Here is a 72089-nt window from a genome sequence, read left to right on the forward strand (position 1 = left end):
ATCTATTCCAATTTTCTGTAAGGTTCTTATCATGAATGAATGTTGAACCATATCAAAAGCTTTTTCTGCATCTATAGAAAGGATCATGTGATTCTTCCTTTTGGCTTTACTGATATTGTGGATTACATTTATTGATTTACATATGCCAAACCATCCCTGCATGCCTGGGATGAATCCCACTTGGTCATGGTGTATAATCTTGATGATTTGCTGCATCCCATTTGCCAATATTTTATTGAGAATTTTTGCATCTGTGTTCATTAGGGAGATTGGTCTGTAATTCCTTTTTTTATTTGGGTGTTTTTCAGATTTTGGTACTACAGTAATATTTGCTTCCAGGAAGAGTTAGGAAAGCTTGCTTCCCTTTCAATTTCATTGTTTGAGGAGTGTCGACCTTAAGTCTTCTTTGTATTTCTTGTAGAATTCCGCAGTGAATCTGTCTTGTCCTGGATTCTTCTTTGTAGGTAAGAACTTAATTATGTTTTCAATTTCATTGATAGAAATGCGGTTATTCTGCTGTTTTACATCTTCTGACCTAGCTTTGGTACTTCATAAGTTTCTAGGAATCTATTTCTTCTGTGTTATTAAACCTATGAGAGATTTTTGACATAAGTGTTGATCTTCTGTATTTCTACAGAGTCTGTAGTGATTTCCCCTTTTTCATTCCTTGCTGTAAGAATTTGAGCTTTTTATTCCCCTTTTTAATTAAGGTTGGCTAGGGGCTTATCAATTTTATTTATTCTTTCAAAAAACCAACTCTTTAATTCATTGATCCTTTGGATTGTTTTCTTTGTCTCTTTTGCATTAATTTCTCCTCTGTTTTTTATAATTTCCTCCTTTTTTGGCTTTGGTATTGACTTGCTCTTCTTTTTCTAGAGTTTTGAGTCATAGCACCAGGTTATTTATTTGAATTCATTCTGTCTTCCTGATGTGGGAACTCAGTCCAATAAATTTTCTTCTGTAGACAGCTTTCACTGCATCCCAGATTCTTGGAAGTTATATTTTTATTTTCATTTGCTCATAGGTGTTTAATTTCTTCTTAAATTTCCCCTGTGACCCAGTGATTATGCAAAGGTGTGTTACTAAGTTTCCATGTGTTTGTGTGGTTTTTGTAGTATCTTCTGTGATTACAATCTAGTTTCATGGTGCTATGATCTGAGAACATGCATGGGATAATTTCAACTCTTTTGCATTTATTTAAATATGTTCTGTGAACTACTATATAGTCTATTTTAGAGAATGTCCCATGTACTTCTGAGAAAAATGTGTATTCTGATGTTGGATGGAACACTCTGTATATGTCTATCAAGTCCATTTGTTCACAGGTGTGATTCAGTTCTGTTATTTCTTTGCTGATTTTCTCTCTTATTGATCTGTCCCTTGGTGCCAATGGTGCGTTAATGTCTCCCATTATATTTCTGTGTTTCTTAATTTGGTTTTTCATTTCTATTAATACTTTCCTTAAATAACTGGGTGCTGTGGAATTTGCTGCATATATATTTAAGATTGTTATCTCTTCCTCTTGAAGTTTTCCGCTAAACGGTATGTAATGACCTTTCAATCTCTTCTGATCATTCTCGGTTTGAAGTTCACATTGTCCTCAGACAGAATAGCTTCGCCTGCTTTTCTTTGGGTTCTGGTTGCATGAACTATTGTTTTCCATCCTTTGACTTTCATTCTGTGAATATTTTTGGGGTTAAATGGGATTCTTGTGCACAGCCTATGGTTGGACATTATTTCTTGATCCATTCTGCCAGTCTGTTTCCTTTAATCAGTGCATTGAGACCATTTACAGTAATGGTTATAACTGTTATATACTGGTTTATTGTTGGTATGTTATCTTTCTGCTACTGCATCTTTATTTTACTTTCTGTTTGTCTGCTTTGCTTAGTGTTTTTTTCTAAGTGTATCTAAAGTGTCTTTCAGTATTCTTTGGAGGGTTGGCTTGGCAATCATGAAGTTTATCAGCTGTTCTTTGTCGTGGAAGTATCTTATTTCCCCATCTATTTTGAAGGACAATTTTTCAGTGTACATCAGTCTGGGTTGGAAATCATTTTCCATTAGGATCTGAAATACTTTACTCCATGGTCTTCTTGACTTTATTGTTTCTGCTGAGAAGTCTACTGTGATTCTGATAGGTTTTCCTTGATACGTGATCTGTCTTTTCTCTCTGATAGCTTTTAATATTCTATACTTATGTTGTATTTCTGGGATGGTAATTGTTATATGTCTGGGTGTAGTTGTTTTTTGTTTATGGCTATTTGGAGTTCTATATGCGTCACTGATCCTGATGTCAGTTTCCATTCTCATGTTTGGGAAATCTTCAGCTATTAGTTCTCTAAATATCCCTTTCACATATTTATGTTGTCCCCTTCCTTTTAATTTATCCCTATCAACCTTATGTTGTTTTTCTTTGCATCACCTTGCAGCTATTGAATTGTTATGTCCTTATTCCTTGTTATTTTAAAAAGATCTTTCCTTTCCTGTTCACTAGCTGCAATCTTGTCTTTGAGGTCTGAAATTCTATCTTCACTTTCATTGAGGCAGTTTTTACAACTTTCAATGGAATTTTTGATTTCCTGCATATTTCTTTGCATCTGCTTTACGTATTCTGTTTGTTTCTTATATTGTCCAGGGATTATATCTTTTTGTTCAGTTCCTCAAATTTTTAACTGTGTCTTCTTTAGATATTTTCAGCATCTCTTTAATTTATTTTTTCATTTCTTCTTTTACCTAGGAGATTATTTCTAGTTTGAATTCCTTTAAAGCTTCCTGTAGTTGCTTCTTTATTTCATTTGCTATTATTTCAAGTATTTCAGGTGTATGGCATATATTTTCTTCTATGTACATAGCTCCTAAGTTTTGGGGGATGAGCTGGAGGTTGAAGATTGAATTTTGATCTTTTATTTTCCTATATTTCTATGTTCTAGTTTTATTCCAAGTCTTCCCCTGGGCCTGTTGGAAGTCCTCTTCTTTGCTCTCATGTTCTGGGACTCTGGCCTTCCAGTTTCCTGATTGAGAGAGGGTCACTGGTGGTGGGGCTGGCAGGTCCAAGCCTGCGGGGCTGGTTGAGTGTTTCAGGAAGCTGTGAAGATTCTTGGCTGGTTGAAACAATGATCTCAAACTCCTGGGATCAGGATGGTGCAGGGACATTCATCTCAGGCTGCCTAGTTTCAAGAACTGAGGGCACAGTCAGGCCCAACATCCCTGGGGCTGGCCATCACAACAGGAAGGAGGGAAGTTGGTACAGGCAGGGCCAAGACCTGCTGAAATGGTCCATTATGGCAGGAAGTACTGATGTTCCCTGGCTGGTGGGAGCAAGGATCTTAAACTCCTGGGGCTTGAAATGGTGCGGGGATACTCACCCAGGCTGCTCAGTCTTCTGAGTTGAGGGTGCAGGCAGGTCCAATTCCTGGAGCCAGCCGAGCATGGCAGGAATCCGGGAAGTTGGTGCAGGCAGGCCCAAGACCTGCTGATCCAGTCCAGTCTCTCCCTTTTTTTATTTAATGAGAAATAAAAACAGAAACAAGGGGTTTAAATAATACAGAATTTCAGAAAAATAAACAATAAGAAATCACTAGTTGGTAAGTCACATATTGTCATCTTAGAGTTAGTTGTTCAAGTTACAAAATTAAACCATGCAAAGTGATATTCAAATAATGACACTGCAAATAGTTCTGCTCAGTGATCCAGCAAAAACTTAGTAATATGTTTATCAGTCCTACACACTTGTTTTTTTTTTTTATCTTAAAGAGGGTAAGATTAAACATCGGTCTCTCTAATAGTTATTTTAACAACTACTCTGGAGAGATTCCTTCATGGTAGAGTTCTTGACTAACATGTAAAGGGCTCTGGGTTTGAATCTGTCCCAGTGAATAGAAGAGAGAATAGGCTGGTGTTTTCTTTCAGAACAAAACAGTCAAGGCAAGAGTGTTGTATGACAAAGTTAACAAGTCTTGACAGCCCTTTTTCTGCTGTGTTTATTTTGAGATGGGGCCTTCTCTAACCTAGGCTGACTGTGAACTCTACATGCTTCTTTGTCACCACGTCAAGGTCTGACACTAGAGGCTTAGAGTGCCTCATCAAACTACAAGTTTCTTTCTCCCTTTCTCTCATTCCTTGCCTCTGTCAATTCCTTTCTACTTCCCTTCTTTCTTCTCACCCTCCTATCTCTCTAGAGTGCTGAATTAAAACACAAGGCCTTTATTCGTTTGTTGACTTTTTTTGTCCTTTTGAGTCAGGGTTTTGCTATGCAGTTTCGACTGGTCTTCAGTTCACTTTGTAGACCATGCTGGTCTTGAATTCACAAAGATCCAGCTGGCTTAGTCTCCTGAGTGCTGGGATTACAGGCATGTGCTCTGTAATTAGTAATTTTGCCCTGATTCCCTTTAAAATAGACTTCACCTTATTCTTTTATTTAAGTACTGCAGAAAGAACCTTGGGCCTTTGTAGTAAGCAATACCCACACACCTTTTCTTTCATATTTTAAAACAGGGTCTCACTATATAGGTAAATTACCCAGGCTGAATTTGATCTTGGGGAATCCTTCTGCCTCTGCCTCCCAGAGCCCAGGGATTACAGGCAGCAGGCAACAAGCCTGATTTTCACCGGAGTCTTAAAGACCAAGCTCACCCTCAGTGGGCCATCTCCTCCCTGAATGGGCACAGGATCTGCTTTCAAGAAGCACAGCAACCAGGGCACAACTGTGCTTACCCTGAGGAGGACTTCACTGAATTCAAATAGTGGTTTTAACTCTGGAACACTTTGATAAGTTTTCTGTAGCCTAATATCCTTATCCACACTTTTTCTGGGTTATTTTCTGTTCACTGTCAGATCAGATAATATGCTTCACTGTCTCACACAGAGCTACAATTTTCACATGTGTGTAAAACTCAACAATGGTGTGGAGTGCATCACTGCATGATTTCTGGATTACCAAACTCTTCTTTGTTCTTGCTTTTCCAAATGGGATTTTTCATACTATCTGTGCATTAACCTGGAGAAATCTGAGAAGCAGTCAGGATTTCCTAGGTGGAGCTTAGACTCTCCACTCTGATGGGAAAGCACTGTCTGATAAGGAAGACAGGATCAAGAGTCAAGAAAAGGCTTTGAGGAGCCACCCAGGACCCTGGAGCCTGGAGTCACTGCCTATCTTCCTTGGATACCTGAGCACCCCACCATTCTCATCCAGCCCTGTTGAGTCGCCACCCTTCTGGGCACAGGAAACCTGTCTTCCAAGAGCCAGTCCCCAATGTGACCTGCAGTGCAGGATGCCATCAGTGTTCCTTTGTCTGTAGACTCACATGAATGGATGTGAGGTTAGATTTATCTTAAAATGCAGATTTGTATTCAGCTAAAATAAGTTTGATTTCTGATATAAATGTCTATGTCTTTTTTTCTTTGGGTATTTAAGAGAAGGCCTTGAAAACACTCTAGGCCATGGTGGCCTCAAACACCCAGCAATGCCTGCCTCAGCCTCCCAAGTGCTGGGATTTCAGGCATGCTCCACCCCCCATACCTGCCGACCAGTATCTACTTTTACATGCATTAATATTTACTATTGTTTTGTGGTACTAGGATTTAAACACAAGGCCTTTGTGCTGACCTAATCTCAACCTCTTTGCCATGTTTCATTTTGAAGCAAATTGACACTCAAGTTTCCTGTGGTCCAGGATGAATTCAAACTTGTTTCCCTCCTGCCTCACCATTGGAGCGCTGGGATTATATGGTGTGTGACAACTCTGGTGTCATTTTCTTTTCCATTGATTGGGGTTTTTGTTTGTTTGTTTGGTTGGTTTCCATTTTGGGAAGGTACTAAGTTGCCATATTGTCTTAGCTAAGAACAAATATTTTGGCATCTTTAACTGGTAATTTTTGAGGGTGTCACGAGAAGATTCTCACTGATCACCGTGTTGTCTTAGCTGGAAAAAATCTCATTACAGTCCAATAATTTTTTTTACCTCTCAAAAAGTCACCAAGATCCTTGTGCCAGACTGGAACTTGTGATCATCCAAACTCAGTCTAATAGATGATGGAATAATTTCCATGCACCACAAATCCCAGCTGATAGATTTTTAAATAATTTCTTCCTGTCACTATAATTATTGATTACAAACTTTTGGGTGATATGAATGGATAAATCAAATGTTCCTTTTCACCAAAAAGCGTTATGAAATACTTGAAGCAGATTAGCTTGGTGTAGTGGGGCACACCAATAATCCTAACACTTGGAAGGCTGAGGAAGGAAGATCTCCAGAAGTTCAAGGCCAGCCTGAACAATAGACCACGACTCTTTATCCAAAAAAAAAAAAAATAAGTAAAAGAAAAAGTAAAAGAGAAACATGTGGATCTGTCTCACGCATATCTTCATCGTAAGTGGTAAATTTCACACATGTGAGAATGTGTGGGAATCTACATCTCAGTATTTTCCATGCTAACTTTATTTTTCATTCCTTTATTTACTGTCTTTTTGAGACAGGGTCTCCTTATGCAGTCCTGGCTGGCATTCAACCCACACTGTATACCAGGCTGGTTTGGAACTCTAACAATCTTTCTGCCTCAGTCTCCCAACTGCTGGGCCTGCAGCCCTGCACCACCACACTCAGCTCCATCCTAATTTTAAAATGCTCAATACCATTGATACATGAATTTCCCCAGTGCTCAGTAGAAATATTTTAGTGGTGCATAAAATGGCTTTGACCAAGGAGGAAGGGAGAAAGGGAAATACATTTCTGTTGACTTGGAAGTTTGTAGCAAGCAGATTATCGTTTTACCTATTGTAGTTCTGAGAGATTATAAAGAAGGGGTCAGATATTTAACGAGTATGCTCATAACAGCAGCATGGATTTCAGAGTTCTATTGAGCTTTTGGGTAAAACATGTAACGTGTACTCAGAGCAAGGCATGTTTTGGTTTGCTTTTTGTTTGTAATTTAGGCTGAATTGGCCTTAAACTCACTCTGTGGCCTGGGTTGGCCTTGAATTCCCAGGGACCCTCCATCTCCACCTCCAGACTGCTGGGCTTACAGCTGTGGCCACCACACCTGGCTGACATCAGCAATTCCAAGGGGCAACACCAGAGTTTGCCTAAGTCAATCCTGACCTGCTGAGCAAGGTGCTAACTCATCCTCTCCTTTCAGGTGAGGGAACTGAGGGAGGTTAAGGCATCTGCCCGCACAGCTCCCAGAGGACAGCACCAAGAGAGAAGGGGGAGAGGGGAGGAAATCTTATGGTCCATCCCTCTCCAATTGTCCCCAGCCTCCAGCTCCCTGGGAGCCTCATTCCTTCTCGAGTCCATCCCCTCCTCCCCTCTTGTGTGTTCTACCCTCAGCCTTTGCTCCTCCACTCTTCCACCTCCACCTGCATCTCTAAAGACAAAAACCACAGAGTCCTCATTGCCCAGTGTGTGGGTGACAATGAAGCTACTGGGGAAGGGTGTGTGAAGACTGGGGTATAGCAGAGTGTGATGTAGAAAGCTGAGTGCCACAGCAGTGGTCACTTAATTCTGCTTCATGCATGAGCAGGACAGGCCTATGTTGGGACTAGGAATGGGGTGGGTAATAATAGGGGATGCAAACCTTCCCCGGGTTCACAGGAGAGAATGGAAAGTGGGCAGAGAGTAAGAAACATTGCAGAAGCATAGATGCTTAGGACTCTGTGCAGATTCCCTGTTATCCATCACCCCAAATCCTAGTTCAAGCTGGAAATCACAGTAATACATCCCTCAAAGAACGAATGAGGAAGCCAGGTGTGGTGGTACACATCTAAAATCCCAGCATTCAGGAGGCTGAGGCAGCAGGATGGTTGAGACAGTGGGCTACAAAGTGAGTTCAATGCCAAACTAAAATATAATAAAGCTGTGTTCCAATAAGGCAAGAAAGGGAGGATGGGAATAGGTACACTTGTGAGCCCATTCACAGGTGAGGAAATCTGAGGTTGACCATTTGACCAAAGCCACACAAGAGACAGTGGTGGACAATAGAATGCTGGTAATGCCTTTTACACAAATTTCCACAATCCAAACTAACATCCTTCTCTTCACTGTGCTCTCCAGTCTTTTCCTGTTCTGATAAGCTCATCCATCTGCTCTCCCGCTTTCTAAAATATAGAGAAACATTTTCTGTCCTCTTGGTGTCTAAGAAAGTTTATAACTGTAATCCTAAGGAGCAGTTATTGCAATTCTAGTGAGTTAATTCCGGTCTACCACTTCCCGTGTACCCCCTGGCAAGAAGAATGGGACATATGCACAGTTATATGGAGCCAAGGGGTCCTAAGCTCAGCCAAGGTGGTGGTTCCCCAGCACAAGGCCTCCACCCAGAGCTCTTTCCAGGTCTTATCAATTCCCCCTGAAGGGAGCAGTTCAGGGATGAATGACAGTGAGAGTGGTAGGAAATGCATGGCTGCCCTGAGGTGGGCTAGGGAGGAGACCTGACATCACCTCTGCCATGAGCACAGGGCAAGAAATGCAGAGAAAGCAATCTGCATAACACAACTGAGGCAGTGTCTAACAATTTGGGGTTGGTGCCGTTCTGATTTACAATCCTGTTTGTCCTGGGAAGTCACAGCTTCTTTCTCAAGGTTTGGTCCCAGCCCACAGCATGTAGCACAGCTCTCCATCCCACCCAGATCAATCCCATATTTGGGAAGTCACTGGGTGGGGTAACACTGACCTGTCCCTTTGCTTTAGATATTATATATCAGTTGCTCAGCCAGCCCAATTTACATTGATTAAAGTCAATTGAATGGACAAGGAAATGGCCTAGCCAGTTCTATATATATCAATACAGGGAGAGAGGGACAAGTTTATCCACAATGGAGATAGTGGCTCCTCTTTTCAAGGAGAGTAGTCTCTGGTTCCCCCCAATAAAACACTTCTTTCACCTTTCCGTTCTTCAGCTCCACTAACTTATGATTCAAGTACAGAGTAATCTCAACTTGAAGTTTATGTGCCTAGAGCTTTTGGAATTGTGAAAAACCATCAATTTTATATATGGTCAGAAAAAAGCCTGTAAGTGCTTGGCTTTGTGGTTTAGGCCTCAATTGCTATTTCCCCCACAGTTGTGTAGTTTAAGTTATAAATATTGTTAATAAAACCTTAGAAGGTGAAGGGTATGTTTTTTTTTTTTTTTTTAACTTTTAGAGACATGGTCTCACTATTGCTGTTGAGGCTGATCTTGAGCTCACTTTATAGCCCAAACTAGTCTCAAGCTTGCAAAGATTTTCATGTTTCATGTTTCATGTTTCCTGAGTGCTGCTTTTAAAGCCAGACACCACCACACCAGGCTGGAGAATTCCTGTTTCATGGCTCCCATTTCTCAGTGGGTTCAGAGTTCAGGGTGCTCAGTTGGAAATAGGTCTGTTGCTCTCACCTTGCTTCATCTGGGCACTAGCAGACAGTCTTCCTGGTCCCTTAGAAGCAGCAGCAGTATTTTGGGACCATGAGAACATACTGATTTGGACAAACTGAGGCCTCTGCTACCCTTGTCAGATCAGGACTGGCAGCACATTGGTTTCTTGATGGGTATGAATAGGTGTCTCAGCCTGGCCTGAAAGGATGTCTCTTTCCACAGTGTTTCCACAGCACCTCTGGCACACCAGATTGACCAGGATGAGCACCCAGTTCCCACACAGGCTACAGAAACTTGCAATTCAGAGTCTTCTGACAGATAAGGACTTGGCCATATGGGCCGTAGAGGATTTGCCAGGGGAGCTCTTCCCACCAGTGTTCATGGAGGCCTTCACCAGGGGACATGCTGAACTCCTCAAGGCCATGGTGCTGTCCTGGCCCTTTCCCTACCTGCCCCTGGGAGCCCTGATAAACATCTGGAAAGCAAGGAAGTTAAACACTCAGGTGGATGTTGACCAGGTGCAGAACAGGATGTTACAAGCTGTTCTGGTTGGGCTCGATGTGTTGCTGAGCCAGAAGCTTGGTTCCAGGTGAGTGTAACCAAAGTGTTCTTCAGGGAGGGCCATGGGATTTGAGTCAGGGACTGAAAGTCCCAGGGAGAGTAGGGGCTTAAGGGTGAAGCAGAGGCTTCTGAATGTGACAGGATCAGAGAAGCCTTGAGCATTGCTGAGTCAGCTGGGCATGAGCTGCCAGAAGGGCAGGACAGCTAATGCTAGATGCAGCAGTGAAAGGAGCAAGAAGTTCCTGGCTCCTTCCACAGACACCAGGAGTAGGGATGGAAAAAGGGGGACCAGAAAACTGCAGAATAGAGAAAACAGGAAGTGACCTCAGAGATGATTAAATCACAGGAGGAAACGGGTCCAGTCCAAATTCTCAGATTCCTTCCTGGTTCCCCCACAGGAGGCTGAAATTGCAAGTGCTGGATATGCGGGACATGCACCAGGACTTCTGGAAAGTCTGGGCTGAAAACCAGTTAGAAGCGTGCTCCTCAGAAGTCAGGAGGAAGACAAAAACAGAGAAGACTCTGCCAAGGGTAGCAAAAAAGCAGCCTCTCAAAGTGATGTTAGATCTGTGGCTCAGTGAGTTTGGCATGGATCCATTCCTAATCTCCCTCCTCCAGTGGGTCCAGAAGAGAGAAGGCCTGGTGCAGCTGGAATGTACAAGCCTGAGGATCACAAGCAGGTGCTTTCAAAAGATCACTCAGCTCTTTGAAAGCCTCAACCTTGATTTGGTGCAGCATGTGGATGTGGGTCGGTGGGAAATCTCCACCCTGGCTCATTTTGCCCCTTACTTAGGCCAGATGCAAAATCTCCACACACTAATGCTTTCTGACATTTCTATGCCTGGCCTTATTTCCCCAGAAAAGACAGAGCAGATGATCTCCCAAATCACTTCTCAGTTTATGAAGCTTCACTGTCTGCAGGAAGTTTATGTGGACTCTCTGTTCTTCCTGGAAGGCCACCTGGACCAGGTGCTCAGGTAAGATGTGAAGCTCTCTGTGCAGAGTCACAAGAGTCTTTGTCTGTTCTAGACACATTAGAGGATATGGACAGTGTGCAACCACGGGATATGTGACAGAGATCAAACACTGTAGAATCAACACATTGCCTTTTTCACTCCTCATTCCTACACCAGCATGTCAGATAGCCACGCTACATGGGTATCCGGACTGCAAAGGGCCACTATGCTAGGATATTGCAAGTCAGTGGCCAGATACATGCAGGCAGGAGTGTGCTTTATCCCTCAGAAAGCACATCAAGAGTAAGGTGCTGAGTAGCAGCCAAGGCATATGGCACCAAGGAAAGACAAGAATTCACACTTCACAGTGTGTGAGCTACTTGCTCAGAAGATGTATGAGAGACAGTGAGCCCACCGTCCTGTTCTCCACTGGGAAAGGCTGCTGTTTGACTCCATCATAGGCTTCACAAACTCAGCTGGATGTCACCCTTCTTTCCCCTATGCCTTCCTCATCCCAAACATTGGTTTCCCTCTCCTCCACTCTTCTGTGTCATGCTAGTCTTCTTCCCATTTCCTCTTCCTGCCTTGCATCCAGTCCAGTCCCTACTCCTAGTGTCTGTGGGAGGAGACAGGGCCTTGCTGCTCCCTCCATTGCTGCCTCCCCATCCCCTCCATCTGCAGTCAGTGAGGCTGAGCAACACCCAATGTTTCTCTTATCCTCCTGGCAGTCAGGATCAGAATCCTCTCCTGCCAGCTGGGGTAATTACCAGAGTTAAAGGGCAGGAGTCTCAAACATATGGCAAAGAGCAATGCAGGACTGGAATAAGGTCACAGCCTCTGCTGACAGCCTTTTTAGCCACCGCACTGGATGTGGTTAGTCCTTCAATGATTTTTCCTTCCTGCCTGTCTCCTGCTCCCGCAACAGGAGAGGGCTGTGGTTTTCTGCTTAGGAGAAAGCAAAGGCGACTTCAGAGACTAGTAATGGGAAGTGACCTCAGTTTAAATTGGGGTGACTCTAACGACACTGGGATTACCTTGGAGTTGTTCCCTATGAACCACTCCTTTTCACCTCCAATGGCTGGATCTACCTTTTTGTTCTCTCTCTAGGTGTCTGATATGCCCCTTGGAGACCCTCCGGTTAAGTTACTGCCAGCTTTTAGACTCCGACTGGAACCAGCTGCCACACTGTCCAAGTGTCAGACACCTGAAACACTTGGCTCTGTATGGTTTGGACCTGACTCATAAGCTTGATTCCCTTAGATATCTCCTGGAAAACATTGCAGCTACTCTCACCACCCTACACTTGCAGGTCTGTGGAATCATGGAAGCTGAGTTCTTGGACTTTTTGCCTGCCTTGAGTCACTGCTCCCAGCTCACTACCTTCAGCTACGTGAGGAACTCCATGTCTCTGGCCACCCTGGAGAGCCTGCTGTGCCACACTGCCAGGCTGAGCAACTTAACACTGGAGATGTACTCACCTCCTGAAGAAGTTTACAATCCCTGGGACTATGTCCACCCACTGAGACTGAATCATATGTGGGAGGTGCTAAGGAGGGCTGTGAAGCCATTGAACCATCCCAGGGTGGTCTGGTTTTGTGCTGCTCACTGTGGCATCTGTTCAAACTGGGACATCTATAAACTGCACACTGCTCCATGTTTGTCTTGTGTAGCTATCTAGTGGTACCCTCACACCCTATTCTTCCTTCTGGGCACCAGGAGCACAGAGCCTTGGGTTCATTCTGACTGAGAAAGGACAAATAGCGTAACAATCAGCAGCTACCTTCGAGAATCCTTTGGCTATTGATTTGAGAAGGGAAGTGACCTGTGTGGACCTGGATGTTAGGCAAGATCTAAAATGGGAATTTGAGTTTGTAGATGTAAATTAAGGCTTGAGATAAATGTACGGATTAATATAAAGGAATAATCAGAAATAAAGAGAGCTGCCTGTGAACAATGTGGTTTACTCCATGATCATGTTACTTTGTTTCCAACTTAGAGCTCATTAATTTCAGTAAATGAAAAAAAGCCCTGAGCTTTCTGATCAATGAGGTCTGGCCTCGAGAACTCATAGCAGCTAATGGAGATATTCCATAGTGCTCATTCCCTCCCATTCTTAAATAGTTTTCTCTAGTGATGCATTATCTCGAGATTACTTTGCTTTTCTCTCTTCCCAATACACCCATGTTACATGGGAGTCATCTTAGGGTCTCACTGAAGGACATCTAGAAAACATTTTTGTATCCAGACAAATTCCTTCTAAATTGTCTGGGTTGGGGTAATACTTGCAATATTTTGTGCTAATGATCCAGAGTGCTGTGAGGAAAGATGTGGGATATTATTCTCAGATATTTTCTGTTCAGTATTCTGTGGCTCTTTTTCTTTTGTTAATCCAAAAGACTGTCAAAATGAAGTGCACTGCAGGCACTGAATCTCTAGAGTAGAGTTCCTGTGGATATTTCAGGAGATGAACTCATGTACATGCCTGTTACAGAAGGCCATGAAGACTCTATAATGTTACATGCCTTTGACATTTGTTTCTTCAATTTTGTAATATAAGAATACTGCCACTTAGGAAAGTCTCCCTAGAATGATAGAAGGTAAGATGTTGTGGCCATATGATATTTCCACTGATATTATTCAGGGGCCTTGAAGGAATGATCAAAAATATTTTTCCCACACTGCACACAGCTGTTATTTCATATGTACCTGCAATAGGGATTGGAGTAAAGAGCATAATGGTTGGAAGTGGACGGGAGAGGAGTATCCTAGAGCTAACAGTGCCAGATGTGTGGCTTTGAGACTATCAAGCACAGAGATATTGGTGCAAATAGAGAAGGCCTCCACCAGAGACATGTCAGCAACCTTGTTCCACAGTTAGTCTAATGGATCACAAGGGGTCTCCTGAGCTCAGCCTCAACAGATGCATCTTCCTGGATGTCCACAGGATGCTTGTTCTTGCAGATCCATCATGATGAGTGCACTGCTTCTCCATGAACTGCCAAGCAGGACATGCTCAACAGTGAGACCACAGCCTGCACTGCTTTTCAGGGCCTTCTCACCCTGATCTCCCATGACATATTCATGGACACATTCATGGGGGACCAAAATGAGGTTCTGAATGTGATGGTGCATGCCTGGTGTTCCCCTGCCTCCCTTTGGGGTCCCTGCTGGAAATGAGGAAACTAGTGAGCTCACAACCTGAATTAGTAAAGTTCCTGCTGGAGAAGATAAACTTAAAGACATGGAGAGTTGTGCTGGATGGGCTAGATACACTTCTTGCCTCAAAGAGCTGTCCCAGGGGAGCATGGGCCAGGTATTGTGGAGGGAGGGCACAGGGAGCAGAGGAAATAACAGTGGGGATAATGGAGAATGGGGGGGCAGAGGTGTGGGCAGCAGCTGCTGATGCTATGACAAGAGGCTCACAGAGACCATGACCGTGGCTGAGAACCATCTTGGAAGGGGCCTCCTGACTGCAAAGCTGTGTGTGCTGGCCATGCAGATCATGGGAGGAGCCTGAACCTGCCTCCTGCCGCAGGGACTCGAAGTGGAACCAGGGCATTTGCTATATGTCAAGGGTACAAAAAGGAAGGCAAGAAAACTAAAAGAGCTGCCAATACACAGAAAGCAGAAGAGAAGCCCAGGTTGGAAGTTGAGTCTTTCCTCAGTTCAGGGTCTGCCTCCCTTTTCATCCACAGCAGGTGGAAACTGCAGGTGCTGGATCTGAGGGACATGCACCAGGACTTCTGGATTGTGGGGCTCAGAGCCATGGCTCGTACCTGGACACCAGATAATGAACATAGGGACCAGAAAGTGGATGACCATATGGTGAAGGTGATGACAGAGCTTTTCAGCAAGAGCAGGACCCTCAGTGGATTTCAAACCTGTCTTTTGATTGGGTCCAGCAGAGAGACATTTGGTCCACCTGTGCTGTAAGAAGACAGAGGTGTATGAGGTGCCTTTTGATACCTTCCTGGATGCCCTCAAGATGTTTGAGCTGAACTGTGTTCAGGAAGTAGAATTTGCTACTTCTTGGGTATGAGAGACCTGGCATCATTGGCTCCTTACCTGGGCCAGATGAGAAATCTTCAAAAACTTGCTCATTCACTAATGGGTATTACAGGACTTAATATGCACTGCAGAGTATGTTGATTAACTCATTCTTCACCTCTGGAGAGCAGACTGCCTACAGGAGCTCTAGGTGGACTGTGCCTGTTTCCTCAGAGGCCATCTGCAACAGCTACTCAGGAGAGGAGAGTGCAGAGCTTTCCCTGCAGATCCCAAAAATACTTGGCATTTTGGGGATAAGAGTGGACACGTGTGGTCTTCTAGTTATTTGTGAAATAAATGTGTTGGGGACACTAGAGTGTCTGTGGATTGTTGTGTTCTGATTATATCTGTAGCAAGTTGGGGTAAACTCCGAACATTAAATAAGATATACTAAGCTAGCCAGTCTAGAAAACGTACGATGTTAACTGGCCAGCTGTTAGGATCAGATATACAAGGGACAAGACTGTTGAGCTCTCCTTGCGAATCATGTGTAAATTGAGAGGCCAGGCCAGGCATGATTGAAACACCTGGGACTCAGCATTTGGGAGCCTGAGGCAGGATTGCAAGTTTGAGGCCAGTGTGATCTACAAAGTGAGTTCAAGCCCGGTCTTAACTGCATAGTGAAACCCTGTCTCAAAAAGATGAGACAGAAAAACAAGATGAGAGAATCTAGAAAGGGAAAATAGTAACAGGGTCTTTGCTGAAGACACAGATCTGCCTGAGGCCCACAAGGTACAATCCCAGCCCACGTGGTCAGAACTTGTGTGCTTCACTTTTCTGCTTGTCTCCTGTGCTAGCCTGGGCAGGGCTACAGTTTTCCACTTGGCAGCATAAAAGGAGGCTTCAGGGACTAGGGACTAAGCTAGTTACACCAAGGAAGTGACAGAACTTAGATGAATATATCTCAAACTGCTGCTCACTGTTTGGGCCTAACGATGCACAGTGTAATCACTATCATCACTCTATTTAATTCTGTTATGAAATTATGAAAACATTGTTTTATTTTTCATGGACTAAAACTGTGCTAATCCTGTGTAAAACACTCTTGCCCTTCTGGGGACAAATAAAGCCAGAATTTCCTCCCTGCAGAAAATCACACTGCACCTGTGGGATACTTGCCACGTTCTATTTCATTCAACTGCCCATTTTTATTTCTAAATTTGCTGTGAAAACTTTCAAACCTTCTCCTGTGGCTTTTCCCCATCTTTTTAGGTCATAGGTTGTCCTGGGTCATCCTCAGGAGGCCCATGATGGAGGTAGCACCCCACAAAACCAGCCCCCATCTCATATGTATTTGAGGCCTGATGCCTTTGACCTTAGCCCTGAGGGTGAGTTCCAGCCTCATGGTGCCTCTTTTTTCCCTGAGGATATGTCTTTTCTGAGGTTTTCTGTTTCATTTTGCCCCGTCTTTGAGACAGAGTCCTGCTACTTACTTCAGGCTGGCCTTCAACTCACTAAGTTGACCCTTAATGCATGCTGAATCTCTTGCTCATCCTCCCAAATCCTGGGATTATAGACATTATGCCAACATCCTTGGCATGGTGCGGTGTTTTCCCTTTTGTGTGTGTGTTTCTTCTTTGTTAACTTGTTTATTTGAGTTTTGTTTGTTTGCTTGCTTGCTTATGGTTTTTTTCAGTTTTTTTGAGACAAGAATTTACTATGGGGGCTGGGGATTTAGCTCAGTGGCATAAGCACTTACCTTGCAAGCAGGCGGTCATGAATTCGATTCCCAGTACCAATTAAAAAAAGAATTTACTATGAATCTCAGTTAGACTTCAAGAATCTTCTTAATTAAAAAAGAATTGTCTTGTCTCTGCTTCTCAGGTGCTACACTAGCATGCCTGAAACTGCTTGTCTTAGGAAAGGCAAAATACCAGAGGCAAGAAGAATGTGTTGCTGCAAATCTATTACCACAGCTCTAGGAGGCTGAGGAAAGAAGACGGTGAGGTGGAAACCTAGCTGAACCATCCAGCAGGTTCCAGCCCATCCAGGTCTCTATATTGAGGTTCTGATTTAATTTTTTTTTATTTTAAAAAGCTATTTAGTCACATTTAGTATTAAGAGATTTCTGTTTGCTTGTTTGTTCTTATGAAGTACTAGGAGATTTTTATCATATTGTATACATGGATGATTCACTGTCTTCATAAAGGGGTTTATCTCAAGTGTCCTAGGTTGCTTTGTTTCACTGAATACTTAAGTTTCCAATACTTTCTTTGTCTTTCTTTCTTTCTTTCTTTCTTTCTTTCTTTCTTTCTTTCTTTCTTTCTTTTCTTTCTTTCTTTCCTTTTTTTCTTTCTTTATTGTTATTTGAGACAAGGTCTCACAATGAAGCCTATGCTTGCCTCTAACTCATGGCAATCCTCCTGTTTCAGAATCACAAGCACTGAATCTACAAGCATACACCACTACACCCAGCTTCAATAACTCTTGAGTGGTTTTGTTTTGTTTACTTGAAAGAACCTTTTGCTATAAAATTCAGTCTGGCCTTGAGCTTGAAATGGAACCAAGGCTGGCTTCATACTCTCAATTTTGGGACTTAGTCTCATGGATGGTTAGATTCATAGGACTTTGCCCACTCACGTGCAAATGCAAAGAGAATGACATGCAGAAGAACCAGCCTGCATAATTGAATTAAGGTAGCATTTGAATGTTTTCAGGAGGCTGTTGCTTCAGTTTCTGATATGTAAACTTTTGTGCCCTGGGAATCATAGCTTCTTGCTTTGAGGCTGGTACTCAGTCGACATCCCTGGAGCTGGCTAGATCTTTTACAGAGAGCACTAGGTGAGGAATCAGAAGAGTTAAAGGAAGCAGTTTGGCCTTAAAGATTACATATCAGTATTTAGTCTGGCCTTACTGGCATTGCTTAGAGCCAATTGAAGGGAAAAGGAAATACCATAGCTGTCTTTCTGGCAGCTAAGCCATCACAGGGAGAGGTCTTCCCACGATATCTCTCATCTTTCCCTACTAGGAAAAGCCAAATGGCATGGGTTGAGATAAGCACGTGCTCAGAGACTGAAGATGAACAAGGACCAGAGGGTAAATGCATGACCTTCCCTGTGCCCAATGGTCCTGAGTAAAAGGTAACAAATGTCAGCTCCCTGCTGATGACCCAGGAGCTGTCTTTGGTCAGCGGCCCGGAGCCAAGACATCAGCTCTTGTCAAATCAGGACAACTATGCACAGCCAGGGGATGGCAGCCTGGCAGGCTTCAGCAAGATGAGGCTGTTTAATGACTTGGGCTATGGCACCGTGTACAGGAAAAGCTGAACACAAGCATCTTTTACTTGTTTATATCCTTCATAACAGGGCCCAGCACTCTCCATCTTTCAATTTACTCCCTATTACTGGTAACAAGGAGCAGGACATGGGGTACAAATGATACTCATCTTTTACATGTGGCCATCCTGGTATTCAGTGTAACATAAAAGGCAGAGCTTTGCAGGCAACATGGGTTGGATGCAGGGAGCTCAAGGCTGGATTCACCACCAGTGATCCAAAGATACCAAGTTCCAAGGGGTAGGTTTTGCTCATCACCATTAGGTAGTTAAATGTCAATGTGATGCATTTTTACATACATCCCAACTTTTTACATTAGTTTTCAAAAATAGCATCTATGAAATGCTGTTGAGAGTAAATACTTAAAGTGTGATTTTTTGTTTTGTTTTGCACTGGGGACTGACCAAGGACTTGGCACTGAGCTATATCGCCACACCTTTTTCCAAATGAAAAGGAAAAAAAGTTACAGTTCTAGGAAAGACCCCTCAGTCCTTTCTAACTAAGCCATCATCCCAGTGCAAATCAGCAAGGCTGAGGAAAAAGGACAGAAAGTTGAAGCACAGTCTGGGCAGTTTAGGAATGTATGAGACTGTGTTACAAAATATAAAGTAGTAAGGTCTGGGGATACAGTTTCTACGTGAAGGTGAAAGACACTAGACAGTGGCAAACTGGCTGGGGGAGTGAGCTGACCTGTTAATTACCATGTTCCAGGATGCATGGACACAAAACTCCCCAAAGCTCTGCACATGGGTCCCATCAGAGAGGACCACATCAAGTCCTTCTTGCGTGACTTCATCAGGATTTCCATCGTACCTGACCTCAGCCTGAGGAACAAGAGATACAAAAGGACAGTGGCCACTCAGCTTTGTGCTGCTGTGTCCTTTCAAAATAGTTTGCTCTCAGGCTGTGTGTGCACTGCTTTTCCTATATTGCTTCTTGGAACTCTGCAAAGTACGTTGCTTTTCTAAACTTTCATAAATGTAAAACCTTACAACCTTTTGCTCCATGATGTGACCTATTCTTTATTTAGGACAGAAACACCCTAGAAACCACCTCTAGAAGAAAACTCCAGCACTTTATAACCCAATAGCACTTGGTTTCATATTCACTGTGGGGGAAAAGTGAAAAAAAATAACAAAATAAAAAGCCAACAACAATAACTAAGGAAGAAAAGTTGGCATAATCTTCATAAACAACAAATGAAAGGTAACATGAACTTAGTAACATCAACTGGCGAAAGCTTGGCATAGGAATAAAATGCAATCTCAGCTATTTATAAGCCTCAGCAGCTAGGAACTCTCCCACCATATCAGGCAAATGGAAACTTTGAGTCAGGTTGTGGTCCACACTTGAGATTCCAGTACATACTTGTAATCCTAGTACTCAGAAGGCAGGAAGATCACAAGTTGAAGCTTTAATTTAAGACAGTCTTAAGACCGTCTCTTGAAAAAAATGTAAAAGTCCTTGAGGTTATAGCTCACTAGTAGGCTGGTCATGGTTCCATCCTCAGTACAAAGTGGAAAAAATGGAAGAGAAAAAGAAAGGGCTAGGTTTAGTTGAGTCAGGTGTGGTAGATCACACTTGTAATCCCAACACTAAGGAAGCTGAAGTGAGAGGATCACCAAAGTTCAAGGCCAGTTTGGGCTTCCTAGTATGTTCCAGGCCTGCCTCAATCTCCTGGTGAGAGCCTGTGTTAAAAGAAATCCAGAAAGAAAGAAAGAAAGAAAGAAAGAAAGAAAGAAAGAAAGAAAGAAAGAAAGAAAGAAAGAAAGAAAGAAAGAAAGAAAGAAAGAAAAAAAGAAAGAAAGAAAGAAATAAAGAAAGAAAACAAGAAAGACAGACAGACAGACAGACAGAAAGAAAGACAGACAGACAGAAAGACAGACAGAGAGAAAGAAAGACAGTCAGAGAGACAGACAGAGAGAAAGAAAGACAGAAAGAAAGAGAAAGAAAGAAAGAAAGAAAGAAAGAAAGAAAGAAAGAAAGAAAGAAAGAAAGGGAAAGAATGAAAGGGAGGAAGGAAAAAAGGAAGGAAAGAAGGAAGGAAGGAAGGAAGGAAGGAAGGAAGGAAGGAAGGAAGGAAGGAAGGGAAAAGAAAGCAAGCAATGAAGGATGACCCACAAGTATATAACAAACTTCAAACACTTTTTTTTGCTACCTTTCCCCATCCATGTCCTTAGAACACTGACCTTCTTTCACAGCGGTTTTCCGCAACTCATGAGTAGTCTCTGTGCCAGCTTCTCTCTGGCTCTCTTTGGCTCTCTCTATCTCTGTCTGTCTCTCTCTCTTTGGAGATGATTTCCAGTGCACAAAACTCACTTCCCTTTAAACTCCTTTTCCTATAAATTAGATAAATCATTTCCTTTCAACTCATAAAGCAATCGTTTCAAAGTAGTCCCTGTGCTTTGCTTATCTATATGAACCCAAAAGAAGAGATCAGCTTACCCTGAAAGGAAGATCAGAAGCACAGTCTGGGCAGTTTAGGAATGTATGAGACTGTGTTACAAAATATAAAGTAGTAAGGTCTGGGGATACAGTTTGAGCACAGTCTGGGGATTTTAGTGAGGTGTTCTCTATAAATACAAAACAAGCTTTGAAGGTTTAGCTCAGTGGTGAAAGCACTTGTCCAGCATGTGTAGGACCTAGGTTCTTGTCCCAGTAAAGCTAGTCCCCCCAAAAACAATCTAAACAGAGAATCAGTGTTATTTTAACTTGCAGATAGTAAGACCCCATTAAGAACATTGATGTCCAAATTCATGATCTCAGGACCTTCTCCCCCTCAACTTTAATCCTAATTCATGACACAAAAGCCTTGACCTGAGTCTTAAAGATCAACCTCTCTTAGGGGTGTCCTGTCTGCCAGCATGAATGGGTGCAGTGTCCATATCATGTACTGTAACACTTGAAGACCCCTGTGTACATAGAAATTCCAGCTCTGTTTTCATTTGGGGATGGCATCACTGTCTTCACAACATTGCTCTCACTCTGGATTTTTGAGAATTTTTATTTGGCCAAACATACCCTGGCCATAATAGCTCAGGCTTAATTGTTTGCACCCTGTGTAAGAACAGAAGAAACCTCATCTCACACACTGGCCTGTCTTGGTCAAATATGAGTAAAACTCAACAGCACTGAGGGAACCAGCGAATGACTCATTTGTTTCCCCTGGTCCTAGTTCTTGCCTTTCAAAATGAAACATCTGGTCTACCACCCAGCTTATCTAGAGAAAGCTGAAAACCGGTCTGGATTCACTGGCTACTAAATCATGTACAATCAAGAGGGGCTATGATGAGGGCATATGTGGAAATGGTCACAATATGTTATGTATATCTAAAAAGCTACAAAAGTGAAACTCATTAATTGATATAACAAATAAAAACTGTAAAAGAGCAGAAAAGGAAAGAAAATATAATGGTTTTAAAACTATGTATCAATAAACTGTGTGTCTATAAATCTATATTTTCTTGTAGTAATAAAGGTATTTACTTCATGCTACCCCGGAAACTTTCCAAGTCAGTACCCTTTCTCCTTCAATGAAGCCACTGTGCAAGGGAAGGACACGGGAGGACTTTGAAAAATAATCAGGCAGTTTCTTTCTTTCTTTCTTTCTTTCTTTCTTTCTTTCTTTCTTTCTTTCTTTCTTTCTTTTTCTTCTTCTTCTTCTTCTTCTTCTTCTTCTTCTTCTTCTTCTTCTTCCTCCTCCTCCTCCTCCTCCTCCTCCTCCTCCTCCTCCTCCTCCTCCTCCTCTTCTTCTTCTTCTTCTTCTTCTTCTTCTTCTTCTTCTTCTTCTTCTTCTTCTTCTTCTTCTTCTTCTTCTTCTTCTTCTTCTTTTTCAGAGCAGTCTCACTATGTAGTTCAGGCTGACCTTGAACTCAAAGCAATTGTCTTGCTTCAGCTTCTAGAGGGCTGGGATTATAGATGTGTGCCCCTCACCCAGCCATTTCAATTTGTTTTGTTTGGTTTGGCTGTGTTTTGTTTTGCTTTGCTTTACTTTTTAAATCAGGCAATGGCAGACCCTACTGCCCTGCAAAGTCTCTGTCTGGTGACTCCAAGTCCAGTCTTTCTGTCTGGGGCTCACACTCTGCTTGACACAGATTTTCATAATCTAGGAAAATGACAGGAAAGGAGGATGGATATGCCCTGGTCCTAGAGAAAGTAAAATTTCAGGAAGTATACCATCAACTCCTGCAGGTCTCAGGAGGTAGCAAGCAGAAAGGTGAATATGTGGGAAGGAACAGGGCCATTCCCAGGGCACAGAAAGACCCCTGCCCCATGCTGCCCAACTTCCTCTGCAAGGACACACTCTCAGCATCTAACATTTTTCCACTCAATTCCATTTCTAAAGGTTCCACCAGACCACAGAAGTGCCCTCAACTGGAGTCCAATTCCTTAATACATGAGATTTTGGGGAACTCATGAGATCTAAGCCATAGCACATGCCCTAAATAGCACAGGATCCAGTGTCAGAGAAGAGATGAATGGGAAATGATGTGTAAGTCTATATCTAAATGACAAAAGAAAAAAGAAAACAAAGATTCCTCCAAACTGGTTGTATAATTCAGTGGTGCTGCACTTGCCAAGGTGAGGTTGAGAATTCCATTACCAGCATTGAAAATAGGAAAGAAAGGAAAAGAAAGAAAGAAAGAAAGAAAGAAAGAAAGAAAGAAAAAAGAAAGGAAGGAAGGAAGAAAAAGGAAAGGAAAGTAAAGGAGAGGAAAGGAAAGGAAAGGAAAAGAAAGGAAAGGAAAGGAAAGGAAAGGAAAAAGCTGGTGCCTCCTCCCTCCCTCTGGTAACCTAAACTGCAGGAGGAAGAAAATAAATGTACAAACCATTCATGGTATGGATTTGTTTTTTCCAAAGAAATATAGCCCTTGGTTCTCAACATTTTAAACTGCAGTGGACTAAATAAACACTAGCTTTCATATTTTTCACTTCCCTCAGTGCATTTGCTTTGTTTGGTTGGTTGTTTGGTTTGCTTCCTGAGACAGAGTTTTGCTGTGTAGCCCAGGCTTCCCTTGAACTCAAGGAGATCCTCCTGCCTAGATTACTGGCATGCCACTACAGCCAGCCGCTTTGCTTTTGAACAGGGTCTTGTATGCATCTGCAGTGGGATTGGAAATGCTGGTTTTGAATGCTTAATTCTTCTCCCTCAGCCTCCCCTGTCTGGGAAATCCCAGTGTGTGATGGCATGCCTAGTTGATTTCCCCGCCTGTTAATGAAAACAAAGGGTTCTTGCTATCGTTTATATGTTTGTTTGGCTTTTATTGTTTTGTTTGCTATTGACAATACTGTTGTTGTTGTTCAAGGCAGAATCTAACCACGGGCCCAGGCTGGCCTCCAAACTGCAGCAGTCCTCCTGCCTCAACCTCCCAAATGATTAAATTACAAGCATATGCCATTACTCCTAGTCTGTCTGAATATAGGTCACAGCACAATCATGATTTTCCCCATGGATTAATAAGATTTCTCTGCAGTTTCAATTTGCACAGATATTTTTACCTTCCTAACTATTGTTGTAAACCAAGTTTGTCTTCCTTGACTTTGTCCCTAGGACTACAAGCTGCTATTGTGTTCCTAAAAGTTCAAAAGGAGAAAAGAGTTCAAAGTAGAAAGAAAATTGACTTACAAAAAAAAAAAAAAAAAAAAAAAGAAAAGAAGAGGAACAGGAAGAGGAGGAGGAAACAAAAGAAAAGGAAAAAGAGGAGGAGGAAGATGAAAAGGAGGAGGAAATGGAGGAGGAAGGAGAAGACCCAACCCAAATGGAAACTTTTCATTTCAAAGATTTGAACAAGATCTCTCTAGATGTAACACAGTGCAGTGACTTCTGCCTATAATCCCAGATATCTTGGAGGCTGACACAGAAGGAAGGCAAGGTGAGCCTGAGCAACAGCAAGATCCTCATTCAGAAATTTAAAATGAAAAGGACTGAGAATGTGTCACTTGGTCCAAAGCCCTAGGGTGAAGTGGGGGAGGAGGAGTTAAAAGAGTTAAAAGAGTTCACACTAAATTTGAAAAGCATCCTGAGATGTAACTGGGTGTGGCATCACACACCTACAATCCCAGCTCTATGGGAGTCTGAGGTTTGAGAATCTGAACTTAACCTGAGAGATTTAGGTATTTAGTGAGACACTGTCTTGAAGGCTAGAAAAGAAGCATGAGGTATAGCTCCATGTAAAAGCCATGGGTTCAATCTTCAGGTTTGCAAAAAAATAAAATGAAATAAAAACACCTGCAATGGGATTGTTCCTGCTCAGGATGGATACCAGGCTTCCTCAGAGCCCCACTCTGCTGGCCAATGGAAGAATCAAGGTCTTCCCTGGCAAGCCAGGAAGGTTCCTTCTCCAGCACTCCTACATGTGTTTTTGGATTCCCCAAAGCTGCAGGAGAACTCTATGGTTTATCAATGCCACGTGCACCAAAAAACCAGTACAGAATTTGAGGAGAATTCCTTGGTTTCTGTCTGATCTTAATGTTATGGGCAGCTGAGCTAGGTTAGAAATATTATAGAAATATTATAGGGAGTCAGACAGGGCTAGGTCCGTGAAGAAGCTGGCACAGAGGACCAAATGTCTTATGACCTTGGAGGAGACACACATCTCTTGCTGTGGCCCAGATATCAAGACAGAAGGCAAAACAAATGCAATCACCCCCTTAAATACACTCGTTAGGGATTAAGTATGGATCACCTTAGGAAAACAGGAGTCACTATTCCAACCCCCAAAGCAAGAGTCACTGCCCTAAGAATGCTCACTTGCTATGTGACTTGCTTCTCCATTTGTTCCTGATTTGTTCAATTTTACCTGAACAGTTAAAATTATTGGTTGACCATAACTCTGTCCCACTTCATGCCTCTCTTTAGACTTGCCTCACCTCATGATTTGACACTATAAACATCCCTAGAAAGGACAGAGTCCCAGGCAACCCACTAGGCCCTGCTTCCCTGACTGCTGTCCCCTCCCCAGCATGGTCCCCTCAGCTCTTCTTGTGTGTGGAGTTGAGCCTTCTCCGACTGCACCCTTCTCTTTCTTGTGTGGACAGACACTGCTCATTGCCATCACCCTACATACATGCAGCGAGCTAGCTTCAAGTTTCAACTGCATTAAAATTCTAATTAAGTGACATTTTATCCCTGAGCTCTTTTCTCTGTGTTCCCCACGTTTGGCCCTAACCCAGAACCCTGTCCGTCTTGTCTTCTTTGACTGCTGTAATCATCGAGGGTATGTACCATGCATTTCATGGAGGAGGTGCTGGTGTTATCCTCTGTACACAGCTTCCTAGCCCCCTCCCCCTATGCCTCGATCCTAACCCACACACAACCCTGCTTGTTTATTTTCTTTTTTCCTCCCTCGTAACCCCACTCCAGCCTTTTCTATCCTCAACCACTACTCCCTTTCTCACTAGCAGTTCCATTTCCATTTCTTCTGGAAAGTGTGATAAAAGTAGAAAAATCATGTTTAAGAAAAGAGATTGTTCTTTAAAAAACAAAGGTTGCACCAGTGCACCTGGCTGGGGAGTATTGCATTTTTAACTTCTGAAATCTAACTCACTCAAAACGGATGGCCAATAACCTGGACTACAGAGTAAGTTTAAGGCTAACATGAACTATACATCAAGACCGTGTCAAAAAAAAAGGAGAAGAGAAAAATACAGAAGAAAGAAGGAAAGAAAGAAAGGGAAAAAATAAAAGAAAAGCTGAAAAGTCAACAAAAACAAATGACGGCCTATCCTGCCACCTTGGGTCCAATTGAAGCTAGGTTTTGTATAAAATTTTAAGTTTAAATTTCTGCATTTTTTTAATTACAGGGGATTGTACCCAGGGTCGTCACCCTGAGCTCCACCCTCAGCATTTCATTCAATTTTTAAATATTTTGGATAACATCTCCCCAAGTCAGTAAGTTCACAGTGGGCTTAAACTTTCCATTCTCCTTCCTCAGTCTCTCACAGTTCTGATATTACAGGCAGGCACCTCCCTCCCTGAAAGACTGCAATCTCCCACATCCCCTCAAATATTAAGTCTGTCAATCACTTCCTACTAATATTATGGCTCTTCAGCTTCCTGGGGATCCTCTGAGAACCTCGCTTGAGGAGGTCCATCAATTGTTTGCTTCTAGAATGTGCAAGTTTCTCTCTCTCATTGGTTCCTAGGCTTGCTAGCTTGGTGTTTGAGGTGCTAAATGAAAACCATGGATATGGACATGGTGTTGTATGCCCCAGATCATGTTCCTAGATCTCGTCCTCTCAATCAAGTTCAGTGAGCTGACCCCAGCTGAACTACCCTCTTGCTTCTGGGGCAGCAAATACCAAATGCCCTCTGTGCCCACAGGGATAATGTTGGGTTATAAAGTGTGTGGTGGGGCTTCATAGTACTCTATGGATTTCCAAATTTCATCTACATGAAGTTCTGTAACCCTAAAAGGAACCCCAGGTATTTTAGAATTGGTTGAGTATTTCACAGGGTCCCACTGAGTACACTGTTCTTCCGTGGCATGGACTCCTCACTGCTAATCCCAATTCAGCCTGATTCCCTTCAAAGGAGTCTTCATCTAAGTCTTCATCCCCTATCATTGCAGAATAAAGCCTGGGTCTTTGCAATAAATGGTATCCACCACTTTTCTCACTGTTCTTTTCTCTTCAGTCTCTCCTTCTCTCCATTCCCCTCCCCTCCCCTCCCCTCCATTCTTCTCCCCTCCCCTCCATTCCCCTTCCCTCCTCTCCCCTCCTCTCCTCTCCCCGCCTCTCCTCTCCCCGCCTCGCCTCGCCTCTCCTCGCCTCGCCTCGCCTCGCCTCGCCTCGCCTCTCCTCTCCTCTCCTCTCCTCTCCTTTCCTCTCCTCTCCTCTTGGTTCCTGAATGTTCAGATAGTTTGTGGCCAGCCTGAACTACACAAGGCATCACTGATACATGGAGACTGCTGCTTTGCTTACCCTGAGGATGACATTGCTGACTTCACACAATTGTTCTAACTCTGGAATATTTGGATAAATTGTGGCCATAGATCCCTAACCACAGTCTTTTGGGGTGATTACTTTCTGTTCACTATCAGGAGCAGATAATACTGTCACACAGAGAGCTATAATGGTCATGTGTGACTGAAACTCAACAAATTGTGTGGATGTTCAGAAATCAATGCTCTGATGAGAAAGACAGTAATGTCTAAACTGGGAGAAAGGATCAGGGAGGTCAAAAAACTCCTTAGAGGGGCTGGGGATTTAGCTAAGTGGCATAAATGCCTGCCTTGTAAGCATATGATCATGAGTTAAATCCCTGGTACAGACAAAAAAAAAGTCTTCAGTTGGTGATGTTTATTTAGTACCATTTTTTTTCATGGTGAAGGGGTCCTGCTATGAGCTTCTTGCTCGTGAACTCAAGGGACCCTGCTATCTCAGCCCCCTTTGCTGGACTTACAGACATGTGCCACTGCACCAGCTAGGAAGATCAATAAAAGTTTGAGAAGTCTTCCAGGAGTATGGGGTCTGGCATCTGCTGGCCACTTTCCTAAGATCCCTGGGCCCCTGGCTGGCCTCATCCAGCTCTGGTGAGTCACTACCCTCTGGAGGACACTCATCCTGTCTGCCCTCAGCTCATTTCCCCTGGAGATGTGCAACCCTAGATGCCATGAATGGTCCTTTTTCTCTACATTTAGATGAATCAGATTTTGCCTCAAAATGTACTTTTCATTTCCTCTGAAATAGTTTGATTTCTGGTATAAAATTTCTGATTTTTTCTTTTGAAGCAGGATCTCACTGTGTAGTTAGGTAGGCCTTGAACTCACTCTGTAAGCCTAGCTGGCCTCAACTTCACAACTGTCCTCCTACCTCAACCTCCCAAGTGCTGGGATTATAGGCCTGCATGACCACACCTGATTTTGAGATACATCTAAGATCATGTTTTTTAATTTTTGTTGCTGTTGTTTTTTCTGTCTTTTTGAGACAGGGTCTCACTATGCACTTCAGTGATAGTTCAGACTGGTCCTGAGCTCACTTCATAGTCCAGGCAGGTCTTGAACTTGCAATGATTCTCTGCCTCAGCCTCCTAGGAGGTGGGATTACAGGTTTGTGCCTCCACACTCGGATTCTGTTTTTGTATTTTGGACAGTTTCTAACTGTAGTGCATGTTGACCTAAATTTGTATTGGTTTATCTGCCTCAGCACCCCAAGTGCTGAGAATAGAGCAATATGCAACCACATTGACTTACTGTGCTTTATTTTGAAACTAGTTTTCACTCAGACACTCTACCTCAGGCTGAGCTCAAAATTTCAACCCTCCTGACTCAGCATGCCAGACTCCTGGGATTACAGGTGTGCCATTTTTCTGCATAAGAATGTTCTTGCTTAGCTGCCATATGATGTTAGCTAGATAAAAATTTTGTTACATTTCCCAGAAGTGTGTATGTGCACGTGCATGCATATGTGCAAAAAATTATAAGTCACTGATGTCCCTAGACTGGGCTTGGATTTGTGATTCCTGTTTCAGGCTCCTAGTGTGTGGGATTAAAGATCCACAGAATACAACTCATGGAACATGGCTGTTAAAAATGTTTTTTTGTTCTGTAAAATTATTGATTATCAACTTTGTGGTTTTAGGAATGGTAAGTTAGATGTTCCTTTTAACAAAAGCCTGAAACCATCCTATGTAACATTTTTGAAAGTGTATTCATTTGTTCTTCATTTCCATCCCAAAGTGGTATACTTCAGATGTGGGAGAATGTGTGGAAATGCACATCTCAGCATTTTCTTTTTTTTGTTTTTTTATCGGTACCAAGGATCGAACTCAAGACTGCCTGCTTGCAAGGCAGGCGCTTATGCCACTGAGCTAAATCCCCAGCCAATATCAGCATTTTCTATTCTAACTTCAAGATGAAATATAATATTGTTATACTAATTTCACTATTGCTTACTAAAAGTCATTTAGTTGTGCATGAATTGAGTAGTACCTGGGAGGGCGGAGACAAGAAAGAGAATTATTTTCCTGTAGTGCTTGAAGTTCATAGTAAACAGATTATCCTCCCCACCTTATATCTGTTGGATCTGTCTTGGGTGCTGTACTAAGATTCTAGGCTCAGTCACAGCACATAAATACTCAGAGCAAGATATGGAATTTAATAATTTTGGTTTTGTTTTACTATGTATTTTTGGCTAGGCTAGCCTTGACCTCTCTATCTAGCCCAGGCTGTCCTTGAACTCACAGTGATCCTCCTGCCCCATCTTGAGTGCTGGAATTACGGGTGTGGCCACTGTCTCTGCCTGACTGCAGTAAACTTCCAGAAGAGCAACACCAGGGTTTGCCTATCTCAATTCTGGTGTTAACCAGACAGGTCCATGACCAAATAAGGGAGATTCTAAGAGGCCATCTGGACATCCAGGTAAGACACTGAAGGAGGTTAAATTACCTGCCCAACTCCCTAGGTTTCCTGAGGGCAGGCAGCAAGAGAGAAGTTCTGGAATATGCATCCTTATAACGCATCTCTCTCCAATTCTCCCCTCTTCCACCTCCCTGGGAGTTTCATTCCATTCTTTCCCCTCACCCTGCTTGCTGCACACTCAGTACTTCACCTTCCACCCCAACTGCATGTTTTTTTTCTCTTCACTCTCCCCTCCTTTCAAACCCTCTTCTCATTTTCCTGGTTTTGTTGTTGCTGTTATTGTTTTTGAGACAGGGTCTAATTATGTATCTCAGGATGGCCTCAAACTCATGGTGATCCTCCTACCTGAGCCTCCCAAGTACTGTGATTAAAGGCATGCACCATCCCCTTGAACCCCTTCCTTAATGTCAAAACCTTTGTTCCCATCTTTTTCCTTCAAATTCCCTTCTCCCTTTGTTCCTTGCCCCTTAATCCCTTCCTTGTTCCCCTCCTCATTGGAACATTTTTTTCATTTCCCAGTATCTATGATACTTTTGGGTCCTGAGTGACACTTTTAGAGTCTGACACCAGAGAATCCAAGCAATATTTAACCACATGGATCCAACTTATTTGATGTAAGAGTATGGTCTGAAATTGTATCCATTTAGCTACTAGCATCTCAATCTCATCCTTCCTATGGCAGAGTAGTATCCCACCATGTAGAAAAACACATCAGTTGATGGGCATAAGAGATGTTTCCAACATTTATCCATTACATGTTATGCTTTATGCTTATCACCCTAATAACCAAGCACCAACCATACGGTTATAGTGTGATATCTCGGACACCAGAATAAAACCCAAGGAAACAAGAAATTAAAATTTAGGGAGCAAAGGCTTTATTTTAGGCCAGGCCTGGTGACCCAGCCTCTGGGAGCCAATATGGAAGACTGCACACCTTACAGCTAAAAGGTTGGGTTTTTAAAACCGAAAACCACAGGAATGTTGTAAACTTTGACACAGTTTGATAACATTTGGGCTTCTTGCTATGTCTTGTACCTTCCTTGTAGTTAAACCTTTCTTAAGGAACAGCACATTTTATTATAGATAGGCTGAAGGGGGTTGGGGTATTACAAGAAACTGAAACTTAAGGCTTTTATGGGAAATGGAGACTTAACCTAAAAAGAATGGGCAGGGCAGGGGGATTTACAAGGAGCTGAGACTTGTCGTTTTTAATCTCTATTGAAACAGTGCATACAGAACAGGAAGGAGGTGCATTGGTTAGAACTAGGCTACAACATTCCCTTCTGATGTTGTGACTGAGACCAAATCTTTGGCCAATTACTTAGAGATTTGGGGTAACAAGCTCATATTTCTCAGTCATCACAGAGATCCACAAGTGGATTTCTCGTGGGTTTTAGTAACAGCTCTGCCCATTAGAGCTTAAAGCTCTGAAGGATGTGAGAGCCTTTCATGGTGAAACCAGGGTGGTCTAGAAAGATTCTGCCTTGGGATGTCTAAGGACGTGAGAGTGTCATGCAAACCCATGGAAATGGGGAGAAAACCCCTACTCCTCTTACCCCCATACCTAGTTCTCTTGATATTCCTAGGCCTACCAATAAAGGAATAAATTGAACTGCCATCTTTGAGTGGCCTGTAATGTAATCTAAACTAGGAATGGGGACAGGCTCATCCTCGGGTAGGATATCCCTGAGGAGAGGTTTACTAGTGACAACAGGTGTAAGCTGTTGTGACCTCAGTGTCTGGGTCAGCCTGTATAAACACAAGGAATAAAAAGCATTTTTAGATTTAGGACTGTAGAGTGAGTGGTGGATGGAAGATTTGGCACCACTGGGTGGATTGGGAAGAAGCAGTCTGGAACCTGCATGAAATAGGCCCTGTTTGTAAGTGGCATAAGTTGACCCTCAATACCCCCTAGAGTTTGAGGATTTAATATAGCAGACTGAAAACTCAGGAAGAACTCTATACATATGGCATCTGTGTCCACAAATATATAGAATGTCTTACCTGAGACTTTTAGTGGGACTTGGACTCTGAGACGGACACCCATTAAGGAGGCTGTTGTTGGCCCTGAGCCCTGTCAGTCCTTAGTAGTGAGTTTCAGCAGCTCTGTAGGTGATGAATCTGGTAGTGTTGGCATTTCCTGTGAGGGCTGGAAGTTAGGATGTCTTACCCACTATCTGGAAGCTAGGACAGTCCAGTAGCCCTGGGGTAAGGTCTCAAAGGAATGCCAGGATGGGGCACTCTCTTGCCCAGTGTCTTCTGCTGCATTTGAGGCATGGTCCAATGGGTGGGGGGCCCATGCAGCTCCACCTTGTGTGAGTTTACCTGTCTCAGAACTCCAAGTGTCACAAGTGTTACTGTTATCTCTGTTGTTGAAAACAAGAAAAGCCATATTAAGTTCTCTATGAGGTTTGAAGGTCAAGTTTTGCCTTTTTGTTCAGGATTTGGACTACAGTAGAAGGTATCTGTAGAATTAAGTAAGTACGCAAGAATCAAATGTAATCAACAGGGTATTTATGAGTTTAGCAATGTCTTCTCATAAGGAGGACAGGTCCAGAGAATTTTAAGAACTGACATATCATTTATGTCATATATAAGTATATCTTTATACTATTAAAATGTCTAATGCCATCTGATCTTTGGAGGATGGCCTGTTTAATTAATTATTTTTTTATTTAGGAGAGAAATCAGCTATGGTGTTATTTAATATCTCTATATCAGGCAATAGGACAGCTGTTACACATATCCCTGTCCAGTTAGTTGGGAGGAAAGCATAGGCAATATTTCCTCCACAAATAAATACTTGTCCTTTGGAGGGATAAAGGGAGGTAGTCCAGTTGACTACGGAACTACAATTAGTAAATGCAATGAACCCCATGTCAATGTCAGAGGTAGCATTATGAAAACCTCTTTGGAGACAGAAAGAGTCCTTGAAGCCTACTGGTTATACACTAATGGGGGACCAGCACTACAATTTAAGTAATCTTGTTCCTCAGAACATTGGTGGGGATCACAAGGGGCATGGGGGAGCCCTCTGCCATGCGTAACCAGCAATCTTCAGCCAAAGTTGGGTTGGAAGCATTTAAGGCTTTATAAGTGGCTTCTAGAATATCAGAAGTTTGAGCATCCAGATAAACTCCCTGGGATTTAGGCAGCATCAAAGGGTGGCAATGTGTCTGGGGAAAGATTATTTTTATTAGCTGCTTGACTCATTCCTCAACCATGAGTTCTCTGATTTTATCTTGCAGGCCACCCCCATCAGACACATGTATTGGGGCCACCTTGCTCTAGCACACTGATTCACCAACCATGCCGTAATATGAGGCTTGGCAATACGTTGAATTTTCTATTACTGTTGGATTAGTGGACCAATCACCTCCAGCACTTCCAGCCCATGTCCTCATAAGCTCAGCAGTGAAGTAAGTTTTGCTATCCATGCCTATACATTCTTGTACAGAGTCATAGCAGGAGGAATGCATTTCTGAATAATAAGAACAATTCTAAGGGCATGGTCCTGGCTGGTTGCCTGTGTTAGGTATCACATGGGGCTTTAACTTACACATCCACATTTGAGTCAAACCCCTTGTAACTGAGGGGATAGCAACAAGGAATGCTAACTTGTCCTCACAATCTGTCTGAAGACTATGTTATATAATTTATCATTTATGTGGGAAGGGCCAAGATCCTTTTTTTCCTATTGTACAAATAATTCCCCCCCAGCCAGTATCTTCACCTTTAATATAGCCCATCTACAATCACTGGGACTCCCATACAAAGATCTTAAAAATTGTTCTTTGCTTACAGGGGGACCAAAGCTGCCATGCAAGTTCGGTATCAATGGTATTAAAATCACCAGCAGTGGGATATAAGGAAAAAAAGCAATCAGACTAACACAGTTCATGACTGGTATAATCTAACTATGTTTAGTCAATTTTAACTTCAAGGGGTTACCAGTCTGTTGTATAGTCCACTGAGTGTGTCCCTCGTTGTCTGCTCTTTCCAGTGGCTTTACATCAATACGGTGAATCCACACAGTTTTTCCTGCTATTATGATGGCAGTGGGGGTATTAAGGACCACAGTGAAGTGTCCTTTCCAGGGGATTCGATGGAGTCTTGATGGTGACGTCACACCACGACAGAAGTTCCTGGCTCAATGGGTACTTTGAGTGGCATTTCTGAAGGCGGGTGTGGGTGCTTTGGTCTAGACAGCTGGTGGATTGAGGCTGACACAGGGTTGAGTGTCTGCGGGGACTTAGTGAAATCTTGGTTAGTTATTTCAACTAAATTGTTCTCTGACAGTCTTGGGACTAGTGGAGGGGGCCTTCTGAACATAGCCTCAAATGGGGAAATTCCAGAAACATAAGGAGTACATCTAGCTCGCAGCAGAGCAAAGGAAGAAGACTCACTGAATTATCACCAGTTTCTAAAGACAGCTTAATTAAAGTGTCCTTGAGCATTCGGTTCATACGTTCTACTTGCCCTGAGCTTTGTGGCTGATAGGCACAGTGGAGTTTCCAATTAATCTTTAATGCCTGGGCTAACTTTTGGGTGACTTGGTTTATGAAAGCTGGGCCATTATCAGACTCCATTGATAATGGAAGGCCAAATTGGGGTATGATCTCATGCAATAGCTTTCTGGCTACCACTGAGGCTGACTCGAATTTAGTAGGGAAAACCTCTACCTAGACAGTGCAGGTGTCTACTGATACCAAGAAATAGCAGTGTCCTTGTAAACCAGGTTTTACCATGTCCATAAAGTCTACTTCCCAGTGTTTTTTAGGGGCAGTTCCTCGGTGCCGGGTGGTCTCCAATGGAAAGCTTTTGGTTGGGTTGACTAACAAGCATTGTGGGCATCTGTAGCTCAAAGAGGCATTCAGTTTGGAGAGTCTTGGAATGAAAAACCGAGTTCTGAACAATTCAGCAAGGTTAGTTCCCCCTAAATGGGTAGTTTGGAGAGCCTGGTGTAGCAGCTCATGTCCTAATGCCTCAGATAATAGCACTTGCTTGTCTGGTAATTGATACCAACATTCTGGGGTGACAGACTTAGCTCCAAGTTGAGATGCTAACTGCAGGTCCTTCTTTGTGTAGACCGGTTCTGATAAAGTGGGAGGAACCAACATCAGAGCAGTTACCTCCTCAGGTGGCCCCTCTGATGTAGTGGCTATTTTTTGAGCAGGCTGATCTGCCAAATTGTTTCCTAGGGTGATGGGGTCATCTCCTGTCTGATGAACCTTGCAATGAATAACAGTGACCTACTGAGGCAGCCAGACTGCTGCCAGCAAGTCTAGGATCTGTGGAACATTTTTTTATCTTAGTCCCAGCTGAGGTTAAGAGACCTCATTTTTGATAGATGGCTCCATGTAAATGTACAGTAGCAGAAACATATCTACTGTCAGTATAGCTATTTACCCTCCCATAGCTAACTTTAGCACCTCAGTCAAAGCAACGATCTCCACCTTTTGGGCAGAAGTGTCAGGCTCTAACCATTTAACCCAGAGTACCTCTTTTTTGGTGGTCACTGCTGCTCCAGCCACTCGTTTGCTGTCCTAGATGAAATTGCTTCAGTTGGTGAAATAGTTCTTGGCATTTCTTAAAGGCTGGTCAGTGAGATCAGCCTGTAGGTTCTGCTGCAGTTTGAGGATGTCAGCACACTCATGGAGAGGTGCTCTCTGAACCTGCGGGTTGTTGTCAGGCACAAGGGTGGCTGGGTTTAAGACTGAAAAGGTCTTAAATACCATTGACTCCTGGTCTAGAAGCAGGGCCTGATAGTGTAGAATTCTGGTGTTCTAAGAGTCACTTTTCGGGAGGGGTTTTGATATGAGTCTCTAAATTGTGGGAGGTCACCACAGAAACCTTTTGTCCATAAATGAGTTTTTTAAGCCTCTTTAAGTAACTTTGGCACAGCAGCTAGCATTCTCAGGTGGGGGTCATCCTCCTGTCACCGGATCAATTCTTTTGGAGAGGTAGACTATAAGCCTCTTCCAAGCGCCAATATTCTGGGTTAGGACTCCATTGGCAATTCCCCTGAATTTATCTATGAACAAGATGAATGGCTTGGTAACATCAGGGAGTCCCAGGACTGGGGTCTCTGTCAAGGCCCACTTGAGCTGCCCTCAAGGAAGAGTGTTGTTTTTATGCTGACCATTCAGGAGTCATCAGAGAGTCCATGAATAAACTAAGGGAGCATCTCAAAGAGAGAGAAAAAGAGCACCTTGGAGAAACCACCTTCTCCTCCATGTGGGGGGGGTCTCTTCCCTTACATTGCCCCTTTCTTGGGACCTCTAGCTGCCTTGCTGTTACTGTTTACTGTAGGACCTTGTATTTTTCAGAGGATCAGGATGCTCATTAATAACGTTAATAATAGGATTGACACATATGGCAAAGCCCATTCAGGTACATTACCACCGGTTGGAAATGGAAGAACAACAAACTTATCATGAAAGAACACCCACCAATGGCCCACAAGATACTGTGGCCCAAATGCCCTGAGGCACTGGACAGGGAGCTAGAGATGGGCAACTAGGACACATATGCTGTGCCATCGGCCACCTAAGACAGGCCCAGGACCAACGACTGTTCTGCAGGCCCACGATGGGTAAGGCTAGATTGGGTTCATATGAGGAGTCCTTGACCCAAGACAGGCACTGTCCTCCCAGGGCCTGCCATACTCCAAAAAAAAAAAATAATAATAAGGGAGGAGATGTAGGCAGCAGCTCAGAATGGGTGCCACTGTCCTGCCCCTCCCACTTGAGGGCATTTTGTGTGTCAGCCTACATTTCCCATGATCCTCCTCTTGCCTACAATGCACATGACATGAGCGCCTTCCCACTTCAGCCTACATCTCCCATAATCATCTCTTGCTTACGTCATATATCCAGATGTGATGATGACCTATCAGATAACATTCCGTGCCCTCTTCCTGCCCCATTGGCCCACCTCCACCCTATATAAGTTGTAGCCATTTTAAGAATAATCGAGACTTGAATGGAATCCTGCCTTGTCTCCATCTCTCTTTCCTCTTTTCTCGGTACCGGGGATTGAACTCACGACTGTCTGCTTGCAAGGCAGGTGCTTATGCTGCTGAGCTAAATCTCCAGCTCCTAGTCAAGTGAAGCAGTGGAAGTGGAGAAGGAACAAAGAAATCTGTAACTGGTTGTGATCAATTAGTTGTAAACACCACTGCACTTGGACCAGCCCTCCATCTCCGTCCCCTCTCCAGGCGAGGCCCATGGACTGATCCATGGGATGGACCACAGAATGACTTGTTTTTTACTTGGTAAAGTGGATATGATTTTAAAACCCATAAATATATATATATGTATGCACATATATTTACATTTAAGCCAGAAAGAAAAATACATTTTTAAAAGGCATGCAGAGGTTTCAAGTAATCAATTAAGGATTAAAACATTAAACAAGATTCCAGCTGCACTTGGAGAAATGTGGAGTTTCAAGCAAGCAGGCAGGTGCACACTAACCACAAAGCCCAGCATATTTGGGACCTCTCGCACTGTCTGCATCACCAGTCCCAGAGGCCCGGCGGCCTGCGGTAAGTGCCCAGCACACGCTCCCCCAAGCTCAGCCTGTTCTGGACCCTCGAGCCTTCCGGGTGCAGTGAAGTGGCTAAGTGGGTCCACGGCACCTATATCCACCTCTCCAATCTGGCTGCACTCAGGGAACTGTGGATTTTCAAGCAAGAAGGCAGATGCATACTATCCTTGGAGCCCAGCCTATCTGGAACAGCAGAGTTCTTAGCAGGTAGAAGAGCGACACTTTCCAGAGGCCCAGCAGCCTCGGAGAACTGAGTGCCAGAGTACCAGGAGCTGGGAACATAGAAGTGGATTTTTAACAGACCCTGAGGAAGTTTTCAAAACACATTTGAAAAACAGAAATATAGGAAAATGACAAAATGAAAGACAAAATTACAACTTAGACCTACAGACCATCCTAAGAAACCCTAGAAGTGATATATAAAGAAGAAAATATATGCCATAAAACTCAAATATTGGACATAATAGCTACTGAAATTAACAAGCAACTCCAGGAAGCTTTAAAGGAATTCAAACTTGAAATAATCTCCTAGGTAAAGGAAGAAATGATAAAAGAAATGAAAGAGATTCTGAATATATCTAAAGAAAACACAGATAAAAAATTGGAGGAACTAAACAAAAAGATAGAATCCCTAGATGACCAAACAGAATACATAAAGCAGATGAACAGAGACATACAGGAAATCAAAAACTCCACTGAAAGCTGCAAAAACATCCTCAATGAAAGTGAAGATAGAATTTCAGACCTTGAAGACAGGATTGCAGCTAGTGAACAGGAAAGGAAAGATCTTTTAAATATATCAAGGAATCAAGAAATAATTCAACAAATGCAAGATGACACAAAGAAAAACCACATAAGATTGATAGGGATTAATGAAAAAGAAGGGGACAACACAAAGGATGTCAAGAGGGTATTTAGAGAACTAATAGCTGAAAATTTCCCAAACATGAGATCAGAAGCTGACATCAGGTTCAGTGAAGCCTAATAGAACTCGAAATAATCATAATCAAAATAAAACTACACCCAGACATATAATAATCACCATCCCAGAAATTCAACACAAGAATAGATTATTAAAAGCTGTCAGAGCCTCCGGGTGCAGTGAAGTGGAGAGGTGGGTTTGGGGCCTCTGCATCTGTCTCCCCATCCTGGTGCACTTGGAGAACTGTGGAGCTTCCAACGGGTAGGCGGGTGCACACTTGTCCCCTGAGCACAGCCAGTTTGGGACACCTGCGCCTCACCATTGGTGTGTGGAGGAGGGGCTGGGTGGATCTGGGGCACCTGCATTGGCCTCCTGGTGTGTCTGGAGGACTGTGGATATCTCAGCAAGCAGGGGAGGATCGCACGTTCCAGAGGCACCGCGGCCAGTGGTGAGTGCTCAGCACACTCTGCCCAAATCCCAGACTGTTTGGGACCCTCCAGGCTTCCAGGTGCAGTGAAGTGGAGAAGTGGGTTTGAGGCCTCTACATCCCCCTCCCCAACACGGCTGCACTTGGAGATCTGTGGAGCTTCCAACAAGTAGGCAGGCACATGCTATCCCCTGAGCCCAGCCTGTTTGGGACTCCCGCACCTCACCATCAGTGTGCAGAGGAGGGGCTGGGAGGACCTGGGGTGCCTGCATCAGCCTCCCCGTGTGTCTGGAGGACTGTGGATGACTCGGCAAGCAAGGGAGGATCTCAGGTTCCAGAGGCACCACGGCCAGTAGTGAGTGCTCAGCACACTCTGCCCACAACCCAGACTGTTTGGGACCCTCCAGGCTTCTGGGTGCAGTGAAGTGGAGAGGCGGGTTTGAGGTGGCTACATCCCAGCTGCACATGGAGAGCTGTGGAGCTTCCAGCGGGGGGGAAGGTGGACGCAAAGTGTCCCTGGGGCCCAACTTGTCTGGAGCTGCGAGGTTCTGGGCGGGCAGAGGAGGGCCATTGGTTCTGCAGGCCCAGAGGCTTGGGGTGGCGGGGTGCCGGAGTCTCAGGAGCTGCAAACATAGAAGGGGATTTCCAACAGACCCTGAGGAAGCTTTCAAATAACTCTTGAAACACAGAAATATTGAAAAATGACAAAACGAAAGACCAAATTACAACCTCAAACCTCAAACCTCCAGCCCATCTCAAGAAACCCTAGGAGCAATGTATATAGAAGAAAATATATGCCATTCACCTCAAATATCGGACACAATAGCTAATGAAATTAACAAGCAACTCCAGGAAGCTTTAAAGAAATTCAAACTTGAAATAATCTCCCAGGTAAAAGATGAAGTGATAAAAGGAATGAAAGAGATTCTGAATATATTTAAAGAAAACACAGATAAAAAATTGGAGGAACTAAACAAAAAATAGAATCCCTAGATGACCAAACAGAATACATAAAGCAGATGCACAGAGACATACAGGAAATCAAAAACTCCACTGAAAGCTGCAAAAACATCCTCAATGAAAGTGAAGATAGAATTTCAGACCTGGAAGACAGGATTGCAGCTAGTGAACAGGAAAGGAAAGATATTTTAAAAATAACAAGGAATCAGGAAACAACAATTCAACAACTGCAAGACGATGCAAAGAAGAATAACATAAAAATGATAGGGATTAATGAAAAAGAAGGAGACAACATAAAGGATGTCAAGAGGATATTTAGAGAAGTAATAGCTGAAAATTTCCCAAGCATGAGATCAGAAACTGACATCAGGATCAGTGAAGCACATAGAACTCCAAATAGTCATAACCAAAATAAAACTACACCCAGACATATAATAATCACCATCCCAGAAATCCAACAAAGAATAGATTATTAAAAGCTGTCAGAGAGAAAAGACAGATCACTTGTAAAGGAAAACCTATCAGAATCACAGCAGACTTCTCAGCACAAACAATAAAGTCAAGAAGAGCATTGTATTCCAGATCCTAAAGCAAAATGATTTCCAACCTAGACTGATGTATCCTGCAAAATTATCATTCAAAATTGATGGTGAAATACAATACTTCCATGACAAAGAACAGCTGAAGAACTTCATGAACACCAAACCAACCCTGCAAAAAATATTGAAAGACAGTTTAGGTACACAAAGGAAAAAAACCACTAAGCAAAGCAGATAATTAAACAAAACAGAAAGATAAAGATGCAACAGCAGAGAGATAATATGTCAACAATAAACCAGCATTTAATAGTAATAACCATTAATGTAAATGGTCTCAATGCACCAATCAAAAGAAACAGACTAGCAGAACGGATCAAGAAACAAAATCCAACCATATGCTGTTTACAGGAAACCCATCTAACCCAGAAGGATACTCACAGACTGAAAGACAAAGGATGGAAAACAATACTTCATGCAGCAGGCATCCAAAAAATGGCAGGAGTAGCCATTCTGTTTGCAGACAATGTGAACTTTAAACCAATAATGACCATAAAGGACAAAGAAGGTCACTACATACTCGTAAGGGGGAAACTCCAAGAGGAAGAGATAACTATCTTAAATATATATGCCCCAAACTCCAGAGAACTCAGTTATATAAAACAACTATTAACAGAAATGAAAACTCAAATTATCAGTAACACACTTGTAAGAGGGGACCTCAATATGCCATTGACACCAAGGGACAGATCAACCAGACAGAAAATGAGCAAAGAAATAACAGAACTGAATCACACCTGCGAACAAATGGATTTGATACACATATACAGAATGTTCCTCCCAACAACATCAGAATACACATTCTTCTCAACAGTACATGGATCATTCTCTAAAATAGACCATATATTAGCTCACAGAACATATTTAAACAAATGCAAAAGAGTTGAAATCATCTCTTGAATATTATCGGATCATAGCACTCTGAAATTAGAAATTAATGATAAAAGATACTGCAAAAATCTCACAAACACATGGAAACTGAATAACACACTGTTGAATAATCAGTGAATCACGGAAGAAATTAAAGAAGAAATTAAACAATACCTAAAAGAAAATGAAAATGCAGATACAACTTACTGGAATTTGTGGGATGCAATGAAAGCCGTTCTGAGAGGAAAATTTATTGCACTGAGTTCCCACATCAGGAAAACAGAACGAATACAAATAAATAACTTGATGCTACAGCTCAACAGCTAGAAAAAGAAGAGCAAGTCAAGCCCAAAGCCAAAAGAAGAGAGGAAATTATAAAAATCAGAGCAGAAATCAATGCAATGGAGACTAAGAAAACAATCCAAAGAATCAAGGAATCAAAGAGTTGGTTCTTTGAAAGAATAAATAAAATCGATAAGCCCCTAGCCAACCTTATAAAAAAAAGGGAAGAAAAAGCTCAAAGTCATGCAATAAGAAATGAAAAAGGTGAAATCACTACAGACCCAATAGAAATACACAAGATCATCAACACCTATTTCGAAAACCTCTACTCTCAAAAGTTTGATAACACAGAAGAAATAGTCAGATTCTTAGAAACATATGAAGTACCAAAGCTAAATCAGGAGGATGTAAAACTGTTGAATAACCCAATCTCTGTTAATGAAATTGAAAATGTAATTAAGTCCTTACCTACAAAGAAGAGCCCAGGCCCAGACGGATTCACTGCAGAATTCTACAAGAAATACAAAGAAGACCTAATGTCGACATTTCTCAAACTATTCAATGAAATTGAAAGGGAAGCAATCCTTCCTGAGTCATCGTGGGAGCAAATATTACTCTAGTACCAAAACCTGAGAAAGACCCAACTAAAAAAGAAAACTATAGACCGATCTCCCTAATGAACACAGATGCAAAAATCCTCAATACAATATTGGCAAATAGGATGCAGCAAATCATCAAGAAGATTATACACCATGACCAAGTGGGATTCATCCCAGGAATGCAAGGATGGTTCAACATATGTAAATCAATAAATGTAATCCACCATATCAATAAAGCCAAAAACAAGAATCACATGATCATTTCTATAGATGCAGAAAAAGCCTTCGATAAGGACCAACATTTATTCATGATAAGAACTTTACAGAAAATTGGAATAGATGGTCTTTACCTCAATATAATAAAGGCCCGTTATGACAAACCAACAGCCAGCAACATACTAAATGGCCAAAAATTGAAAGCCTTTACTTTAAAATCAGGCACAAGACAAGGATGTCCTTTATCAGCACTCCTATTTAGTACAGTACTGGAAGTACTAGCCATAGCAATTAGGCAAGAAAGAGAAATAAAAGGACTAAAGATAGGAAAAGAAGAAGTTAAATTATCATTGTTTGCAGATGACATGATACTATACATAGAAGACCCCCTAACCTACATAGAAAGACTCCTAGAAACAATAAATAAATTCAGTAATGTGGCTGGATACAAAATCAATACTCAGAAATCAATAGCATTCCTATACATGAACAACAAAATCACAGAAAGGGAAATAAGAGAAACTACAATCTTCACATTAGCAAGCAAAAAATGAAGTATTTTGGAATTACTCTTACCAAAGAAGTGAAAGATTTATACAGTGAAAATTATAATACACTGAAAAAAGAAATTGAAGATGATCTCAGAAAATGGAAAGACATCCCTTGCTCATGGATAGGAAGAACAAACATTGTGAAAATGACCATTCTCCCAAAGCTGTTATACAGATTCAATGCAATCCCAATAAAAATACCACCAACATACCTTATAGATCTAGAGAAATCATTCCTAAATTTCATCTGGAACCAGAAGAGACCTAGAAAAGCAAAGGCAATTCTAAGCAGCAAAGACAAAGCAGGAGGCATCACAATCCCTGACTTGAAGTTATACTACAAAGCAACAGTATTATAATCAACATGGTAATGGAATCAAAACAGAGCCGAAGACAAGTGGAATAGATTAGAAGATACAACCACAACTACAAACACACTCAACCACCTTATCTTTGATAAAGGAGCCAATCAGGTTCACTGGAAGAACAACAGTCTCTTTAATAAATGGTGCTGGAAAAACTGGCTCTCCATTTGCCGAAAACTAAAGCCAGACCCATGTCTATCACCATGTAGTAAATTAAAATTTAAATAGGTCAAAGATTTGAATACTAAAACAGAAACACTAAATCTATTGGAAGACAAATTGGGTAGAAATCTTGAAGACATAGGAGTAGGTAGAGAATTCATGAACAGGACTCAAACCGCACGGGAAATACTTCCCAGAATCAATAGCTGGAACCACTTCTTATTAAAAGTTTCTGCATGTCAAAACAAATCTCCAGCGTGGTAAAAAGAAAACCCACAAACTGGGAAAAGATTTTAGTGAACTCTTTCTCAGACAAGGGACTCTTGTCTAAAACATATAAAGTATTAAAAAAAACTCAGACCCCCAAAATTCAAAGATCCAACCCAAAAATGGGCATCTGAGATGAATACGCACTTCTCAGATAAAGAAATGCAAATGGCAAATAAATACATGAAAAAATGTTCATCATCGTTAGTCATTAGAGAAATGCAAATTAAAACAACACTGAAATACCATCTCACTCCTGAAAGAATGGCCAGGATCAAGAAAACCAACAACGACAAATGCTGGAGAGGCTGTGGGGAAAAAGGAACTCTCCTGCACTGTTGGTGGGAGTGTAGACTGGTGCAGCCTTTGTGGAGGTCAGTGTGGAGATTTCTCAAAAAGCTGGGATTGGAAGTCCCATTTATTCCAGCTATTCCACTTCTAGGCCTATTCCCAGAAGAACTGAAAGCATCATACCACAGTGATATATGCGCGCCTATGTTTATAGCAGCACAATTTGTAATCGCCAGATCTTTGAAACAACCCAAGTGTCTATAAACTGAGAAATGGATAAAAAAGCTGTGGTATTTCTATACAATGGAATATTATTCATCTATAAAGAAGGATAACATTGATGTATTTATCAATAAATGGGCACAGCTTGAGACCACACTCATAAGTGAAATAAATCTATCTCGCATGTATGAATACCGAATAGTTTCCCTAATGTAAGTAATGATTCAAATATATAAAAATATGTGGTAATCATTATTCCCCATTATGTGGCCTTGAAGCCTTATAAAGTTTTCACTTATTAATTGGAAAGGCTTGATTCTGGGCTTCTTGATTTGGAAATACTTGAAGCTATAGTATATGAACTTTTATTCAAATATTTCAAGGAACAAGACAGACCCTATGGTAACTACAATTAAGTTGGGTTATTTGGTGGTGAAGCACTAGGTTCTGAAACTGTCATGCTTTGACCTGTATTGTTATATTATTATGTCCTGTTTTATCTCAATCTCTGCCTTATTCATCAAAAAATTATTTAGTTATTTTTTATGTTTTTTTATAATTAAGGGGAAAAATTTAAAAAATTAGCAGGGTATATAATAGTAACATTTTGATTTCCTATTAACTTCTTTTGAAGGCCTGTAATACTCCCACTATCTTGTTTTGACTGATTAGACTCTGTTCCATTCTGTATGATAGTATCAAGTTTGAGGGTATAGGCAACTACTTTGAAGGCAATAAGATCCACTAAGATGCCCATTCTGGTTTTACTATTGTCTCCTTTGAAATCCTGTAATGTTTACAATGCTTAAGTTTTATTGGTCTTGTTCTCTACTGTTTTGTTCAACTTTATAATATCTAATGAGATAGACAATTCTTTTTAAGGAATCAAGAGACATTGTTGATAACCATTGTTGACAACCTTGTACTCTGTTTTACATCATGTGCTAATGTCTATCCTTGGTTTTGACTGACAGCTTTGTTTTGCCATATTTGACTTTATTCTCTCCCCCCCATAAAAGCAATAAGAACTAAGGAGTAATAAAACCCAAAATGTGTAAATTTTGTTGTAAAATGAGAGGGGGAAAAAAAAGAGTTCATATGATACAACAGCAAGAGTGTTTAGCGGTGTTAAATAGCTAACCATATTAATGTTTTTGGTTGGATCATTGAACACAACTGTTTGCAGTCTCACTGTTTGCGTGTCCACTTTGTATGCTTTGATACTGTGATTTGAGCAACTATCTCTAAGATGATAATATGTAATTGATTAACCGGTGATTTCTTACTTTTTTTTTTATACTTCTGTATTACTTGTACCCTTACACTGCTTTGTTTTGTTTTGTTCTTTCTCTTTTTCCTTTTAAATAAAATTACAAAAAAAAAGCTGTCAGGGGGAAAAGATCACTTATAAAGAAAAACCTATCAGAATCACAGCAGACTTCTCAACACAAACAATAAGAGCATGGAGTGAAGTATTCCAAATACTAAAGCAAAATGATTTCCAACCTAGAATGATGTACCTTGCAAAACTATCATTCAAATTCAGTGGTGAAATATGATATTTCCAAGACAAAGAACAGCTGAAGCACTTCATGAACTCCAAGCCAACCATGCAAAAAATATTGAGAGGCAGTTTAGATACACAAAGCAAAAACCACTAAGCAAAGCAGATAATTAAACAGAACAGAAAGATAAAGATGCAACAGCAGAAAGATAACGTGTCAACATTAAACCAGCATATAACAGTTATAACCATTAATGTAAATGGTCTCAATGCACCAATCAGAAGAAACAGACTGGCAGAATGGATCAAGAAACAAAATCCAACCATATGCTGTTTACAGGAAACCCATCTAACCCAGAAGGATACTCTCAGACTGAAAGGCAAAGGATGGAAGACCATACTTCATGCAACAGGAATAAAAAAAGCAGGTATAGATATTCTGTTTGCAGACAACATGAACTTTAAACCAACAATAATCAGAAAGAACAAAGAAGGTCACTACCTACTTGTTAGGGGAAAACTCCCAGAGGAAGAGATAACTATCTTTTTTTAAAATTTTATTTAAAAGGAAAAAGAGAAAAAACAAAACAAAACAAAGCGGTGTAAGGGTACAAGTAATACAGAACTACAAAAAAAAAAAAAACCCAGTAAGAAATCACCAGTTAATAGATTACGTATTATCACCTTGGAGATAGTTGCTCAAATCACAGTATCAAAGCATACAGAGTGGACAATCAAACAGTGAGACTACAAACAGTTGTGTTCAATGATCCAACCAAAAACATTAATATGGTCAGCTATTTAACCCCTCTAAATACACTTGCTGTTGTATCCTTTGGAGATCTTTTTTCCCCTCTCTTTTTTACAACAAAATTTACACATTTTGGGTTTTATTACTCCTTAGTTCTTATTACTTTTTTGGGGGGGAGAATAAAGTCAAATAAGGCAAAACAAAGCTATCAGTCAAAACCAAGGATAGACATTATCACATGATGTAAAACAGAGCACAAGGTTATCAACAATGGTTATCAACAATGTCTCTTGTTTCCGTAAAAAGAACTATCTCATTATATATTATAAAGTTGAACAAAACAGTAGAGAACAAGAACAATAAAACTTAAGCATTGTAAGCATTACAGGACTTCCAAGGAGACAACAGCAAACCAGAATGGGCATCTTAGGAAATCTTTTTGCCTTCAAAGTAGTTGCCTATACCCTCAAACTTGATACTATCATACAGAATGGAACAGAGTCTAATCAGTCAAAACAAGATAGTGGGAGTATTACAGGACTTCAAAACAAGTTAATAGGAAATAAAAAACAGTTACTAGTATATATCCTGCTAAAAACATAAGAAACAATTAAATAGTTTTTTTAAATGAAAACGGGAGAGATTGAGATAACACAGGACATAACAATGTAACAATACAGGTCAAAGCATGACTGTTTCAGCAACCTAGTGCTTCACCACCAAAAAACCCGACTTAATAGTAGTTGCCATAGTGTCTGTGTATTTCCTTGAAATATTTGAATAAAACTTCATGTACTCTAGCTTCAAATATTTCCATATCAAGATGCCCAGAATAAAGCCTTTCCAAATAATAAGTGAAAACTTTATAACGTTTCAAGGCCACATAATGGGGATTCATTATTACCACATATTTTTATATATTTGAATCATTACTTACATTAGGGAAACTACTCGGTATTCACACATGCGAGATTGATTTATTTCACTTATGAGTATGGTCTCAAGCTGCACCCATTTATTGATAAATAACTCAATGTGATCCTTGTTTATATCTGAATAATACGCCATTGTATAGGAATGATACAACTTTTTATCCATTTCTTAGTTGATGGAAACTTGGGTTGATTCCAAGAACTGGCGATTACAAATTGTGCTGCTATAAACATAGGTGCACATATATCACTGTGGTATGATGCTTTCAGTTCTTCTGGGAATATGCCTAGAAGTGGAATAGCTGGAATAAATGGGACTTCCAATCCCAGATTTTTGAGAAATCTCCACACTGACCTCCACAAAGGTTGCACCAGTCTACACTCCCACCAACAGTGTAGGAGAGTTCCTTTTCCCCATAGCCTCTCCAGCATTTGTTGTTGTTGGTTTTCTTGATCCTGGCCATTCTTCAGGAGTGAGATGGTATCTCAGTGTGGTTTTAATTTGCATTTCTCTAATGACCAATGATGATGAACATTTTTTCATGTATTTATTTGCCATTTGCATTTTTTCATCTGAGAATTGCGTATTCATCTCAGATGCCCATTTTTGGATTGGATCTTTGAATTTTAGGGGTCTGAGTTTTTTTAATTCTTTATATGATTTAGACAAGAGTCCCTTGTCTGAGAGAGAGTTCACTAAAATATTTTCCCAGTTTGTGGGTTTTCTTTTCACTATTCTGGAGATTTCTTTTCACATGCAGAAACTTTTTAATAAGACGTGGTCCCAGTTATTGATTCTGGGAAGTATTTCTTATGCGGTTTGAGTCCTGTTCATGAATTCTCTACCTATTCCTATGTCTTCAAGATTTCTACCCAATTTGTCTTCCAATAGATTTAGTGTTTCCGTTTTAATAATCAGACCTTTGACCCATTTATATTTTAATTTAGTACATGGTATAGACTTGGGTCTAGCTTTAGTTTTCGGCAAACGGAGAGCCAGTTTTTCCAGCACCATTTATTAAAGAGACTGTCACTCTTCCAGTGAACCTGCTTGGCTCCTTTATCAAAGTTAAGGTGATTGAGTGTGTTTGTAGTTGTGGTTGTATCTTCTAATCTATTCCACTTGTCTTCGGCTCGGTTTTGATTCCATTACCATGTTGATTTTACTACTATTGCTTAGTAGTATAACTTCAAGTCAGGGATTGTGATGCCTCTTGCTTTGTCTTTGCTGCTTAGAATTGCCTTTGCGATTCTAGGTCTGTTCTGGTTCCAGATGAAATTTAGGAGTGATTTCTCTAGATCTATAAGGTATGTTGATGGTGTTTCTATTGGAATTGCATTGAATCTGTATAACAGTTTTGGGAGAATGGCCATCTTCACAATGTTTGTTCTTCCTATCCATGAGCAAGGGATGTCTTTCCATTTTCTGAGATCAACCTCAGTTTCCTTTTTCAGTGTATTATATTTTTCACTGTAAAACTCTTTCACTTCTTTCGTAAGAGTAATTCCTAAATATTTCATTTTTTTGCTTGCTAATGTGAATAGTCCTGTTTCTCTTATTTCCCTCTCTGTGATTTTGTTGTTCGTGTATAGGAATGCTATTGATTTCTGAGTATTGATTTTGTATCCAGCCACATTACTGAATTTATTTATTGTCTCTAAGAGTCTTTCAATGGAGTTTAGGGGGTCTTCTATGTACAGTATCATGTCATCTGCAAACAATGATAATTTAACTTCTTCTTTTCCTATCTTTACCCCTTTTATTTCTCTTTCTTACCTAATTGCTATGGCTAGTCCTTCCAGTACTACATTAAATAGGAGTGGTGATAAAGGACATCCTTGTCTTGTGCCTGATTTTAAAGTAAAGGCTTTCAATTTTTGGCCATTTAGTATGATGCTGGCTGTTGGTTTGTCATAACTGGCCTTTATTATATTGAGGTAAAGACCATCTATTCCAATTTTCTGTAAAGTTCTTATCATGAATAAATGTTGGTCCTTATCGAAGGCATTTCTGCATCTATAGAAATGATCATGTGATTCTTATTTTTGGCTTTATTGATATGGTGGATTACATTTATTGATTTACATATGTTGAACCATCCTTGCATTCCTGGGATGAATCCCACTTGGTCATGGTGTATAATCTTCTTGATGATTTGCTGCATCCTATTTGCCAATATTGTATTGAGGATTTTTGCATCTGTGTTCATTAGGGAGATCAGTCTATAGTTCTCTTTTTTAGTTGGGTCTTTCTCAGGTTTTGGTATGTTGGGAGCCGTGGCACTGTCAAGTCATCAGACGCGGTGATTGCGAGGCCTGTGGGAAAGTACAAAAGCCTGAGCTAGATTACCCCTCTCATCGAGCCCGCCTGTGTGGCACCTGTTTCTTATCACCCCACTAAGTTCCCGCCTCACAGGGTAGTCTGCCTAGCTATTAATCCTATATATAGCCAGTGCCTCCACCCCCGAGAGAGAGACTGAAGCACGGAAGGAGCCGCGGGGAGCGGACCGGTAGAGGCTTCGGGAGAGACTGAAGCACGGAAGAAGCCGCGGAGAGCGGACCAGTAGAGGCTTCGGGGCAGACTGTATAAGGAGAGAATAAAGAAAAGCCTGACCACCGCCAGACCTTGTCGTGTGTCTTTCCTGCCGGCCGGGAGCGACACCGACATTGGTACTAGAGTAATATTTGCTTCCAGGAATGACTTAGGAAGGATTGCTTCCCTTTCAATTTCATTGAATAGTTTGAGGAGTGTCGGCATTAGGTCTTCTTTGTATTTCTTGTAGAATTCTACAGTGAATCCATCTGGGCCTGGCTCTTCTTTGTAGGTAAGGACTTAATTACATTTTCAATTTCATTAACAGAGATTGGGTTATTCAACAGTTTTACATCCTCTTGATCTAGCTTTGGTACTTCAGATGTTTCTAAGAATCTGTCTATTTCTTCTGTGTTATCAAACCTTTGAGAGTCGAGATTTTCAAAATAGGTTTTGATGATCTTCTGTATTTCTATTGGGTCTGTAGTGATTTCACCTTTTTCATTTCTTATTGCATGACTTTGAGCTTTTTCTTCCCTTTTTAAAAATAAGGTTGGCTAGGGGCTTATAGTTTTTTTTATTCTTTAAAAGAAGCAACTCTTTGATTCGTTGATTCTTTGGATTGTTTTCTTAGTCTCTATTGCATTGATTTCTGCTCTGATTTTTAAAACTTCCACTCTTCTTTTGGCTTTGGGCTTGACTTGCTCTTCTTTTTGTAGCTTTTTGAGGTCTAGCATCAAGTTATTTATTTGTATTCGTTCTGTTTTCCTGATATGTTGTACCTTATCAAAAGCTTTTTCTGCATCTATAGAAATGATCATGTGATTCTTACTTTTGACTCTATTGATATGGTGGATTACATTTATTGATTTACATATATTGAACCATCCCTGCATACCTGGAATGAATCCCATTTGGTCATTTTGTATAATCTTCTTGATGACTTGCTGCATCCTATTTGCCAATATTTTATTAAGGATCTTTGCATCTGTGTTCATGAGGGAGATTGGTCTGTAGTTCTGTTTTTCAGTTGGGTCTTTCTCAGGTTTTGGTACTAGAGTAATATTTGCTTCCAGGAATGACTTGGGAAGGATTGCTTCCATTTCAATTTCATTGAAGAGTTTGAGGAGTGTCGGCATTAGGTCCTGTTTGTATTTCTTGTAGAATTCTGCAGTGAATCCAACTGGGCCTGGGCTCTTCTTTGTAGGTAATGACTTAATTACATTTTTGATTTCATGAATAGAAATTGGGTTATTCAGCAGTTTTACTTCTTCTTGACCTAGCTTTGGTACTTCATATGCTTCTAAAAATCTGTCTATTTCTTCTGTGTTACCAAACCTTTCAGAGGAGAGGTTTTTAATATAGGTGTTCATGATCTTCTGTATTTCTATTGGGTCTGTAGTGAGTTAACCTTTTTCATTCCTTATTGCATGAGTTTGAGCTTTTTCTTCCCTTTTTAAAAATAAGGTTGGCTAGCAGCTTATCAATTGTATTCTTTCAAAGAACCAACTCTTTGATTCATTGATTCTTTGTATTGTTTTCTTAGTCTCTATTGCATTGATTTCTGCTCTGATTTGTATAATTTCCTCTCTTCTTTTGGCTTTGGCCTTGACTTGCTCTTCTTTTTCTAGATATTTGAGGTGTAGCATCAAATTAGTTATTTGTATTTGTTCTGTTTTCCTGATGTGGGAACTCAGTACAATAAATTTCCCTCTGAGGACAGCTTTCATTGCATCCCTCAGATTCTGGTAAATTATATTTATGTTTTCATTTGTTTGTAGGTATTGTTTAATTTCTTCTTTAATTTCTTCTGTGACCCACTGATTACTCAAGAGTGTGCTATTCAGTTTCCATGTGTTTATGGGATTTTTGCAGTATCTTTTATCATTAATTACTAATTTCATAGCGCTATGACCCTATAACATTCAAAGGATGATTTCAACTCTGTTGCATTTCTTTAAATATGTTCTGTGAGTTAATATATGTTCTATTTTAGAGAATGACCCATGTACTGCTGAGAAAAATGTGTTTTCTTTTGTTGTTGGGCGGAATACTCTGTAAATGTCTATCAGTTCCATTTTTTCACAGGTTTGATTCAGTTCTTTTATCTCTTTCCTGCTTTTCTGTCCTGATGATCTGTCCATTCATGTCAATGGTGTGTTAAAATCTCCTGTTATAATTCTATTACTGCTAATTTGGTTTTTCATTTTTGATATTACTTGTTTCATATAACTGGGTACAAATTCCAAATTCTTTGGAATTTGGTGCATATATATTTAAGATAGTTATCTCTTCCTCTTGAAGTTTTCCCATAACCAGTGTGTAGTGACCTGCTGTGTCTCTTCTGATAATTATTGGTTTGAAGTTCACATTGTCTGCAAACAGAATAGCTTCCCCCGCTTTTTTTTTTTTTGTTCCTGTTGCATGAAGTATTGTTTTCCATCCTTTGACTTTCAGTCTGTGAGTATCATTTTGGGTTAGATGGGTTTCTTGTAGACAGCATATGGTTGGATTTTATTTCTTGATCCATTCTGCCAGTCTATTTCTTTTAATTAGTGCATTGAGACCATTTATGTTAATGGTTATAACTGTTCTATATTGGTTTATTGGTGACATGTTATATTTCTGCTGTTGCACCTTTTCTTTCTGTTCTATTTAATTGTCTGCTTTGTTAAGTGGTTTTTTCTTAAGTGTATCAAGACTGTCTTTCAGTATTCTTTGCAAGATTGGCTTGGTGATTATGAATTTCTTCAGCTGTTCTTTGTCGTGGAAGTATCTTATTTCTCCTTCAATTTTGAAGGACAGTTTTGCAGGGTACATCAGTCTAGGTTGGAAATTCTTTTCCTTTAGGGTCTGAAATACTTCACTCCATGCTCTTCTTGCCTTTATTGTTTGTATTGAGAAGTCTGCTGTGATTCCGATAGGTTTTCCTTTATCAGTGATCTGTCTTTTCTGTCTGACAACTTTTAATATTCTATTCTTTTGTTCGATGTCTGGAATGGAGATTACTATATGTCTGGGTGTAGTTTTATTTTGGTTATGGCTATTTGGAGTTCTACATGCCTCACTGATCCTGATATCAGTTTCCAATTTCATGTTTGGGAAGTTTTCAGCAATTATTTCTCTAGGTGTCCTTTTGACATCCTTTGTATTGTCTCCTTCTTTTTCATTTATCCGTATCAACCTTATGTTGTTTTTCTTTGCGTCATTTTGCAGGTGTTGAATTGTTATTTCTTGATTTCTTTTTATTTTTAAAAGACCTTTCCTTTTGTGTTCACTGGCTGCGATCTTGTCTTCGAGGTCCGAAATTCTATCTTTGCATTCATTCATGTGGTTTTACAACTTTCAATGGAGCTTTTGATTTCCTGTGTATCTCTTTGCATCTGTTTTATATATTCTGTTTGTTTCTTATATTGTTCATCCAGAGATTCTATCCTTTTGTTTAGTTCCTCCAATTTTTTAGCTGTGTCTTTTTTAGATATGTTCAGCTTCTCCTTCATTTCTTTTATTATTTCTTCTTTTACCTGATAGATTATTTCTAGTTTGAATTCCTTCAAAGTTTCCCAGAGCTGCTTCTTTATTTCTGTTACTATTGTTTCAGGTTTTGACATGTATTTTCTTCTATGTACATGGATCCTAGGCTTTCTTGGGATGGGTTGGATGTTTGAGATTGCATTTTGGTCTTTCGTTTTGTCATTTTCCTATATTACTGTTTCAAGTGTTGTTCCAGAATTTCCCCTGGTCGTGTTGTAAATTGACTCTTATGTCCTGGGCTCTTGGGACTCCTCTTGTAGTAGCTCCCTCCTTGGGCAGCAGAGACCCTGGATTAAAAAAGGCTTGCCAGGCTCCTCTCAGGTAGACCTAAAGCTTCCTCAATTTGCACAGTTTCCCCTTCTGGTAGCAAAGCTCCCCTCCTCAGTGGGACTGCTCCTTCCTCCAGGCAGTGGCAGTAGTACTTGTGCTCTCCAGATCATAAGAAGGTCACAGGCGAGGTCAGAGCAGGTTTCAGCAGCTCAGCCCAGCTCCCTCCTTCCGGCCAGCAGCTGTGGTGTGCTTCTTGGTGAGAGGAGGCTGTGGGCGGACCTGAGTTCCCTCCGTTGGGCTGGGCACTCACCTTCCGGTCCGCAGTGGTGGTAGTATGGGCCCCGGATGGGAGTGGCAGCAGCAGGCCCAGCCTGGAGTCGCCTCTGCTCGGCTGGACACGCACCTTCCAGTCCACAGTGGTGGTAGTATGGACCCCGGGTGGGAGAGGCGGCATCAGGGCAGGCCTCTGCTTGGCTGGATGTGCCTGTTTGTGGATTTTTAAAAAGCCCTTCCTTCTGTTCCCTAAAATTATTATCAACTTTCTGATTATATGAATGGGTAATGCAAACATTCATTTTCACAAAAAGATAAAAAAAATTGTACGCAATATTTTTTAAAGTGTGTCAGTGGGTGTGGTGGCTCCCACCTGTAATCCCAGCAATCTGGAGGCTGAGGAAGGAAGATCACCACGAGTTTGAGGCCAGTCAAACATAGTGAGTTCACTGCCAGTATAAATTACATAGCAAGACTGTCTCTACAAGCAAAACAAAACAAAAAATTGTGTGTTTCATGTCCTTCTCCATCTCTAAGTGGTAAATTTCACACATGTGAGAAGAATGTGTGGAAATCTGCATCTCAGCATTTTCTATCCCAACTTCAAAGTTCTGTATGCTTTGTTACAAGAATGTCCCCATTTCTCATTCAAAATCTTTCACTGGTGAATGAAATGGCTGTGACTCAGGAGGAAGAGGAAAAGGGAATTATATTTTTATTTTACATTTTAATTATATTTTTGTAGACTTAGAAGTTTCTATTGAACAGATAATCTTTTCAGTTGTATCTGTGAGATCAGAAGAAATGGGAGTTGATGATAGCAATAGGAACTTTGGGGGCTACGGTGAGAGTTCAGGGTCAGACACATAACAGGTACTCAGAGTAAGATATTGGAAAGCTTAAACGTTATGCTTTGGTTTGCTTTGTGTTTGTAGCTCATGCTGGAATAATTATTTTTTGTATTTTTGAGACAGGGTCTCTATGCAGTTCCGGCTGGCCTTGAGCTCACTTTAGAGCCTAGGCTGGTCTCGAACTCACAATCACCCTCCTGCCCCAGTCTACTGGAGTGCAGGGATTACAGGCATGAGCTACCATGCCCAGCTATACTGGGCTAATTTTAAATTCACTTTATAACCACGCTGGTCTTAAATTCCAAGGGATCCACTCTCTTTGCCTCCAGAGTGCTGGGCTTACAGGTGTAGCCACAACACCAGGATGACAGCAACCATTCCAAGGGGCAACACCAGAGTTTGCCTAAGTCAATCTTGACCTACTGAGCAAGGTGCTAACTCGTTCTCTATTTGCAGGTGAGGGAGCTGAGGAAGGTTAAGGCACCTGCCCAATGCCACACAGCTCCCAGAGGACAGCACCAAGCAAGAAGGTGGGGAGGAGAGGAACTCCTTATGGTCCATGTTTCTCCAATTCTCCCCAGCCTCCACCTCCCAGGGAACCTCAGTCCCTCTCGGGTCCATCCCCTCCTCCCCTCTTGTGTATTCTACCATCAGCCCTTGCCCCTCACATTTCCATCTCCACCTGCAGCTCTGAAGACAAAAACCTCAGAGTCCTCATTGCCCAGTGAGTGTGGGTGACAAAGAAGCTACTGGGAAAGGGTGTGTGAGGATTGGGGTACAGCCTAGTGGGATGTGGAAAGCTGGGTGTCATGGCAGTGGTCATTTATTTCTGTTCTATGGACCAGCAGGACAAGCCCATGCTAGAGGTGGGGTGGGGTGGGTGATAAAAGGGGAGACAAACCTTCCCCAGATTCACGGGAGAGACAAGGAAGAGGGCAGAGAGTAAGGAACACTCCAGAAAAACAGATACTACAAAGTTTTGGCAGACTCCCTATTATTGTTCACCCCAAATCCTCAATCCAGGAAGGAAATCACAAATCTTCCCCAAAAGAAAACATGAGGAACAGGTACAATTGTGAGCCTCATGCACAGATAAGGAAACCTGAGATTTAACAATTTAGCCAAGCCCACTCAAAACACTGCAGTGTAGAACTGAAATCTGGTAACACATTTTTCACAGATCCCCACAGCCCAACGTAACACCTTCTCTCTGTTTTGTTCTTCAAACTTTCCTGTCTTGTTCAGGTCATTTGTCTGCTCTCTGATTTGCTAAAATACTTCCCTATGTTTCAAGCCCCATCTCCACCAGCTTCTACTTCATGTACATTGTAACACAGAAATTAATAGTGGTTATGTTCCTAGAGCACCCAAGAATTGTGAATAGTAGTGAATTTTGGCTGTGGTCAAAAACATGCCTGTAAATGTTTATTTTCATATTTTGTAACCTAAATATGCTAAGTCTCCTATAGTTATACAATTTGTTTATTTTTTAAACATGTGTGTCTGATTTCTTTCACTTTTTAAAAGTCCATTTTATTTCATAGAGAAAAAAAAGAAAGAAAGGATATTTCAAAACATGTTATTCAGGGAGCAGCCATGGTATATACATTGCGCACTAGTATCTCCAAATCATTCACTCACAGCACAAGACATCAGTGTTCAGTTGTCTCGACAGAACCAGCAGGTGATGGGTTCTTTGGCAGAATGTTAGGACTTTAACAAGAGCAAAACTGAGAACCCTTGAGACAGCTACATGCTGTGCAGCAACCTCTTACGAGGCAGGAAAGCCAGTGAAACTGCCACAGATGATTACAGTACAGCAGCCAATCAAAAGCAAGGAGAACTGAATAACGATCTTGGATTGTCTACTTGCAAACCTCACATGAAAAAGTAATTGTGGAAGACTTTTGTGATTTCCACAAAATTCAGGAAGTCTCTGCAACCAAATACTAATCAGGTTCTAAAGAAAAATTCATGAATGACAGAGACCCTAAATTCTGAACTGTGACTTCCTGAGGTTACACTATATTTTCATCCAGCAAGAGGTTTCACAGCCTACAAAATTCCAAGACGAACAGCTCACACTACTGAATGCTTATCCTGGCTATCCTTAGCCAGGAGATGGGATCAGATATGGTGATAAGTAGGATAAGTAGGATAAGTAGGATAAGCATGAGTCTTTATTTCCACTGCCAGGTGATGGATGAACCAAGTCAGGGAGCCAAGTTGAGGCAAACAGAAAAGACCCATCACTGCTCCTGCCAGCTCAGGTGTAGGAGAAGAAACCAGAGTTCTATCATTCTTTAAAATGAAAATTCATAGCATTCATTTCATTGTGTACATATTTGTTTTACCAAGCATATTTGGGAAGCAATCAGTTAGAGACTGGGTCATATCACTTTTCCATTTACTTGGTTACATTTCCTTGGAGTGAGCATGAGAATATTTTTCCACAACACATGGGAGTCAGTTTCTGATTCCTTGGCTCCCATTTTGCAGTGCGTCCAGAGTTCAGGGTGCTCAGTTGAAAAAAGGTGTGTTGCTCTCACCTTGCTTCATCTGGGCACTAGCAGGCATCAGCAGTCCTTTGGGACAATGAACACAAAATAGATTTGCCACAAACTGAGGACTCTGCGACCCTTCTTGGACCACGGATTTTTTGGCAGCACATTTGTTTCCCAATGGGTGTGAGTGGGTGTGTCAGCCAACCCTCAAAGGATGTCTCTTTTCTCAATGTTTCCCCAGCATCATTGGCTTTCCAGATTCACTAGGATGAGCATCCAGTCCCCACACATACTACTGAAACTGGCAATTCAGAGTCTGCTGACAGACAAGGCCTTGGCCATGAGGGCTGTGGAGGATTTACCAGGGGAGCTCTTCCCAGCAGTGTTCATGGAAGCCCAGGGGACACACTGAAGTCTTCAAGGCCATGGTGCTGTCCTGGCCCTTTTCCTACCTGCCCCTGTGAGCCCTGGTAAGCATGTGCAAACCAAGGAACTTAAACACTCAGGTAAATTTGTTCAGGTGCAGAACAGGATGTTGTAAGCCATGCTGGGTACAGTGGATGTGCTGCTGAGCCAGAAGCTTGGTTCCAAGTGAGTGTAACCCAGGTGTCCTGCAGGGAGGGCCATGGAATTTGAGTCAGAGACTGAAAGTTCCAGGGATAGTAGAGCTAAACAGTGAAGTGGAGGCTTCTGATGCTGACTGACACCTGGTCAGAGAAGTCTTGCCCACTGCTAAGCCACTGAGACAGCCAGAAAGGGAGGGCAGCTAATGCTGGAGGCAGCAGTTAAAGGAGCAAGAAGCCTGACTCCTGCCATAGGCACTACAGGTACAAACTGGACACATCCAAGGGGAAGAGAAAAAGAAAATAGCAATAGAGTCCAGAGTTGTGGAAATCACAGGAAGAAACTGAGCCCTAGCCTCAATTCTCAAGTCTCCTTCTTGGGATATACACAGGAGGTTGAAATTGCAAGTGCTGGATATGTGGGATGAGAATCAGGATTTCTGGAGAGTCTGGACTGCAAATGAATTGAAGAGCACTCCTCAGAAGTCAGGAGGAAGAGGAAAACAGAGAAGACTCCACCAAGGATAGCAAAACAGCTACCACTTTTAATGACTTTAGATCTGTGGCTTAGTCAAAAATATTGGTATCGATTCCAATCCTATCTGCTCAAGTGGGCCCAAGAGTGGGAAGACCTAGTGCAGCTGGATTATACAAAGCTGTGTATTACAACCAGGTGCTTTGAAAAAATCACAGAGGTCCTGGAAATGCTGAACCTTGATTCTGTGCAGGAGCTGAGTGTGGGTCATGACTGGACACTATATACCTTGGCTTCTTTTGCCCCTTTTCTGGGCCAGATGTGAAATCTTCACAAGCTAGTTTTGTGTGAAATCTCTGTGATTCCTATTCCCATCATTCAGCCAGAGAAAAGAGATCAGTGGGTCACCCAAATCATGTCTCAACTTCTTAAGCTTGGACATCTATAAGCAATTTATGTGAAATCAGGCTCCTTCATGGAAGGCCACCTGGACGTAATACTCAGGTAACAACTGGAGCTCTCTCTGCAGAGTCAGAAAAGCCTTCCTCTGTTCTAAAAAGTTTAGGGAACATGTGCAGTGTACCATCCATGGGAGATGTGACAGAGGTCAAGCACTGGAGTACCAGCACATTGCTTTTTTCATTCCTTACTCCTATAAAATGGTGTCACATAGGCATCACATTGGAACAGGCAGAAAGGAACGGAACAGCCAGAAGCCAGGAGATGGGATGAGATATGGTGAGAGCAGGTATGTGATTACTCCCTCAAGAAGCCTATCTAGCATAAGGTGCTGATAAACACCAGGGCCTTTCTCTGATCCTCCTAACAGTCCCCATGAGACGCCTATGCTCCATGGTGGGCCAATCACCAGATGGGAAGTATAGGAGTCTGGAGACGATGACAAGGAAAAGAGTTCCAGGACAGGGAACAAGTATACAAAGTCTGCTGAGAGCCTTTTGGGCAACCTGTGTCTTGGCCAGATCTTGCCTGATTTTTCCTTCCTGCCTCTGTCCTGTCACCCCCATCAGGAAAGAGCTGTGGTTTTCTGCTTGTGTGTGAGGAAGGGGGCTGCCAAGATTAAAGACCCAGCCACAAAAGCAAGTGATGGAAGAGTCATGCCTACATTGGGCTGACTCAAACAGCACTTGATCCTCCATGTTGCTTTTCCCACCAGACCCTACTTTTCACCACTAAGTGCCATTTCTAACCAGTTGGTCTCTCTGCAGGTGCCTGACGTGCCCCTTGGAGATTCTCTCATTAACTCACTGCCAGCTTTCACATACTCACTGGAAATGGATGCCTCACTTGGAAATCACCAGACACCTAAAACACTTGGGTTTGAGTTATATCAGGCTGACTGACTTCTGGCCTGAGCCCCTCCAAATTCTCCTGGAGAATGTTGCAGCCACCTGAGCATCCTGCATTTGGAAAATTGTGGGAACACAGATGCACAGCTCCGTGCCTTATTGCCTGTGCTGAGCTGCTGCTCCCAGCTCACTGCCTTCTGCTTCATAAGGAATTTCATTTCCATGGACACCATGAAGAGCCTGCTGGGACACATCACCAGCATGAACAACTTGGGCTGGAGCTACACTCTGTTCCTCAAGGGGTTGACATTCCCTGGCATGGTGTCAACCAGCAGATACAGAACCAGGTTCAGGAAACAATGAGGAGCATCATAAAGCCACTAAGTCATCCTAGGACAGTCTGGATTTGTGTTGTTCACTGTGAACCCTGTTGCACCTGGTCATTGCAAAATTCACCCTAGTCCATACCCTGCCTGTGTCCCTGTCTAGATGAATGTGCATATCATATGTTTCCTTCTGGGCCCTAGGAACACAGAGCCCTTCTGTCAATATGAGTGAGACAAGGACAGCATGCAGCAACTTTGGAGAATCACTGACTTGAAAGCAGAAGGGACCTTTGTGTACCTGGGGTCTAGATAGGATCAGAAATAGGAATTTGAGTTTGTAGATGTGAATTCAGGCTTGAGATAAGTGTGTGGATAATTGTAAATGAATGATCAGAAATAAAGAGAATGTGAGTCATCTGGTTTACTTTTTGACCATTTTACCGGATTTCCAGCTTAGAGCTCATGAATCTCAGTAACTGAGGGGGAAAGGCCTTGAGCTGTGTGACCAATGAGGTCCAGTCTCAGGAACTCACAGCATCATGTAGAGATACTCCATACTGTGCATTCCCTTCCCATCCTTTACTTTTCTCTAGTCATACATTACCTCCATTTTTCCTTGTTTTTATCCCCCTTCCTAACATGCACATGTTGCAGAACTCATCTTACGGCCTTTCTACTGAGATGAAGCCATAGAGATTTGTGATTCCAGACAACGTCCTTCTGAATGTCTGGGCTGGGCTTGCCCTTGAAAGCGTTAATGCTTGAGAAAGTTGTGCTGCCAGGATGGACCCTTATGTTTACATTTTCCTCTTCATTTCTGTGCCTCTGTTTTGTATTAACCTAAAGTTATTAATCTCAAATTCATTTCAAAGAACTACTCACTAAAGGAGAATTTCTGTAAGCATTGTAAGAGTTGGGATCAGCAACACGCCTGCTATGGGAGGCCACTGATGACCCCAAGGTATAAGAAAGAATTGGGGAGACACTGGAGAATATCAGACCATGTAAGTTGCTGTGATATCAAACAATTTGGTGACAGCATCTTGTGCCACAAGGGCCACACTCGAGGCCTGAAACAGCCTAAGAATAAGGAGAAAAACTCCTTCCTGGGGAAGTGTTAAGCTGATCCAAAAGTGACATGGTGACTCAATTTTTGATCCTTGGCTACAAGCACACAGTGCTTCATTGCCACAGGGAGAGCCACATTGCTGGAGTGGAAGTGACACCACACTGTATACAACCAAAGCAAAACAAGGAGCAGTGTTGCAACTGGGGCTAAGGCTTAATTCTTAAAGACTACTACCACAAAACAGAGAATAAATCAAAACCAAAGGCACTCCCTGTTTCCAGGTTACTTTTCCTCAATTCCTGAGCTGTTTTTTACTTAAAACTGACGTTTCTTCAGACTCATTTTAGTCTCTTTCAAACTTAAATCCGTGGCCACTATCCATGGATCCTTTCTGCCTGGAAAATGTCCTCTATGGGAAGAAACCTGACTATAATATGAAGGCCACTGCTCACACCCACTAGGATGACTGGGTCTTGGTTTACACCTACGTTTCCTCCTCTCCACTTTCCCCAAGGAGAAAGGGGTATTTTGGATCCCCTCATCTTCCCATAGGAGCTGTTCTCTCACCTCTGTGGCAGCTCGCATCTTTAAATTTCACCTTCTCAAGGAAATTCCACTTAGTTTCTTGGTTTTCTCATGCAGAGAAATCTTCCAGGCCTTAGACTTGATCATGTAATTACAGGACACAATCTATGGGTTGTTCTGAGGGTCCCGATAGAAACACCCAGAGCCACCTGCCATGCCCCAGCTTACCACCCCACGAGTTCCTTGCCTCAGTCTTGAACTTCTCTCCAACACTCAGTGGCTCCACTCTGACATCCAGATTGGACATGTGGTCTGTTGTGTTGCAGGACAAAATCCCAACTCAGTGTTTCATATAGTTTTCTAGTCTGTGGTTGTGATAACATCACTGTCTTTGTAAAGTTATCAGAAACCTGAAATTGTGTGTGTGTGTGTGTGTGTGTGTGTGTGTGTGTGTGTGTGTGGTGTTGGGCTTGGAACTGAATTTGGGTCTCTACCCTGGTCTGTATTCTCAGCATGTTTTCATTTTAGTTTTCAGTTTGAGTACTGATTGGCTGTTGCTATGGTTTATGAACTCATATCCTTTGCTCTTATCTCCAGACCAGGCACTTGTTATCTTTTATTTTAAGACCAGGAATGGCAGCACTTGTCTATAATCACAGCACGCAGGAGGGTGAGGAAGGAACACCACAGCAAGTTCACAATCAGCGTGATCTACACTGGGAGTTCAAAGCAAAACCAATCTAAAAAATACAGTGAGACTGTCTCAAAACACAAGCAAACAAGCAAGCAAACAAACAAAATTAAACACAGATTGGAGTCTAAGTAGCTGCTTTCCTAGGTTGAACTTGATGTTTGGCTCCCCTGCCTCAGGCTTCTAGAGGGCCACAAACACATCCACCACCAAAAGTGGCAAATCTTTGTGACCTACTGTATTTTCATGGATTAAACCCAGGAGCTTGCACATGTCAGGCAAGCAGTCTGTCACAGAGCTGCACACAGCACCAGCCCCCTGCCTATTACATAGCTTTCACAGTTTGAAACATTATGCAGATTCTATGATGCGAGTAGGGAATGAACATTCCCACCACTGATACAGTGCTCCTGAGGAAACCGCACACACATAGGAAACACTGGTTAGGAGTGGAAATTCAGGTAACACTGCAATGCTTTAAAGGAGTTCAAGTACACTACTGTGCTCAGTGCTTTCAAAAATAGTCTTTCCTCATCATTCTCCATCATCATGCACAGTGGCCTGTCCCCATTCTGTAGCATTGGCTATTTTCCTACTATAGCTTGGGCCCAAACTCACTCTCTAGAACCTGTTTCTTTTCCTATATTTAATCAATCATTGCTAATATTTTTAAAAAAGAATACACTTTGCCAGAATTCAGCATGATGCTACATGGCCACATTTGGAAGACTGGGGAGCATGCCACATTGTCTCTTGTTAACTTCAAAATAGCTCCCATACCTTAGACATAGTAAAATCTTACCAACAAAACAGAATAGAATCAACAAAAACAAAACAAGGAGCTCAATATAGGACTTCAAAACAAGATAATAGTAAATCCAAATCCAAATCCGAAGACAAAATAATATATCTTTTGTCTTTCAAATAAGGGCCCATGCCATCAGAGGTAATCAAATTAATTAAGATAAAACAGAACAAAACCAAACTAAATAACATAGTGAAAATAATACAGGATATTAGAACAAGATAATAGGCAATTAACAATGGCTAACACCTCAGAAAGAAATTTCCCATAGATTTTCTATTGTGTTTTGTTAGGTTCAACTAGATGGTCAGACTACTGGGTTTATGCCTTCAATGTCAATGGAACACTAAACACTGCAAGCATTAAGTTGTATTTTACTTCAATAGCTATCTCAGCCTGTGTTAAACCAGTAGCTTAAGGCAGCAGCAGTGGTAGAAGGGAGCTTGGCTCTTCTTTTATCTTAGTCTATGTGGCAGAAAGGGCTGGTGTCTGCTTATCCTCCCCATGGCCCTCATATGATGCAGCCACAGGAAGGGGCTGGCATGTATTACTCCTTCTGCTGGCCCATGGATGGCCAAAACCAAATAACTTTTCATAGTCAGGCTTGACAGCGCATGCCTCTAGGCTCAATTTATTGGGAAGCTGAGATGCAAACAGAAGTTCAGAACTAGCTGTCTTATGTAGCAATAGTCAAAATATAAAGAGACACAAATCTGAACAAGTAGATGAGCAGTAGATGTCTATCTTGGTTTCTTTCATCCTGTAGCTTGGATGAAATAGCTGGCACCCAAAATTAGGGAAGGAAATGTTTATGTAGCTCATGATTAAGTATTTTTGGCACACAATCTAAAGTTGCAGAAATGAGGAGAGAGACAACAACAGACCTTTAATGAAAGCACTGGAGAGATGCAGGAGAACACTGAGAATGCAGGAGCTCTCTCTGGACAAAGGATTCAGGTCACTTATAAAGTTTATGTTCTTAGAAGAGTGGTCTGGTCAGCTGACAGTAATGGATCATTGCCATTTGTTAGTATGTGAGGGTTTGGGATTGGGGAATCCTTGGTGTGCACTGGAGGGAAAGACAGGAAGTCTATATGTGGGCTTGTAGCACAGGCGGAAAAAAACAGACAAGGTTTCTTTTTGTGCTCTCCTCATCATGTTGATTCATTGCCTTGAGGATGTGGCAGATTCATGAGGTTAGAAACCTGTATGCTCATCTTTTGTGGAGGTTTCAGTAAATAATCAGCTGGCTCTAAGTCAAGGTGGCGTGCCACTGGGGCAACAGTTCAATGTGGTGAAAGACAGCAAAATCAAAAAGAGCAAAAGTCAGGGAGAGCAAGTCTATTTTCATCCCTTATATTCTCCAATGACAACTTTCCATCCAGGGAAGATATAGCATTCATAAAACCACCTTGCCCTCTTCTTACACAGAATGAGGATGTTTACAAGTAAAGACCCTGTCTCACTGCTGAGTCTATTAGCTATCTTCTCAACTTCTCAAGTAGACATCATGCATCAGCCATAGCACTGTCCCAGGTTTAACTTGCAGAGGATGCAAACTAATAAACAAAAAATCTTTCCCTCAATTTATTTACAGTTTAAAACAAGGTATGGCTATGCAACTTATGCAGGTCCTGAAGTCACTATGCAATTATGTCTTGCCTTGAAGTCTTGGAATCCAAATCCCACAGCTTTCCCAGCATGGGAATTGTAGTCATTTGCCTCCAGTTTCCAAAAATTCTGCAAGAAATTGTAATGTAACACACATTGAAACTATCCACTAACTAAATCCACTTTGATTATACACCGGTAGCTTCTTTAACATCTTGGAAGACTAAATGATATGATTCAGTGCACATTCATGCTTTGTGTTCATTATGTACACAGAACATGTGATTCACTACAAAGATTAGGGACAGTGGGCCTCCTCCCTCACCATCAACACACTTCCCCTGTTCTCAGGAAGAGGGAACAGCAGGGTCACAGTGCACAAATGAAACATGGTTTTCCATGTGGTCACCTCTCATCAGGATTCCTAAGAAAAGCAGAACTCTCGCAGCCAGCAGGGCTGCAGATGGGAGCACAAGGCTGGCTCCATCCCTAGTGCAGCTGATTCCAAACTATGGGGCAAGGCTGTCCTCTGCTGGTGATTCAGGCCAAGTGAGAGCAGCTTGTGAGGGACTATTCTGCATGGCAGTATTTAAAATGTTAGTAGAAAATGCACTTTCGGTAAAAATACTGGTGTTGGCATAGACATAAATAGCAAAGATACAGATTTATTTATAAAATTGTAGAAGAATCTGGACACGGTGGTTCCCCTTTTATTTCGAGCACTCAGGCAGTGGAAGGAAGGATGGTCATGATTTCCTAACCAACCTGAAAAATTTACCAGATCCTGCCTCAAAATAAAGATTCAACTGGGTGTGGTGCTTCACACCTGTACTCCCAGAATTCTGGAGGCTGCAGGAGAAGGTTTTCTGTAAATTCAAGTTCTGCATGAATGCTAGCAAATAAATAAAGACCCTGTCTCAGATAGATAGATCAATCAATCAATTGATAAATCAGTATTTTAACACAACTACTATGTAGCTCAGTGTGAATCTGTTGAATTCAACCCTATGTACTGAAAATAAATAAATGAGCTGAAGTAAGCCCTTTGATAAGCTCCAATATGTGATCCTCCTGCCTAGCCTTCCACCTCTCTGTGATTAAAATTCCTATCATATTCACCTCAAATTGCTACATATTACTAAAAGAAATGAATTACTTTTCATGAATGCGGTTAAAATTCCATGAATTCAGGACTGAATTTTCTCAAAGATTTGTCAGTTGAAATGATCATGATTTATTTGTATTTTAGTGCTTTTTGTTTGTTTTGGTTTTTGTTTTATATTCCTTTGAATACAAAGCCAATTAAATGGTTTTTGAAATATTAAAACATTTTCTGTCCCATTTATTTGACCAGTTTAATTTTAAAAAGTTTGGCATTCTTCAGGGATATTATAAAGGCAGTGTCTTGCTTTGCAGTGCAAGGTGAGTGTGATCTCATTGTGCAGCCCAGACTCCTGGCCATCCTCCTGCCTCGATCTCCTAAATGCTGGCTTTATAGGCATGTTGCTGCCTCATCCTGCTCTTGAAGGTTTTTAAAATTTAAACCGATCTTGTACTTCCTATCGTCTTTCAACCCCTATTCCAATCTGTCCTCCCTACTGGTCACAGTGCTGTACTGGGCAATTTCCTGGAATCCTAAAAACAGGGAATAAAGGAACCTGTTCGACTGCCACTCAGAACCTGTTGTTCTTGGCTGTGTCTGCATGGCAGCTCCTGACCAGAAATGTAGCCCCTGACCAGGAAACATGCCTGGGTGTTTAGAGTTCTTAATCCAGCACTTCCCAAAGCCTGAGTACAAGTAGAGGGATCCGGGCTCCATTTCTGCTTTCTTCTTCAGTGATCAGCAAGTCTAATGATCTCAGCCAGGAGAGTGGTCCAGATCTTTAATCCCACCAATCAGGAGGCAGATGGAGGAGGATGATAAACTTGGCAGCTGCCTGGACTAAGGCAAAGCCTTTCCTAAAATACACACAGACACAGACACTCACACAAACACACACTCTCTCTCTCTCTCTCTTTCTCTTTCTCTCTCTCTCATTCTCTCTCTCTCTCTCACACACACACACACACACACACTGCACACACGTTTTCAAACATGCATTTTAAGGGTATAATAAAACAATTTGTGTATTTATTGCATTTTATCACATTTTTGTTGTTGCCATTTAGTTTTGTTCTTTTTTTTCAATTCTTAAATAGCTTATTAAAACTTTTAGGCCAAGCAATGGTAGCATACACCTCGAATATTAGCACTCAGGAAACTGAGGCAGGAACATCATTGTGAAATCAGTGCCAGAACTGACCACATTGTGAATTCAAGGCCAGCACCAATTACTTAATGAAACGTTGTCTCAAACAACAACAGAAATATAAATATGATTTTCAGTTAGGAACTCAAGCTTTTTCACTGGCACTTTAAACAACATTTGCAAACACAAAATTAGCTGCACAGGGTCATGGAGCTCACTGCTCCCAGGCATTAATGAACCTTTGACTGACTCTCCTCTGAGCCGTTTTGTCTTCCAGACTTGCAGTTCCTTTATGGTGTAAGCATGCTTCCCAGTAGCCCATGCACAGCAAATGCTGCCATCAGGTCACCACAGCTACAGGGCACCAACCTTCCTGCATGACCCTGGAGGCTGCCTTGGGCCTCTGAAAGCCAGAGGAACTCCTGCTGACTGTGGCATCTATGTCCTTGAAACCCAGGACTGCAGGGACATCAGTCATGGGAAGTAAGGGCATGTCATTGGGAAAAGGGGAAACACTAATCAGAGATAAACTGGAAGCTGAACTTGAAAACATCCATGAAAGCAAAACAACTGAGCTATATCAGTGGCTGTAACCTTTTTTAACCTGTGAACATAAGGTCAGATGAACTTGGGACATGTTGATGAACACATCAGTGAGAAACAAACTTAAACTTACGTTTTCCTATGCATTGAACTAAGAGGTGACTGTGGACCTAGGAACTTTCCAACCAGGTAATTAAGGGAAAGGAAAATTTTGTCCCAGCCTACTGGCTCAGACTTGTTGTCCCAGCATTCTGTAGGCTGCTGCAAATGATCACAACTTGAGCACAAGTTCAGGCTTAAGCAATGCCCTGAACTCAAAACAAAACAGAACCTAAGAATTGGAATGTTGGTGGGGTCTGTTGCTTGTAGTGAAAAAAAGGAAGGAATGGAGGAAAGAGGGAGGGAGGTAAGGAAAGGAAAGGTAAAAGAAAGAAAGCAGAGCTCAAAATATTTGTGTACACTGAATCCCTAACTCAGAAATAAATTCTACACCAAGAATAAGTTTATACAACTGATTTATTCTTAAGTGCTACAAAGTGAGTCCCATACACACACACACACACACACACACACACACACACATATGTATATGTATATGTATATGTATATGTATATGTATATGTATATGTATATGTATGTGTATGTGTATGTGTATATGTATATGCATATGTATATATCATGGAAATATACAATTTAATGCAGGAAGAACCCAGTGTCAGGTCCATTCACATCTATGAAAGCTGGCAACTTGAGTGTTCCTGAGTCAGGGCTTAAAGCTACATCCAAGCCTGATTGTATTAGTTTTTTCTCCTTTCTGTTCCCTATTTTTACTTGTGATGAGATATTGCTAAGTGAATAAATTACTCAGGCTGGGTTTGAACTTCCAGTGGCTTTCCAGGCTCAGCCTCCTAGAGTTCTGGGATTAGAGGAGAGGGCGACATGTCCTAGCTCACAAATTCTTCTTCAAAGAAAATGACAACAAACTATAAGATCTTACTTCATTTCATTTCTATTTTGAAATCCAGTGAAGCCACAAACAAACAGAACAAACACTCCTATAGGCTCATGAGAGGAGTTTAGACGTCCACATGAAGAAATGCTAAAGATGCCCAGCATGGTGGCACATGCTTGTAGCAGTAGGCAGTGAGGAGGCTACAGCAGGACGATCGCTAGGAGTGTGAGTCCAGCATTGGCTACACAGTGAGTTCAAGACTGGACTAAACTACACACGGTCAGATCCAATCTCAAAAAATCAACAAGAAAATGTAAAAGAGAAAATAATTTGTTCAAAATCAAGGTGAAACGAAAAAACAAAGAGATGAAGAAGGCATATTTACATCTTCCAAGATACCTTGCTGGTAAGATGGGACCATGAGCAATGAACAATGAGCAATAAACAGCCAGGAATTATGAGTGCAACAAGCTCAGGTGCCTTCTTACACACTATAGTGCTGAGTCTCCTGAAGCTAGGTCTTTGGGGTGGCATAAATTTTGGTTTCATTTTCATTTTTAATGAGGGAAAGGTGTGCAAGTTTACATAGCTCTCCTTTCTAAAAGCATTGGAGGCATTTGCAGAACGCGGAGGAAGAGAACCAGGCCTCACCAGGAGGTGACCCCTCCTGGAAACCATTGCCCAGCATGGGCCTCTGCTGGAGTGAGGAGAGACAGACCCAAGCCTCTGTCTGTGAGTTAGGGCCATGTATGGACTGTGGAGCCAGAAAACATGGCCTCACAAGGAAAAAACCCCTTCCTGGAAACCAGCACTTTCATTGCTTTGTCGGGTTAGATTTTATTCTCTTTTGTTTTGTTTGATTGTGTTAAATCTGATGGCAAGAGGTGCTATTTAAAAAACAGCAAGACATATTATGGTAGCCATTTTGGATTAACTACTGGCTTGTTTCAAAGTCCTTTAAGCCACTCATTGTTTCATTTTTATTGTTTCTCTTCTGTCCTGGTCTGTTCAGTATTTACTATGTGGGAAGGTGTCTGTAGCTATTTTGAGGACAACAATAGACATTAAAGTAACTGTTGTTGATTGCATAAAATTTTGAAGTCCTGTATCATTTACACTACTTTATTTTGATTAGTTTTATTCTTTTTTAATTTCCTTTGTTTTATCCGCTTAAAAACAAAACTAAATCAATAAATTTATTACCATGTGTTCTAGCAGTCCACTCAAGAAATTTGGAATTTAAATGCAGGAAAATCTGTGCTTAATATCAGCTTTTAAAAACTTAACGATGTTAGATAACTTATTGTTTCTGTGGCCCTCATGTTTTCATTCTTAAAATAGAAGAAATATGCTATGCAAATAAATAAATAAATGAAATTTTAAAAAATTAAAAGGAGTGGAATTTTTCCTATAATTCAAGTGAGGATGTAGCTCATTGTGGATGGCTGGCCTGGCATGCAGGAAGCTTGGGATCCATGCCCATCACCATACCCAGAAAACCATTATCTCTGTCAGTAACACAATGGAGTGGGACTTACTTGCTGCCTTGCTGTACACAACTCTCAAGAGATTTGTCGATTTATGTGTGGCATTTTCCCCCCAGTATGGGTGTCTGAACAGAGATTTTGCACTGAGTTCCCTGCCCAGCTCCTCCTTTATTATTATTACTATTACTATTATTATTATTATTTCCTTAGATAGGGTGTCACTAGGTAGTGCAGACTAGCCTTAAACTCACTCTATAGCTGAGGCTGGTTTAGAGCTTAAAGCCATCCCCCTTTCCAACCCTTCTGAATGTTTGGATTCTAGGCGTGCACCATCAAAACCAGTCTCTTCTTTTACTTCTATAGAGAGGGTCTTGTTTACACACTAAATTTGACAGGATGCATGTGATACGCTGATCACTCTGCCTCAGCCTCCAAGAGTGCTTGGATTAGAGAGGTAGGTCCTGCTGATTCTGTTTTGTTTGCTTTTTAAGGTGAGATCTTTCTTTGTCACAGAAACTAAGTCCAAGCTTCTGCATGCAAAGCAGTTGGGATTGTAGCCTTCTGCTATAGCACATGACATGGTACTGTGGTTTTACCCCTGCAACGGAGTCAAACTTCAGGTGCAGCCACACATCCTTTACAGGGACTATTCCTGTCCAAGGTAAGGACCACATTAATTCCTTTTTTGTTTCACATGCACATCTAGGACTGACATGTGTTGATAAAATCTCTTTTGTGGAGTAAATCAATGACTAAATCTTTTTGTTGTTGTTATTTTAGGTTTTGGGGGGGGTTGTTTGACTTTTTCTTTGTTTTGGTACTGGGAATGGAATTCACAGCCTTGCACTTGTCAGGCAGGAGCTGTGCTGCTTATATCCCAGGTCCAATGACTGAATCCCTGACTTTCACTCTCTCCTAAATTCTTCAGTTCCTTCCTAGACATTTGCAACAACCAATCAGCACAGAGGAAGCCTGAGCCACACCAGTATTAACTGGGTGGACAGGGAGAGACCAATCAGGGTCCCAGTTGTTGGGAGACGAGGAAGTAGGAGGCTAAGTTGTGGCAAACCAGGGTGATAAAAGAGCACAGGAACAGAGGAGCAGAGGAGCAGATGCTCAGTCCTGGAGCTTCCAGTCACCACTGGTCCTGCTGGGATTCCTGGAGCCTTGTCTCCATCTCTTGCATCTACACGTCATGAGTTCCTGGCTCCATCTACCCTCAGCCAGTGTCCTGGGATCACAACAGTTGCAGGTGGCACCAAAAATTTTGTGACCTCTGTCTCTTCAGATAGATAGGTTTCAGGTTTTGTAGTTACTGTCTTTTGGGCCCAAGGTCTTTTTAGGTTTCCCAGCTGAATTTCAACTCAATATGTATCCCAGGCTGGCCTTGAACTCCAGATTCTCCTGCCTCAGCCTCCCTACCATTGGGAGTGTCGCTGGATCTACTAAGCCAGGGTTACATATTTGTTTGGATTTCAAATGTGTAAATTTGTCTTCACCCCTTATATCTTGCTTTGTGTATTGGTTTATATCATTTCATAGCTCTTTGTTTGTTTTGAGACAAGGCCTTACTTTGTACCCCAGGCTGGTCTTGAACTCTCAGTGAATGATCCTTGTGCCTCAGCATTTGAGTGTGGGTGTTATGGGTGAGTCCCACCAAAACCTGCTATAGTTCATAATATTTTGTTTTAATTTTTGAAAAGGTGTCTCAGTGAGTAGCACAGACTGGCCTTAAATTCACTTATACAGCCCCTGGCCCACCTTTAATTCACTGCAGTCCTCCTGTCTGAGCATCTCTTTTGCTGGTATTACAGGTATGCAGCACGATGTTTAGCTAATAATTTTTTAAATTTACATTTTTCTTAAACACAAGCTGTCACTTCAAAGCTTAGCACAATCACTCTTGTTGATCATCTGAATTTCTTGTGATGCTAAATAAAACAGGTTTGTGCATTAGTTTATCTCATTTTATATTTTTTTTGAGACAGGGTCACACTTTGTAGTTCAAACTGGCCTTGAGTTCATGTGACCCACTTGCCTCAGCCTCCCAAGTGCTGATACTGTGTGAAAATACCATGTATGCACTACCTTGCCCTGAAGGAGACATTTTTTAGCTTGTCTTTCTTCTATGGATTATACAGGTGCTTTGAAACTGAGCAACATCTTCCGCCATTTTTATTTTACTTTGTATTAGAGACAAGGTCTCACTAAGTTATTCAGCCTGGGGTAAAATTTGGAAGTCTCCTTTATAAGTTTCCTAAAGTCCTGATAATAGTCATTCTTTGTGAGGTGAGTGGAAATCTCAGGGTTGTTTTAATTTCCATCTCTGAAAGAACTTTTTTAGATGGAGGCCCATCTAAAAAGGCAGTTCATCCTGGCTTAAAATCCACTAAGCAATCCTGGCTATTTTTGAACTCCCTTTAACTCAGCTTCCCCAGTTCTGGTGTAACAGACGTGCCACCACCCAAGTCTCCTCCAATAGTATTTTTTTTTTGTCTTTTTGAGA

At 41.6% G+C, this 72089-nt stretch overlaps 1 protein-coding gene across 1 annotated transcript; it reads left to right on the forward strand.

Moving 5' to 3' along the window:
- The first annotated feature begins 9605 nt into the window (after positions 1 to 9605).
- LOC100720252 (PRAME family member 25-like) lies at positions 9606 to 18175 on the forward strand. The gene is made up of 6 exons (XM_013153810.1): positions 9606 to 9934; positions 10305 to 10483; positions 10766 to 10883; positions 11970 to 12398; positions 14561 to 14693; positions 18023 to 18175. Exons 1-6 carry the CDS (start codon positions 9606 to 9608, stop codon positions 18173 to 18175), a joined length of 1341 nt encoding a protein of 446 aa, XP_013009264.1.
- Positions 18176 to 72089: the final 53914 nt, after the last annotated feature.

Source organism: Cavia porcellus, unplaced genomic scaffold (assembly GCF_034190915.1).
Source record: "Cavia porcellus strain 051 isolate PalLab524CR breed Dunkin Hartley unplaced genomic scaffold, mCavPor4.1 scaffold_25, whole genome shotgun sequence".
Taxonomy (NCBI): domain Eukaryota; kingdom Metazoa; phylum Chordata; class Mammalia; order Rodentia; family Caviidae; genus Cavia; species Cavia porcellus.

What these genes read in the sequence shown, in the direction of transcription:
- LOC100720252 (XM_013153810.1), top strand. Translation starts at nt 9,606, where the DNA reads ATGAGCACCCAGTTCCCACACAGGCTACAGAAACTTGCAATTCAGAGT. An exon ending in CCACTGAGACTGAATCATAT is followed by an intron (nt 12,399 to 14,560) that starts GTGGGAGGTGCT and finishes CATCCACAGCAG; the next exon opens with GTGGAAACTGCAGGTGCTGG. An exon ending in TGGATGACCATATGGTGAAG is followed by an intron (nt 14,694 to 18,022) that starts GTGATGACAGAG and finishes CTGATGACCCAG; the next exon opens with GAGCTGTCTTTGGTCAGCGG.